At 39.2% G+C, this 72,089-nt stretch overlaps 3 protein-coding genes across 3 annotated transcripts; 2 read left to right on the forward strand and 1 right to left on the reverse strand.

Annotated features, from left to right (window-relative positions):
- The first annotated feature begins 15,410 nt into the window (after window positions 1-15,410).
- Window positions 15,411-16,066, forward strand: LOC107769768 (putative EG45-like domain containing protein 1). The gene is made up of 3 exons (XM_016589023.2): window positions 15,411-15,522; window positions 15,700-15,961; window positions 16,057-16,066. The coding sequence occupies exons 1-3, from the start codon at window positions 15,411-15,413 to the stop codon at window positions 16,064-16,066; spliced, it is 384 nt and encodes a 127-aa protein (XP_016444509.1).
- Window positions 16,067-24,192: 8,126 nt separating this feature from the next.
- On the reverse strand, window positions 24,193-24,878 carry LOC142173023 (putative mitochondrial protein AtMg00860). Its single transcript, XM_075237605.1, has 2 exons — window positions 24,528-24,878; window positions 24,193-24,273 (listed from the first exon to the last, which is right to left on the reverse strand). The coding sequence occupies exons 1-2, from the start codon at window positions 24,876-24,878 to the stop codon at window positions 24,193-24,195; spliced, it is 432 nt and encodes a 143-aa protein (XP_075093706.1).
- Window positions 24,879-53,943: 29,065 nt separating this feature from the next.
- Window positions 53,944-54,537, forward strand: LOC107782203 (putative EG45-like domain containing protein 1). Its single transcript, XM_016603055.2, has 3 exons — window positions 53,944-54,055; window positions 54,156-54,420; window positions 54,528-54,537. The coding sequence occupies exons 1-3, from the start codon at window positions 53,944-53,946 to the stop codon at window positions 54,535-54,537; spliced, it is 387 nt and encodes a 128-aa protein (XP_016458541.2).
- The last annotated feature ends 17,552 nt before the right edge of the window (window positions 54,538-72,089 follow it).

Raw genomic sequence — 72,089 nt, forward strand, 5'->3', positions numbered from 1 at the left:
GGGTGATGCTGTGAATGCATTATTTATATTGTGAGGAAGAGTGTAAAGCACGAAGGGTGATGCCGTGTATATTTGAGAGGTTTAAAGCACGAAGGGTGATGCCGTGTATATTATGAGAGGTTTAATGCATGAAGGGTAATGTCGTGCCGTTCTATTTATTTATTTGATGAGGTTGAGAGTAAAAGCACGAAGGGTGATGCCGTGCAGTTTTCCTTGCTGTTTTAATTGCTCAATCCGTTTAATTCTATCTTTTCATTATTCTCACTCTTTATGTTGTATTCCCCCACTGTATGTTCCCTTTCCATTATTTTTCCATTATTTCTTTATTTACTTTTATTGCCACTAGCATGATTATACTGTTCAGGTTATATGTAGGTGTCTTGTCCTAGCCTCGTCACTACTTCGCCGAGGTTAGGCTCGACACTTACCAGTACATGGGTCGGTTGTACTGATGCTTCACTCTGCACTTTCTGTGCAGATTTTGATACGGCTCAGGTTGATCGAGATTTTGCTATTGGTCCGCTGTCTGGAGACTCAAGGTAGATCTGTCGGCGTTCATAGACCTTGAAGTCCCCGTCTACCTTTTATGTCACTGTTGTTTTCTTTCATTGAGACTGTTGTATTTCTTTCAGACTATTACTTGTAGTAAATTTTAGAATGCTCGTGAATCGTGACTCTAGATCCGGCTGGTAGTAATTAATATAGTTTTTATAAAATTCTGCACCTCTTATATTTCATCTTAGTTAATCATTGTTATTTACTGAATGGAAATAAGGAATTGGTTTACGATTTTCTAATGTTGGCTTGCCTAGCAAGTGAAATGTTAGGCGCTATCACGGTCCCGTCGGTGGAAAATTTCGGGTCGTGACAGTTGGTATCAGAGCACTAGGTTACATAGGTCTCACGAGTCATGAGCAAGCTTAGTAGAGTCTGAAGGATCAGTACGGAGATGTCTGTACTTATCTTTAGAGGCTACAGACTTTAGGAATAATTATACTTCTTTCATTCCTTATCGTGCGACATTGATTTATCTTGAAAGATATATCTCATATTCCTATATCCACTCATGTATGACATTGGGCACTCGGTATTAGTTCTGCGTCGACGGTTCATGATGCCGCAGGTGGATTACGAGAGAGCCAGAGATGTTTAACATTGCCTCAACATGTGGTTCCAACTGAAGATGCGGACGTATTGAGAGATCAACCAATGAATCATGTGAGGGGTGCAACAGACCTTGACATCTTGTTGATTTATACGAGCGGTGAAGGTTAATATTGTGGATCATCGGGCGTGGTGGGCTATGACTTCGCACTCAGTGGGGGAATTCCACTATCAATGGATGGATTGCAGGGTCATGTGTTATATCAGTTTTGGCCTGAAATGTATATATGTGGTACTGAAAGGTTCCCCAAACATTTACACATGTTTAAGTCCTGAGATTTTGTAGAGGATAAGGTTGGGACTTGCGGTATGTCCTCCTACTTAATAATCCTATACTTCAGTACCAAAGGAGTTAGAGAAATAACTTTAAATCTATAGAATGTCTACTCAGCGTGGACATCATGGTTGCGGATTTCGGAGTGCTTCGGAGGAAGTACAGTGGTTGACGAGATTATGGACTATGTGGTTCGTGCCAAGATTTTCCTGTATGGAGCTCTACTTGTATGATCATTGTGTATAAATGAGGGTAAGGGTAAACCCAAAGAAGAATCGAAGAGTATGTTAAGAAATGGGTCAGCTCAACAGTGTTGAGTCAGCATAACAAAAGAAGAAATTGGCCTTGGGAGAGATAATTCTCCACAGGTGTCTGTGGCAAGCTTATGAAGAGGGTAGACGAGCCAATGCAACACCGCCCACTTGGCTCAGTTCTCAGAAACACTTTTGAAAGAGTTTGTTCCCGGACTCTCCATAATATGTGGCGCATAGTGTTTGAACGGTAGCGTCAAGTCACCAAGACAGTTCCATAATATGCCATCAGGTTCAATAAGTTAGCCCGTCATATTCCTACTTTGCTTCTTACAGCCAGAGAGCGAGTCCACAGACTCATTGAAGGACCCAATTATAATTGTAAAATTTGGTACGACTCAGGAGCTACAAGATAATACTTCATTTCGGCTAGTGGTAGAAATTGCCAAGATATTAGAATGTGTTCGGGGTGAAGAAAAAGGAAACTAAGAAGACCAAGACATCTCGAGGTTCTGGGGGATTCAATGGATTCTACTCTGTGAGTATAAATCATTATGGCGGGGGATCGGGTAGTCGGCCAGCCCAGTTCGCACATTGGATTAATCGAGGTGCTCCAGTAAGTTCTTTTAATGCACTACTGACATAAGTGTCCTATAATGGTTATTCTAGTTATCTGGCACAGACTCAGTATGAGCAGTCAAACCCGCAAATGGGTTGTTATGAATGCGATGATACTAGGCACATCATGAGAAAATTGTCCCAAACTTGGGAGAGGCATATTTCATCAAAGCACTCAGGCTACGTGCCCCATTGCAGTTACTACACCACCTACACGACCAGTTAAGGGTGGAGGACAGGCGGGTAGAAGGCATCCTAGAGATGGAGACCCAGTCGTTGTTATATTTGTTTTATGGTATGGTGGAGGTCGTTACATCAGATGGTGTCGTTATAGGTATGACCTCAATTTAAAATAAAGGAATAGTTTCCTTAACTTGATTTGGTTATGAGTATCAAGACGAGTCCTCCTATTGTGCTCCACTTAGGAGTGAGTTTCGTAATTCTATAATCTACTTATGTGTCTACTTCTGTTGAGAAGTTTTATGGAGATAACTACACCTATCATTCCATGATGGACTCTAATAAGATCTGTGAGGCTAAAGGTGCCTTTCTGTTACTTATTTCGGTATGTTTTGATGTATTTCCGGATAATTTATTTACAAATTGTGAATTATATGCCCTATCGGTGTGGGGTTCATTATGTGTTGTGATTTTGTTTAACGAAAATTATTTAAAAGGGGAAAATGGAAAGTTTCGATTGGCAAGATGTGCATATTACTTGTGATTCAGAAATGAGGCCGAGGTCCTCGTTTTTTAAAATAAATTGATATGTTTAAACCGGGCTATGAGCTGCGGTGGACGTTATATAAGGACGAGATCCTTGTGATAAAAAAATTCTTGTGTTTAAAGGCTCCCTTGTGAAATTAAATTTGTACGATAGTACTAATAGGGAGTCATGCCTGCTAGGCTTATTTAAAAATATTTGTATGAAATTCTCTGTGCATACTTACCAACTTCGTGTTTTAATATTGAGTTGTAACCTACGAGGTAGGTGCCCGCCCATGTGGCGTTAAAATGTGACTCGTTAATTCGGATAAATAATTATGAGGTCTTCATGCCTCGCATCTCATTATTAGTATTGTGAAGGTTTGAAACGAGATTTTTGTTAACATGAAGTTAATTGACGATTTTGTAATTGCTTATGAACAACTATTAAGACCAGATTGGCCTAGAAGGGTGCCCCATTTAGATGGTCAGACGAGTGTGAGTTGAGCTTTCAGAAGCTCGAGACAGCTTTGACTACAACGTTAGTATTGGTATTACCCATATGTTTAGGATCGTATACGGTATATTGTGACACCTCTCACATTAGGCTTGGTTCAGTATTAATGCAAGATGGCAAGGTAATTGCATATGTGTCGCGGCAATTGAAAGTTCACGAGAAGAATTATCATGTTCATGACATAGAATTGTCAGCCATTGTTCATGCGCTGAAGATTTGGAGGCATTACCTCTACGGTGTCTCGTGTAAGGTATTTACTGATCATCGTAGCCTTCAGTATCTGTTCAAAAAAAAGGATCTTAATTTGAGACAGAGAAGATGGTTGGAGTTGTTGAAAGACTATGATATCACCATTTTGTATCACCCCGGAAAGGCCAATGTAGTGGACGGTGCTTTGAGTAGAAAGTCTGTGAGTATGGGCAGTCTTGCATATATTCCGGTTAGTGAGAGGCCATTAGCTGCAGATATTCAGACTTTGGCTAATCAGTTCGTGAGGTTAGATATTTCAGAATCCAGTCGGGTTCTAGCTTGCACAATCGCTCGGTCTTCTTTATATGAGAGCATCAGAGAGAGGCATTATGATGATCCTCATTTACTTGTTCTTAAGGACACAGTATGGCATGGTGATGCCAAACAGGTTGCTATGGGGGAGGATGGGGTTCTACGAATGCAGGGTCGTATTTGTGTGCCTAATGTGGATGGTCTTCGTGAAATAATTGTTGAAGAAGCACACAGTTCCTGGTATTCTATTCATCCAGGTACCGCCAAAATGTATCAAGATTTGTGGCAACATTATTGGTGGAGGAGAATGAAAAAAGAATATAGTTGTATATGTAGCTCGGTGTTTGAATTATCAGCAAGTTAAGTACGAGCATCAGAGACCTAGTGGTTTGCTTCAGAAGTTAGAAATTCCTGAGTGGAAGTAGGAGCGTATCACTATGGATTTTGTTGTTGGGCTCCCACGGACTCAGAGAAAATTTGACACAGTTTGGGTCATTGTGGACGGGTTGACCAAGTCAGCACATTTCATTCCAGTGTCAGTTACCTATTCTTTAGAGAGGTTAGTTGAAATTTACATTTGTGAGATTGTCCGCCTTCACGGGGTGCCCATGTCTATTATTTCAGATCAAGGTATGCATATTACCTCACATTTCTAGAGGGATGTACAACGTGAGTTAGGCACGCGGGTGGAGTTGAGTACAATATTTCATCTATAGATAGACGGACAGTCAGAGCGCACTATTCAAATATTGAAAGATATGCTCCGCGCTTGTGGTATAGACTTTGGAGGTTCATGGGATCATTTCTTGCCACTTGCGGAGTTTGCTTATAATAATAGCTACCAGTCGAGCATTCAGATGGCTCCATATGAGGCATTATACGGAAGGCGATGCCGATCGCCAGTTGGTTGGTTTGAACCGGGAGAGGCTCGGTTGTTGGGTACTGATTTGGTACAGGATGCCTTGGATAAGGTCAAGATTATTCAGGATCGACTTCGCACAGCTCAGTCTAGGCAAAAGAGTTATGCCGACCGTAAAGTTTGTAATATTGCATTCATGGTTGGAGAAAGAATATTGCTCCGGGTTTCACCTAGAAAAGGTGTAATGAGGTTCGGAAAGAAGGGCAAGTTGAGCCCTAGGTATATCGAACCCTTTGAAATTCTTGAAAGGGTGGGTGAAGTAGCCTACAAGCTTGCATTAACACCTAGTTTCTCAACGGTTCATCCGGTGTTCCATGTGTCTATGCTCCGGAAATATCATGGTGACCCGTCCCACGTGTTAGATTTCAGCTCTTTCTAATTGGACAAGGAATTGACTTACGAGGAGGAGCCGGTGGCTATTCTAGCCCGGCAAGTTCGCCAGTTGAGATCAAAGAGTTACCCTTCAGTTCGAGTGCAGTGGAGAGGTCAGCCTATTGAGGCAGCTAGTTGGGAGTCCGAGTTCGATATGCGGAGTAAATATCCCCACCTTTTCACCAGCCCAGGTACTATTCTATGTCTGTTCGAGGATGAACGGTTGTTTTAGAGGTGGAGAATGTGATGACCTAAAAGGTCATCTTATGTTTTAGAACTCGAATCTACGCTCTTAAGCCTTAAAATCTCATTTTACCCTCCTCGATTTGCGTGCACAGTCCGGCTAGGTTTTCGGAAAGCTTTTATGTTGAAAACTAATGAAAATAAGAATTTTTGCCTTAAAAGTTGATTTTAGTTGACTTGGGTCAATATTTTTGGTAAACAGACCCGGATCCGTGCTTTGACGGTCTCGGTAGGTCCGTATCGAATTATGGGATTTGAGCGTATGCCCAGAATCGAATTCGGAGGTCCCAGCTTGAGTTATGAATTTTTGATGAAAATTAAAAATCTGGAAATTATTTGTTTTTAAGAATTCATTATGATATTTAAGACCTATCTGTGAAATTTGGTGAGAAACGGAGTTGATTTGACTTGATTCGGACGTCCAGTTGAGAAAATAGAAATTTTAAAGTGTTCTTGAGAATTTTATTTGATTTGGTACTAAATTCATAGTTTTAGGTGTTATTTTGGCGATTTGATCGCACGAGCAAGTTCGTATGATATTTTTAGACTTGCGTACATGTTTGGTTTGGAGCCCCGAGGGCTCGGGTGAGTTTCGGGTATGCTACGGAGTGATTTTGGAACTTAGAAATTTGCTGGTGTAACTGGTGTCTGTAGCAGGCCTCTGATCTCGCAATTGCGAGATCAGGCTTCGCAAATACAAACCAAGCAGGTATGGCAATTTCGAGGATTTTATCGCAATTGCAAAGAAAGCCTAGGCCAGCAGTTCTCGCCATTGCGAGTTCATTTTCGCAATTGCGAAGGGGGTCTGGGGAAGGGCATGTTCGCAAATGCGAACTTCTACCCGCAATTGCGATGGGCCAATTGTCGCAAATGCGACATACTCTTCGCATTTGGGAAGGTAGCGGAAATGTGAAGGTTCTCGCATTTGCGATGACTCATTCACATTTGCGAGCTTCGCAATTGCAAAGCTCAGGTCGCAAATGCGACATCCGCAGCTGATAACTTTAGACTTAGACGGGATTTTTCATTCATTTCTTAAATTTTCAAGACCTAAAACACAAGAAGCGATTTTTCCAAAGACCATTTCTTCCCCAAATCATAGGTAAGTGATTCTAAACTGGTTTCTTTCAATCTTTCACTATATTTTACAAGATTTTAACCTAAAATCTAAGGTTTTCATGGTAGAATTAGGGGTTTTGGTTAGAAACTAGGGATTTTGTAAATCTGGGTATTTAGACCTCAATTTGAGGTCGGATTCCAAAACCAATTATATATTCGGGCTCGGGGGTGAATGGGTAAATGGATTTTGGTCCGAACCTCGGGTTTTGACCAAGCGAGCTCGAGGTTGTTTTTGACTTTTTTTGGGATAACTTAGAAAAACTGTAATTATGCATTAAATTTGATTCCTTTAGCGATAATTGATGATATTAAACTAATTATGATTAGATACGAGTGGGTTGGTGTATTCTAAAGGGAAAGCGATACTTGAGCAGCGAATGGCTTGCGAAATTGAGGTAAGTGTTGTGTCTAACTTTGGCTTGAGGGAATAGGTATTGTGTGAGTAATTGCTATGTGTTTTGTTGTTGAATACGATGTATAGTTGAGGTGATGAGCATCTATGCATTGTGGTCGAGTAATATCATGCGAGTGAAATTCCATTCTTGCAAATTTGTAGTCTTAAATCTTGTTATCCATGCTTATTGTTGTTGTTGAAATGTTAGGAGACTTGTATCCGGTTCCACCAAGGTTGATAAAATTATGAATATTGATTCGAGGTTGAGATGAATTTCTTTGTGAAACTTCTCTCTATCCGTTGTTATTGATTTTGTGAATTGTGAGGAAGAGTGTAAAGCACGAAAGGTGATGCCGTGGGTGATTTATTTATATGGTGAGGAAGAGTGTAAAGCACGAAGGGTGATGCCGTGCATGCATTATTTATATTGTGAGTAAGAGTGTAAAGTACGAAGGGTGATGCCGTGGGTAATTTATTTATATGGTGAGGAAGAGTGTAAAGCACGAAGGGTGATGTCGTGCATGTATTATTTATATTGTGAGTAAGAGTGTAAAGCACGAAGGGTGATGCTGTGTATATTATGAGAGGTTTAAAGCACGAAGGATGATGTCTTGTATATTATGAGAGGTTTAATGCACGAAGGGTGATGTCGTGCCGTTCTATTTATTTATTTGGTGAGGTTGAGAGTAAAAGCACGAAAGGTGATGTCGTGCAATTTCTTTTGCTGTTTTAATTGCTCAATTTGTTTAAGGATTTTCGGTTTAATTCTGTCTTTTCATTATTCTCACTCTTTATGTTGTATTCCTCCATTGTATGTTCCCTTCCCATTATTTCTGCGTTATTTTTTTATTTACTGTTGTTGCCACTAGCATGATTATACTGTTCAGGTTATATGTGGGTGTCTTGTCCTAGCCTCGTCACTACTTTGCCGAGGTTAAGCTCGACACTTACCAGTACATGGGGGCGGTTGTCTTAATACTGCACTCTGCACTTTCTGTGCAGACTTTGATACCGGCTCAGGTTGATCGAGATTTTTTTATTGGTCCGCGGTCCGGAGACTCAAGGTAGATCTGTCAGCGTTCACAGACCTTGAAGTCCCCATCTACCTTTTATGTCACTGTTGTTTTCTTTCATTCAGACAATTGTATTTCTTTCAAACTATTACTTGTAGTAAATTCTAGAATGCTCGTGAATGGTGACTCCAGATCCAGGTGGTAGTAATTAATACAGTTTTTATAAAATTCCGTACCTCTTATATTTCATCTTAGTTAATCATTATTATTTACTGAATGGAAATAAGGAATTGGTTTAACGATTTTCTAACGTTGGCTTGCATAGCAAGTGAAATGTTAGGCGCCATCACGGTCCCATCAGTGGAAAATTTCGGGTCGTGACAAGGGCCCACTCACGATTGCGAAAGAGAAAATTCGAAAAATACAGCAACAGATATCAACAATCCCACCAAGGCCACAAATGATCTGTTAACCCCCCGGAACTCACCCGAGCCCCTCGGGACCTCAACCAAGTATACCGACAAGTTCTAAAACATGATACGAATTTAGTCGAGCCTTCAAATCACCTCAAACAACGCTAAAACCATGAATTGCACCTCAATTCAAGCCTAATGAACTTTGAAACTTCCAATTTCTACAAACGACGCCGAAACCTATCAAATCACGTCCGATTGACCTCAAATTTTTCACACCAGTCATAAACGACATAACGGAGCTATGCAAATTTACAGAACTGGATTTTGACCTCGATATCAAAAAGTCAACCCCCCGGTCAAACTTCTCAAAAATTTAACTTTCGGCATTTCAAGCCTAACTCCACTACGGACCTCCAAATAATTTTCCGGACACGCTTCTAAGTCCAAAATCACCATACGGAGCTATTGAAATTATCAAAATTAAATTCCGAGATCATTTACACATAAGTCGACATCCAGTCTCTATTTTAACTTAAGCTTTAAACCTTGGAACTAAGTGTTCCAATTCATTCCAAAACCTCACCGGACCCAAACCAATTGACCCGGCAAGTCACACAATAACTGTAAAGCCCAATTTGAGCAGTAAATGGGAAAACAGGTTGTAATACTCAAAACGACTAGTCGGGTCGTTACATTAGTCCCCCTTTAATAATCAATAGCTATTGACTAAGGTTATAGCCATATGGCCTATGCTAATTACATCGTTATGATTCATAGTTATATTGACCGTTAATATAATAGTCAATTAATAATTTCATTCATTAAGGTCATACGTATCGACCACTAGTTATTCATAGCAGCCACATAAGTCCATTGACTAAGGTTATAGTCATATGGCCTATGCTAATTACATCGTTGTGCTTCATAGTTATATTGATCGTTTATATAATAGCCAATATATAATTTTATTCATTAAGTCATACACGACCACTAGTTATTCATATCAACCATATAAATCCATTGACTAAGGTTTTATTCTTATGGCCTACGCTAATTACATCATTGTGATTCATAGTTATATTGACCATTTATATAATAACCAATATATAATTTCATTCTTAAGGTCATACGTATCGGCCACTAGTTATTCATAGCAACCATGTAAGTCCATTGACTAAAGTTATAGTCATATGGCCTATGCTAATTACATCATTGTGATTCATAGTTATATTGACCGTTAATATAATAGCCAAATAATAATTTCATTCATTAAGGTCATACGTATCGGCCACTAGTTATTCGTAGCAACCACATAAGTCCATTGACTAAGGTTATAGTCATATGGCCTATGCTAATTACATCGTTGTGCTTCATAGTTATATTGACCGTTTATATAATAGCCAATATATAATTTTATTCATTAAGGTCATACGTGGCCACTAGTTATTCATATCAACCATATAAGTCCATTGACTAAGGTTTTATTCTTATGGCCTACGCTAATTACATCGTTGTGATTCATACTCATATTGACCATTTATATAATAACCAATATATAATTTTATTCTTAAGGTCATACGTATCAGCCACTAGTTATTCATAGCAACTATGTAAGTCCATTGACTAAAGTTATAGTCATATGGCCTATGCTAATTACATTGTTGTGATTCATAGTTATATTGACCGTTTATATAATAGCTAACATACAATTTCATTTATTAAGGTCATACGTATCGGCCACTAGTTATTCATAGCAACCATATAAGTCAATTGACTAAGGTTATAGTCATATGGCCTATGCTAGGTATATCGTTTTGATTCATAGTTATATTGACCGTTTATATAATAGTCAATTTATAATTACATTCATTAAGGTCATACGCATCGGCCACTAGTTATTCATAGCAACCGTATAAGTCCATTGACTAAGGTTTTATTCATATGGCCTATGCTAATTATATCGTAGTGATTCATAGTTATATTGACCGTTTATATAATAACCAACATATAATTTCATTCATTAAGGTCATACGTATCGGCCTATAGTTATTCATAAGTCCATTGACTAAGGTTATAGTCATATGGCCTATGTTATACATAGCCAATATATAATTTCATTCATTAAGGTCATATTGTCCGTTTATATAATAGTCAATATATAATTCTATATATTTTTATTGGTTAATCTGTATTATAATAAATGGGATAACATGATTAAATTTTAGGAATAAAATGTATTCTAGCTTACTTATTAGGAAGGAAAACAAGATGACATTTTTGGACTAAAACTCAAATAAAATTTTCGGAGAGAAACAAAGGGAAAAGTAAAAATACGATTGGAGAGAAATTAAAAGTTTTAACTCTTTATATACCTCTTAAACACAAGTTAAATTGTTAAACAATATTTTTAACTCTCCAAACAAAATAGATACTCTAAACATGAATGCTAACGGATGAATTTAAGATAATTTCTATCCATGGTTTAGGAAGAACGTGCCTAAATCGTACATTAAGCGTGATGATCTGGTAAATATATATTTTTAATTTTCATGATATGATTTCTATTGATTATCCCAACTAGCAATGAACCATGAACCCTATCTTTACAATATATTTTTGCAGTTTTTCCGGGATTCAAAATTTACATATACACAAAAAAAATTATAATTACCATACTTTTGCAGTATAATTGGCCGACAAAAGAGATTCAATTTAACCCCTTTTAACACACTTAGCTCTGTCATTGCTTGTAATTAACCTATAAAAGTCAAGTGTTTCAAAATATTTTTAAGGCACTAAATATGATATCATAAATAAGAAATTACTTGTTTGGATATAATGACATACATGATAATAAATAATTGTGTGTTTCGTCAAAAATGTTGATAGATATAGTTTTTTATTAAAATGGTTTAAACATCGTTAAATTAAATCAATTTAAAAAATTTCATATTTTCCACTACAAAAAAGTATAGAGTTGAAGATAGTTTTTTTTAACTAACAACTATAGTATTGTTTGTTAGTTTTAATAAATAGCAAAAAGTTTATTTAATTATTGATATATAATAAAACTTTTAATCATGGGGCTTTGCTTGTTAGCAAACAATTTAATCTTGTGGTATTTTGTACTCCTAGTAATGTAATAAAAAAAATTAAAGTGTAAATAAATTTCAAATAATATATTTTCGTGGTTGTTAAATATTTTTTTATCATTGATAAGATACTTAATTATCAAACAATTCAACTTTGTTTTTTTTTTTATTCCTTTTCAAAGTTGAACGAAAAAATAAGCGGCAAGTTTGCTTCCTTTTTGTTTTGTTCTTTTTTTTTGTTTTCCCAAATACCTCTTTTTAATTTCCCTTCTGCCGCCACTGTAGTCCCACTCCCAAGTCCCACCCCCTTCTTCCCCATTTCTCCTCATTGTGATCTTTATCCAATCATCCTCCACTTTCAACCAAGAAGTTGTGAGTTCGAGTCACCCCAAGAGCAAGGTGGGGAGTTCTTGAAGGGAAGGATGCCGAGGGTCATTTGGAAACAGCCTCCTTACCTCAGGTTAGGGGTAAGATCTGCGTACACACTACCTTCCCCAGACCCACTAGTGAAATTATACTGGGTTATTGTTGTTGTTGTATCCAATCATCCTCCATAATCCAAAATTTGCACCCATGATAGATCATTTCTCTCTCACACACATACACACAATCCAAAATGTTTAATTTTCTTCAAAACCTTTTCTATTTAACAACTTTAAGAGACTAAATTTGTAATGCTGTGTGTTTTTAGATCCAACACCACTTCTACTTTGGTACAAATCTGCGGTATATAACATTATCTCTAGTGCATTCTTTATGGTGCATTTCTAGGAATCTCCTTTCCTTCCATTTATTAGGCATTGTAAATTTGGGTTTCTCCTCAGGATATATTGTGTTTATGTAGTAGTGGTTTCTTATTTAATTTAAATAATATGAAAAAGATTTGAAGATATTTTGTTTATTATTTTTGAGAGTTCAAGTACTCAAAATTTTACATCGCTTACTCTGAATTTTTATGATTATTTGCAGCCAAAGATGAATCAAAATTTTTATTGTGCAACTTCAAGTAAGTATTTTTTTTCTTTTACCTGTATTCATCTCTCATTCTATTATTTGCTTCACTAATTAATACATAATTTATAGTTAAAGTTTTAAAATATATTTTTATCATGACATAAAAAAGTATGTACTTAATTATAACTTTTGTTTTTCGCAGGTACAAGAACGTGAAAATTTATTCAAGAGTATTTATTAGACGGCTGGTTACATTAGCAAATTGAGGAAGCAACATACGTCCATCTCTTTTTAATTTATCAATATTCTTCTATCTCTATTAGACTTTCATGTTGGATAGATTTTACTTAATTTCTGTGTTTTAATTTATGAAGTTTGTAATGAGATATTATCTCAATATAGTATTAATTGTTTTTAATTATACGATCATGGATGGAAATTTTTGTTACCTTGCACGTTCTGTTATGTTACTTTCAATTCGCCTACTAATAAATTCACAAATTAGTGAAAAACTAGGTAAATACTAATTATCAATAGTACCACTATGAATTTAAATGACATCAAATATTTATAATTAGTGAAAACATATTTTACATTAGTTTGTCACAAATTGACTGCATTTAGTGACAAAAATAAAACTTGTATGAGAATCACCTATATTGGTCACGGATTAACGTTTTATTTTACGACAATTGAAATTGTCATTAATCATAGTAATAATTTTATTTTCTCAGTAACAAGTAATATTTTTAGTGACGACATAATAATTTTTAACTACAAAATTATAATCATTTTTAGAAAAGCAAAGTTGTCACAAATTCATATATTTAGGGACAAAAGACTTTTTTGTATATAAAAGGCGATCATTAGTGACAAAATTATAGTTGTTTAACCACGAAATATGTATAACTTTGGAGACAATTGGTATTGTCACCAATTAAACTAAACGATTAATGACAATCAGCATTAATAACTTTTTCAGTGACGAAAACAAACAATCAACTCCAATTTTTAAATAGTTTCTCCGACAAACGAGTTTGTCGCAAATACTATGTATTTGAGGACGAAAACAAATTCCGTTGTTAATCTAACTTTTTTTGGCGACGAAGCACTAAGTTGTCTTTGTATACTTTTAGTGGCCCAGTTTAAAAGATGAACTATTGACAATTTTTTTTTTCGTCACAAAAAATCTTTTGTGACGAAATATGAGTATTAAGTGACAATAATTTATCATTGATAATCAAATTTGTTGTAGTGGTAGTTTAAATATACACGTGTTTCCTCTAGTATACTATGTGTATATTTTAATGTATTTCATTTGGTATAGTATGTGTATATGTGCATTGAATGCTTTATGGAAAATGAAATAGTCATGCATGTGTATATGTGAAAGAAGCCTTGAGAAGGTAATACAATTAAAATAATGAGAGAGAGTTGTTTGAAAAAATTGAATTAAAATAAAAATCTGCTAAAAGGTAGAGATGAAAAATAAAAATGCACAATTATCCATTATACCCTCAAAAGTCGTGTGAAGTTATTATAATGCCCCCATTCTGGACATTTGGGCCATTGTTAGCGGGGCCAAATATATTTTTCGATTTTCTATTACATCTCAATATTATTATTCAAAATAGATTAACTTTCTACTTTGTTATAGTTTAATTTTATTTCTGTAGTTTGAAAAAAAAAACAATTTCATGGTAGTCCTAGCTCTTAGAGACGGATCCAGGATGTAAATTTTATAAGCTCAACCTTTAAGATTTTTCGTATTTAACTTATTATATTTTTAAATTTATGGGTTCATATCTGCAATTTGTTGCTATTTTAGTGAACTTTTGTATATAAATGTGTGTTCCGTGTTGAAAATTATTGGTTCAATTGTACCCGTTAGTATAGCACTACATCCGCCCTTACTAGCTCTAGAGGTAGCGTAACTCTTATGGTTATTTTAAATCATAAGTAAAAGTAAAGAGATAAATTTAAACTTTTCTTCTTAGTATTTTCATACGGTGTAATCCACATATTTCAAAAAGAGTTATGTTAATGGCAAGAGCAAATATGAGATGATTTGCTAATAAGAATGGTATAAATTAACCAAAAAAATAACGTATACTTTGCACGGAGTGACCTTCCTCGCGTCTGGTAGAAATCTACAGTATATAACGTATAATGACCACTAGAAATTATTTGCAGTGATACAAAATATTTGGAATCACATATGCAGTTAACTTTGAATCTAGGGTTGGAGAATAAAGATAACTTAGTTTTTATTTTTTTTTACCTTTTCTATTAAATATTAAATATTTAAATTGAATTTAATTATAATTTAGCTCACAGGTCGGCCCAGGACGAGCCTCAATCAAGCCTCAAAGGCTAGCAGGATAATTTGCATCGGGCTTATAAACATCAGATTCAAATGGGCTCAAAAAATCTAACTCAATCGTATTATAGTAGTGGGATGGGTTGAGTTGGCCTTACGGGTCAAATCTATTTTCACGGCTATTAGTATATACTGTAATCATGAAATCACAAGTGAAACATAAAAATATTATAATGCATATCTTTATTGATTTACTATGAAAAGAATAAGAAAATTCTTTATTAACTTACCATATATCAAGTGATATCTAATATGAAATATTATAATGCATATAAATATAGTAAGAGAGGAAATCATAATAAATGGTATTCTTAACTCCCACCAGCAAGGTGGATTTTTTGACTAAAAAATATGATTGCCTTAATTTTTTTAAGTTATTACAATTTTTGGCCAATGGTCACCTAAAAAAGGCTATAAAATGGTGGTGATTACTGGTTGGGTAGATCTATCAGTGAAATAAAAGAGTTTTAGAAAAGAAATGACAATTCTTAAATTTATTCTTCTAATTATTAGTGTTGTGGCAACTTTGTTTTCCATAGCTTTGGCTATACCAGGGACTGCATCATTTTACTACAATTTACCATATGTTTGTAAGTTTCTGCTTTTCCTTTCAATTTATTGCTCTCTAAATTTTATTAGACCCAAAAGAAAAAACATTATTCGAATGACCAAGCATTTTGTTCAATTGAGCAACAATTCGAAGGACCTAGCATATAACTAATCCGAACTTATTTGATACTGAAACGTAATTATTATTGTTATTACAGCTTCGGTATGTTTCGGAAACACATCCCAAGGTACCCTTGTAGCATCGAGTGATCAACTCGGGGATGAATTTCGGTGTGGAACATTATTAAAGGTCACATGCACTGGTCCAGTGCCAAAGCCTTGCACTGGCAAAAGCGTTGTGGTAAAAATTGTTCATACTTGCCCTGGATGTGGTGTAACCATGGATCTCTCTAAAGAAGCATTTGCAGTCATTGCTACTCCTGTCACGGTCGAAAATATTATTAAGATCGACTACGTCAAGTAAGTAACTATATATATCCAAAATATGAAATTCAGTTAAACCATTTAGTTATATGTCATATTTGTCACTGAGTATATTGTTCTATAATTGTCAGGGTGTCATGAGAGGGCATCAAAGATGGCACGTGGAATTCCAATCTATACTGCTAGCATATCGAAGTATACTCTATTGTGAAGCTAATTTAATTAATAATCCACAACTTGATGCATGTATTTGATCACATAGAATAAAAGTTCATCGTTTCCTTTTCTCTTTGTACTATGATGGAAAATAATTTGAGTAACGTTTTATCAAGCGCATGCCATTTATCGTATAATCATATCATAATATCTTGATAATCAGATACAAGAGGTAATCCAGAAGTTCATATTAGAATTTTTTTTGGTAAGTAAAAAATTTATTTACTTATTAAACTTTACAAAAAGAAAGAAAAACAAAAAAGAGTACTAAGCACAACTAACTCAGAAACTCTATCTACAGTTATACTACTAGCCTCTTTACTACAGCAGCTCTACCATTACATTAAGGATAAAAATTCAAATGCTTTTAAAGTTTTATTAAACCACTTAATTAAGACAGATATATACTAATACGAATATTTGTTTAAAAAGTAAATGCTTCTTGTTTTTCTAAAATGCCAGATATTATGAAACAAATTTAGTTAATTAATTGGCTATCGGGACTTTCACCTTATTTATTAGGGCTCGATTCTCCATCATATCATTCCCTCGGTATAAGAAATTAGCTCGCTAAAAAGAAAGTAATGGATTTCATGGCGACAAACAAAGGTCACCACAGAATGATCCCAAGTTTCAGTAGTATAATTGACCATTTCTCCACTGTACCATGATGAGATAGTAATTATTGAAGTATTTAATCAGGGGCGGAGGCACAAGTCAAGCTATGAGTTTGGTTCAAACCTAGTAACTTTTTCTTAAATAGAGTATTTAATGTTTAGAATTTATTAAATATGTAAAAATATAAAATTTAAAATTTAGTCACTAATACTTGAAATCGTCGTTCTAAAATGCAGATGTCGTAAGGTTGAAATCCTAACTCCGCCTCTGTATTTAACCCTTCATGAATTTTACCTAGAGCGACTTGAATGTCCTTAAGGACAACAATCGCTCCCAAATGCGCACACACGTATACGTGGTCGTACAAGTAATAAAATGATAAGTCGAGTATCGAACCCACTAAATTCACCAAGATTGTTATTCAGTCGAGTCAATCAGAGTTCAAAAGTGTGATTATACTAAACAATAATTCTAACTAGTAACTAAATTATCAAGCAGCAAAATGGTTGTTGGGTATTCAGTAGAGACGAATATTCTAGGGTTGTGATCGATTCACCAATCCTATTGTGCTCTAGTTAACTCTCCCTTTCATACAATTCATTCGTGGTTGCTAATTAATCGAATAATTGCTCTCGTAGTATTCTCTATTCGTGTATTCAAAATAGATTAATGTCTATATTCCTATGGAATCAATCTATTAAGAACGCATTAAGATTACAATATTTAATTAAGCACGATGACTAGGTATATTCCTATCCTAACCATAAATCTGCCCCTTTCAGAGCTAAGATCATGATCTCTTCAATTCTTCTCTAATCTAAATATGGCTTTCCCAAGCATATCATAGATAATAAATAGAACCTGACTGTTGGTCAGACAATTAAGCAATTAATTACAAAATTGAAGAAACAACCATATATTGGTGAATTGTAATTAAGGTTAAGTCAACTTTAAACAACAATATTCATGGCTAAATCACAACCCCAAAACTATGGGTTTTAGCCACTTATGATAATATCAAAACTAATTCACAAGTGTTGAATAATCAAAAATACTAAGAAAAGATGAAGAAAACTGAGATATCCTCGCTCCCCGATGTTCCCCGTGTGTATTTTTCCTTCAAAGTAGAGTCACCCCCCTCAAAATAGGCTTAGTCTTGCTTTTATACATGTTAGGTAGGTCTTGGGCCGAAATAACCTTGTCCCGAGCAAAGTTGGAGAAGCTTCCCATCACCAGCGCCCAGGGTAGCGTGGGGCGCTGGAAAAATCAACTTTCTGGAAATTGCGCCACAGGTAGTGCCCTACGGTGCCTGTGGCGCTACAATGGCTAATTTTCAACCTTTTGCTTCTTTTCGACTCTAATCTCGCACCTTTCGCCCCTATTGCCTCCGGATGATTCCTACATATAAAAATACCACGAATAAGCATAAACCAATATATTTCACATCCGAAATCTACGAAACATGAGTAAAATATGAGGCGATATACATATAAATATATATACTTTAAGCAAAATATCAACACCCCACACTTAAATTATTGCTCGCCATCGAGTGATGAGACTATCAACCACACCCCAACATCATACACATCTCGACTAGAGAGGAGCACTTCAATTTTTAACTCTACACTCTACCCTTGACTATGATCGATACCGACAATCAAGGATGAATATACAAATTTCACATTCTTCCCGTTTTAAACATGCCCAAGTATATCATTTCAATTCAATCAATTCAAACAACCTATCTATTACCACCCCACCTCAAGAGCCGACTCGTTACCCCTAAGCACTCTCAACTCGCGCACTCACCCAACAAAAGAAGTTTACAACATCACTAATCCTTCATGAGATCATGTGCCTCACCAACAAATAAAAGAGTGAATATAGAGTAGTCCACACATTCAAGTATGCCTTTGAACATAATTTAAGGACATCACACAATTGAACAAAATTCGCTCACTCTCATAAAGAATTTCATTTGCATCCCGTAGTCGTACCATAAGCTTGCCCGTAGTATACATCTCTACTAATCTAAGCTAGCCAAATCTAGGATCAATTAGGACTATAAGGTTGTAATGTAGGCTAATGACCGGGTATGATATATTTAGGAATATTGACTAACCCTCCTAAGAACTTTAATACACTACAATCACAAACCAAGTACATATTCTTCGCAACTAATTCACTCGCCACAGAACATATACAATATAGCCCCTTTTTCAATGAAGTACTTCTATACTCCCACTAGCACAATTTAGTCGGATTAGGAGATGTGTTTCTCTACATCATTTGAACTATTATTTTTTTTTCTTCTTGCAATTTTTTCTTTTTCTCTTTATTTCTTTTCCTACACACACTCCATACATTAATGTACATCAGCTAGTGCCTTTTGTTTTTTCCACAACTTTGGTGTACCTTAAGGTCCCCTTCCATGGTTCCACTCGAAAGCTACTCCCCAATCTCTCGCCTTACTTCTTTTAGCGACTAAGTACCTTAGGAGGTAAATGTTCAATAATCTCAAATTAAGAACAAAATAGGGGTACGACTTGTAATGTGGCTGCCAAAGAAAAGGTCTATAGGCTCAAAGGGGCTAGCAACAGAAAATTTTATTTTTAAGTGACAAGCACATCTATGATCAATCAAGAAACTCCTACGTCATCTCCTAGACTAGCACAACTTAATGATTTCGCTTCGATTAACACACGGGGCAAGTTTTAGACTACACAGGATAGCACAGAAAATCACAAATCCTCACACACACATTGCACATGACTCAATCAAGACGGTTATGTTCAACTCTCAAGTCAAGCAAGCACATATAGTTGAGAAATTTTAAGAAATAATGCATTATGTGGCATGCAAGTCAAACAACTGAGAAAAGGCATCACAAAATAGGATATTTATTTTACTCGGGCATCACAATTCAAATCAAACGCACGGAAAGACAGAGTACATGCCATAACCTAATATGTCAGCACCAAACACGTCATTAGGCACCTCAGAGCAACTCAGTTTCTTCCTAACCTACTCCTAAAAATATAAAGTACCCGGTTCGAGCTACACCCTTGGAAAAGAACCGGCGCCCAAAGAAAAACCAAGGGATACTACCTAACTATCCTAAAAATAATATTTTGGTATTTTTAGTCGGACTTAATCCCTTAAAAAAAATATCCAATAAATCCATCATCGGGAAAAGTCCAAGCTTTTTAATTTTTTTTTCTATTTTCTTTTTTTCTTTTCTTTCTAAAAAAACCCAGACTAAGTAAAAACTCATAAAAAGAAACAAATTTATAAAATGTACATTACAAGAAGTAGTTCTCCCACCCCACACTTAGCATATGCATAGCCCCCGATGCATGTAAAAATTTAAAGCAAAGTAGGGTGAAAAGAAAACTCCCTGCTAGTCAGATTTCTCCTCCTTAGCATGCCCGCCAACCGCACCTCCTGGCTCATCATCATCATCAGGTCCCAGGGGAACCAAAGCCATGGGCCCCGTGACTTCATTACCAATCTCATCCTCTGTGTCGGAGCCTTTGTAAGTGTTCTCATCCTCCGACGAGTGAACGGGGCTGCCAGGTGTAATCCCCAATATCTCTTTGGAAGAACTAGACTAATCATTGCGTAAATACATACGCTCATTGTCTGATACACCCATCCTGCTCATGAGTATATTTAAGGAGTTATAGAGATACTTGTTGAAGTTCTCATCCCTTTCATTACGTTCGGCCTGGTAATCTTAGACATAGTCTCCAACAAAGATGTGATGTCCATCAACCCCTTAGGAGCCTCCACAACCTCGTCATACCCGGGGTATTCAGGCACTTCCCGGGAAAATATATACTGCATGAGCAAGTTGCCAAAGAAGAATCGCTTGATCTGCCACCCAAATGATGTGCGGGCCATCTCCACTAGCATGATCTCACCCACATTGATGGGTCACCCAGTCATAAAAAAGAATATCACACACAGTCGAGCTCGAGTGCATTCACTGTTGTGTTCAACTGGCATGAGGCGGGCATGTACAAAATGTTGCCACACTTTGGTTGTCTTGTTGAAATCAAAGCGGATCATCTCAAGATGGGCATCACCCTTAGTTCTGGTCCACTTGGAATTTGAATCGACGCCATAAAATGTGTGATGTATCACCGTGTAGATTGGGCTTTTGACAAATTTTTGTAGCCTCCGCGGGTTAGAGTTCTCAACCCCCAAAAATTCACATAAGGACCGCCTATCCATTGGTACCTCCTTTCCACGGACCCATGACGTGAACAAGTCCGCATTCCAATTGGCATACAATTCTCGCACCATGCTCAAATTTGTATGGCCAGGGCATTCTAGGAGTTTTTCCATGTGCAGTTCTCGTAACCGGCCAAGCACGTCCGAGAAGTTCTTTTCCAAAGCTTTCACATTAATTCCCATCTCGAAGACGTAGCACCCATAAGGCACAAAGGTATTTTGCCATTGGATGTCATCATCACGAACTAGATCCAAACAAGGCCTCGATCGCAATGGTGCCTGCTGTGATCCGTCGACAACTTGTTTTCCTTTATCTTGCCTAGATGATCCTTCCCCTTGCTTGCGCGTTTTTGGGGGCATGAGCAGTGGTGGAGGTCTTCCCTACTTACTTGACCTTATTTGCATCATCACGAGCCATAGCAACCTACATCACAAATAAGCATGAATGTGAGAAAGAATCAACAAATCCGCCTAAGGTTATCGTGAGAGTTAAAGATGACCCGCACTTAAAACCGAAGGCTCAATTTACTAGACTCACAATTGTGATTTAAAAATACTAGACTCACAATTGTGATTTAAAATGCACAAGTGTTGCACCACAAGGCAATGGGTACCAAGACTTCCCCATGCTGCACAATTATAACTCACGAACTATGCCACACAAATCAAGTGGTCGATAATGGCGAAGTAATTTAGCCTTAATGCAAGCAAGTGGCACATGATCTGTAACCTCTACAACTACTACACTACATTAGCTAATTATACAAAGTTCTACAACATACATAATATAAGATACATGGTGTGGGCGACATGTGCACATTAAAACCATGCTCCTAATTATGTAAACTCACCCCCACACACCCCATACTTAGCCCGATATCACATACAACTACACTCGGTTACTCAAACTTCACCGGTGCGCAAAGTATTCATTCAAACATTTTATCAAACACATTATGGGCATGAAGTTGTACAACTTATTTTAGCAATGGTGGAATATGGTGGCTCTCCCGAATTTCAACAAACTAGAGGGAATTATAGTTTACTACTCCATATACAATACAACAATCAAGTGTTATCAATCAATTTCATTCTCATTAGGCTCACCCACCATAGAAAAGAGTTCAAAAGAAACACTAATGGGAACTTGCGAGGGGGAATGGGTTACTTATTTACTAAATAAGAAAAATAGTGGAGAAGAGGTAGCATACCTTGATGATTGATTGAAGAAAGCAAGAGAAAAACTTGGAAAAATTGAGAGAGAAGAGAAGGGGGTCGCAGGAAGAGAGAGAGAGAGAGAGAGAGAAAGAATGTGAGAGAGAAAGAGAGCAGGTGAAAGGGGGAGCGGTTAGAGTTATGTGAAATTCATTTTTGTTAAAGTGGAGATGGGTTGGGTTGGGTGATTGGGTGTGGGTTAGAATGTGTGTGTAGATGGGTATATGGGTCGGGTTTTATGGTTATGGGTCTTAACTTAATAAAACAAAATCAAAATAAATAAATAAATAAATTTATACTTACTTGACCCCCTGCCCAGCGCTCCATGCTAGGACTGGCACTGGGGGCGTTGAACACACTATAAAGTGTGCCCCAGGCAGCGTGTGGCGTTGGTTTTACAATTTTTTTAAAAATGAAATCCCGATCCCCCGAGCATTTTATATATCCAATTTATATACCCCATACCATTCTACCTGTAATTTCTATGTCTACAAAGAAAATAAAAATTCAAGTCTACTCTAACTAAAAATTTAAAAACTAAACTATGAAAGCCATAAAAATTGGGTTGCCGCCCAACAAGCGCCTAATTTAACGTCGCGGCATGATGCAGGGGCTCGCTTACTCATCAATGAGTACTACTTTGGTCTTCTCCCGATCAATGATTCCTCCCAAATAGTGCTTGACTCTGTGTCCATTCACTAAAAATTTTCTTTCACCATGTAAAGCGCACAACTCAAGTGCACCATAAGGAGTGACTCTCACCACCTCAAATGGACCTGACCATCTCGATTTTAACTTCCCAGGAAACAACTTGAGCCTAGAATTGAACAATAGTACATGTTGGCCCAGTTCGAAGTGATGTGGCTTGATATGCTTGTCATGCCACCTTTTCGTTTTTTCTTTGTAAAGCTTAGCATTTTCATAAGAGTGCAGCCTGAACTCATCTAACTCATTCAACCGCAAGAGTCTCTTCTCCCCACAGCTTCAAAGTCCATATTCAACTTTTTAATGGACCAGTACACCTTGTGTTCAAGTTCAATATGCAAGTGTCATACCTTCCCATAAACAAGCTTATATAACGCCGCCACAATTGGTGTTTTATATGCAGTTCTATATGCCCACTAGGCATCATCTAACTTTGCAGTCCAATCTTTCCTATTCACACTCACTTTCTTCTCTTATATTTGCTTTATTTATCTGTTGGACACCTCATCTTGTCCACTTGTTTGCAGATGATATGCCATGACAACTCTATGGCAGACTCCATATTTACCTAGAAGGTTATTCAGCAACCGATTGCAAAAATGTGTCCCTTCATCACTAATCAAAATGCGTGGAGTCCCAAACCTCGAGAATATGTTCTTCTTCACAAAAGCAGCTACCACCTTGGAATCATTTGTTGGCAATGTGATCGTCTCTACCCATTTTGATACATAGTCAACTGCTAGCAAGACGTAATTGTTTCCTCTGGACAATGGGAACGGTCCCATAAAGTATATCCCCCACACATAAAAAATCTCTACCTCTAGGATGTTATTCAAAGGCATCTCTTGCCTCTTTGTGATTGTCCATGTTCTTTGATATTGGTCACACTTCTTAACAAATGCATGGGCATCCTTGAATAATGTTGGCCAAAAGAACCCAGATTGTAACACCTTTGCAGCTGTCCTATCGCCTCCATGATGTCCCCCATAAGGTGTTGCATAACAATCATAAAACACTAATTCCACCTTCTTTTCTGAAATTCACCTCCTCATCAACTGATCATCACACTTTTTATACAAGAATGGTTCATCCCAGTAGTAGAATTTTACATCATGTAGAAACCTCTTTCTAGCTTCAGATCCAATTTCAGGAGGAAGTACCCATTCACAAGATAATTCACATAGTCCGCGTACCATTGGGGAGGGTCTTGGGTGATAGCAAAAAGTTGTTCATCAGGAAATGCCTCCTTAATTTGTCCACCATCCTCCATATAGTCATGATTTTCCAGCCTTTGATAGATGGTCAGCTACTTGATTTTCTGTGCCCTTCCGATCTTGTATTTCTACATCAAATTCCTGCAACAACAAAATCCAGCGCATCAATATAGCCTTGAATTCTTTTTTCTGTAAATAGATACCTGATTGCTGCATGATCGGTATGGACTATGACTTTTGTTCCCACCAAGTATGCCTACAGTTTCTCAAAGGCCCACACAACGGCCAACAACTCCATTATAGTGGTGGTGTAATTCAGTTGTGCATCATTAAGAGTCTTACTCACAATAGTAGATGGAATATAACATCTTTTCCTTCCTTTGGCTTAGCACAACCTGAATAGGATGGTCACTTGCATCGCACATAAGTTCAAATGGTAAGGACCAATCCGGTGCCACAATAATCAGGGCAGCCACGAACTTCTGTTTTAGCTCTTCGAATGCCTTCAGACAGGCTTCATCAAAATTGAAGGTTACATCCTTTTCAAGCAACCTACACAAAGGAGTAACAATTTTTGAAAAATCCTTAATAAAGCGTCTATAGAACCCTGCATGTCCCAAGAAACTTCGGACACCCTTCACAGAAATGGGTGGAGGTAATTTTTCAACCGCCACCACCTTCTCCTTATCAACTTCGATGCCATTCCTTGACACTCTATGACCCAACACGATGCCTTCTTGTACCATAAAATGACATTTTTTCCAATTTAGCACTAGATTTGTTTCTTTACAACGGGCCAACACCATGCCCAAATTCTTCGAATAGTCATCATAAGTAGACCCAAAGATTGAAAAATCATCCACGAAGAGTTCCACAAATTATTCCACCATATCGGTGAAAATAACCATCATGCACCTCTGGAAAGTGGCCGATGCATTGCAAAGAGCAAACGACATTCTCTTTAAAGTGAAAGTACCATAAGGAAAATAAAAATGGTATTCTCCTAGTCCTATGGGCATATGATAGTCTGGTTGTACCCTGAATAACCATCAAGGAAGCAATAATATTCATGCCCCACCAATCTGTCCAACATTTGGTCAATGAATAGAAGTGGGAAGTGGTCTTTGCGAGTTACTTTGTTGAGCCTTCTGTAACCAATAGAAAATCTCCACCCTGTCACGGTGCGAGTAGGAATTACCTCATTTTTATCATTCTCTACCACAATCATCCTCCCTTTTTAGGCACACATTGAACCCGACTTACCTAGTTGTTATCATAGATAAGAAAGATGATACTTGCATCTAGCCACTTAATTACTTCCTTCTTCACGACCTATTTCATAATGGGATTTAATCTACTTTGTTGCTCAACACTGGGGCATCGTCCATCTTCCTAAAGATTTTATGCATGAAAATTGATGGACTGATTCCTTTGATGTTAGCAATTGTCCACCTAATAGCTTTTTTATGATCGCGAAGTACTCTGAGAATTTTTGTTCTGGCACATCGGTCAAGGTGGATGAGATAATCACGGGCAATGTCTCAGAGTTCCCCAAATAAGCATAGCGTAGATGCGCTGGAAGGGGATTAAGCTCTAGCTTTGGAGATTCTTCAATAGATAGCTTAGGAGGGGTTAGAGTGACATGCTTGTCTAACTCCTCAAATCTCCCAAACCCATGGACCTGCAAGATATATTAAGTACGTGCTCAATTTCTTCCATCATCTCATTTTCACTATCTTCTTCATCCCCAATCAAGGCTTGTTCAAGAGGATCTATGGGGCTCATATAAGGCACCTGATCGAGCTCAAATGCACACCTCAAAATAAGGTATAAAACTGTCGATTGCAATTATAGTAACCCAATGAAGAGTCAGGGTCGAATCCACATAGAGCTAGATGGGAGTTAGGGGTATATATTCTAATGCGTGAAATTGAATTATCTTGATTTGCTCTTCCACAAAATGAAATTTGTTTCTAATGCTAGTTTTACACTAAAGTTTACAGAATAAAGAAATAAGACAAGGAAAATTGTTTTTTATGTTTTCCAAATTGATAAAAAGCCTAGGGCTATGACCATCACCTAGGTGTTTGCCTCATGGGATAAAAACCTTATGCTTGTTTTGTTGATCGGGGTGTATTATAGCTATCAACTCTCAATTACCCATTCAATACCTCTCGGTCAGAGAATGGTTTTGCCTAATTTGGCTTTCTCAAGACCAAATGGGTATCACACAGTACAATTGATAAAATCTCAAGTCGAGTTATTACTATCTCTAGGTTGAACCCTTTAATTGGGTTAATCAATCTCTCAATTGACCCAATTCCTTGTTAGCCAAGTTTTTCTAAACTAAGTCTCTCTTTCTCAAGTAGAGACTAAGTCAAATAGGCATGAACTAATATTTGCAACCATTAATTTTACAAATTAAAGCATTAACTAGGCTAAATATCAAACACTCACTCATAAACAAGTACTAATTTATTTACCCATAAGATTAACACACTAGGGTTGGGTCACAACCCTAGTAAAAATCTAGATATTCATGCTTGATGTTGAAGAACAAGAAGAAAAAAATGCTAATTAAACTCATGATGTAAGTTAAAGATAATAAAAACTATTGTAAAATACACCAAACTATAGCAAACTTCCAAAATAGGCAGAGAAAAATGGCCACAGAACTTGCTGCTATCTAAAGTTGACTTAATTTTGTGAAATTCTTCTATTTAAACAAGGCTAGAAATTTTGGACTAAAATGCCCTTCGGGAGGTTCTGCGGCCGCACTATTGCATGTGCGGTCCGCTCAATTCTTCATCTGGTAGGAGCTGGGATTCTGCTGCTGCACAATTCTGAACTGCGGCAGCAATGGAGTATTTCTGTGGTCCGCAGATTTGGCATTGCGGTCGCAAACCACTGATTTGCGGTCTGCTGATTTAACATTGCGGCCGCGAGACATACTTTTACGGTCCGAAGATTTAACATTGCGGCCACAAGGCATACTTTTGCTGTCCGCAAGGCATATTTTTGCGGTCCGCAATAGTATATTTGTGGCCGCAAGATAATTTTCTGCGGCTGCACAAATCTTGTGCGGACCGCAATTTGAGGAAGCTCTAATGTCATCTCTCTGCTCATTTTCTCAAAAGTCTGCTACGTTTTCCTTCGTTGATTGCGGCAACAAATGGAATTCTATGGACCGCACATTGTCAGCTTCTTTGTCTTTGATTGCCTTATGTTTAGACTACTGTTTTTTGTGTCGGATTTCATCTCGGGAGTCCAACTTCCACATTCCTTCAATTTTGCAAATTTCATTAGTTTCGGAACATAATTCAATGCTTTTAGACTAAAACAAAAGCTATATGGTGCTAATAAGTAGTCAAAATCCCCACTTATCAACTCCCCCAAACTTAATTCTTTGCTTGTGCTCAAGCAAACAAAATAGTTCCCTCCTCCACAAGTTGAGAGTCATTTCAGCTAGTCAAAGGTGAGCCATTTACATATTAGTTGGGTCCAACAATTACCCACACTACTTATGTATTATCAACAAGGAGACGATTTACACATTGATGCACATATTGTTCTAATGTGACACTTGAGCATCAAGAGTTGACTTTATTCATCAAGGAAACTCGTTCTCTCATATAGGTCATTGTGGATTCTAAACTTCTCCTCCTCTACTCCCCGTTTTCATATCTCATTTAAGAATTTTAGCCCTTAATCCAAAGGCTTATGAAAGGTTCACTCATCTCTCTCAAGAGAATGTCGTAAGTACGACTTCAAGTACCATAGGCTTACCCTTCATGTAGATCGCCACTAATATAAGGTTACTAGGCTTGAAATCAGGTAGGACTTCTTTTAGGATGCAATGAAGCCTTTTGGGTTAGGGTTGGATATAATATGGTTGAGTGATTACACCTTTCCTTAAGAACTCCATCTTTTTATTCTCGGCTCACACCTTGCCAATTCTTTTAGTCACCTTCTTTTCCTTGGGCAACTAGAGACACTTAAAATCACTCTTTCTTGATCATGACATTCATTTTCTCCCTTTTTGATTTGCTTTTTCTTATCATCATTTCTTTTCTCTTTTGTGGCTTGATACCCTTTTTCAATTTCCTCGTCTCTCCCCCAAACTTACATTTTTAGCCATTTATTTCACATTAGTGTTAAGGAAAGCTCGGGTGCCAAGAGAGGATCATAATAGAACGGGTAAAGGCTTGTAACATGGTTTTCAAATGAGAAAGGCTAAAGGCTCGAAGAGGTTGACTAGGGATGACATCATTGGTAGGCAATAAAAAAATCAAACAGGCCAAGGAAAGCCTACAATCACTTCTCAAGCCAAGAAAAACTTAGGATTTCGCCTTGAAATACATTCGGGGCAAGTTTTAGACCTTTCACACGGGTACTTGGACTAGCAACAAAGTATCTCATCACTCACGTAACTGGATTGTTAAATAGGATAGAGTCGAGGGCCCACAATGACCACATTCAAGATTGAAAATCACTATGGTTCGATTAAACCACTCGATGGTTTCCTAAGTCCACATAAGAGTCACAAAGTCACTAACTAGAGCTATTTCTTTCAAACACCTTATTTCTAACCATAAGCACGTAGTTAAGTGTGTTGGTGCCAAGTGAAACATGTTTGACTCTTCGAAATGACTTAATTAGGTATTTTTATTCATTACTCCTACCATTATTATCTAAATAATAAAAACGGATGCAGTTCCTTAAGAAGGTTGTCATGCCATCCATCGTTGGGAAGAGTCACCCGGTTCACACAAGAACTACCTTTGGAAAGAACTGTGGCATTAAGAAAACCAAAGGCTTATTATCTACTAAAACAAAAAATGAAGCTATTAAATCCAAAAGAAGATACTAATTCAAAAAGAAGTTATTAAATTAGAAAGAGGCTACTAATTTAAAAGGAAGATACTAAATTAAGCATTAACTAATAAGAAAATAAACATAAAGAAGATACAAAGCAAAAACTATTGAAAGCATAATGAAGGAGAAGGAGAAGATATATACATAATGAGAGAAAAGGAGAGAGAATATACAGAATATGGAAAGAGAAGAAAATAATGTCAAGGTAATACAAGTCGATTGTCTCAGAAACATCTCATAAGATCAAATAAACTCCACCCCTCGAATAAATATCAGCATTGTCCCCAATGCTTCACAAAATAAGAGTAAAGAAAAGGTAAAAGTGAAGAAAACTCCCTATGGCTCCTTGGACATCTCTGTGTCCATAGCAACGTCACCGCCCTCAGTCTCATCCAACTGGATCTCATCATCCTCAACTCTGGGAGTGTCTGGCTCCTTAGACTAGCCAGCTGGTGCTGTAAGATCCGGCCTAGGTGATGTGGGTGAATCAGCATGTCAAAAGGAATGTCTCCGGCTACTGCAAGCTTGGTAACCTATCTCCGGAGCTTGTCCACAGACTTCGTGGACGCCTGGGACTTTCTCATCTTCTTTACTTCTTTTTCCAGCTCTTCGATCACTGACCCATGCTGCACCAATGTAGTCATGATTGTGTTCTGGTTCTCCACGAGCTTCTTCAATGTTTCTTCCACTTATGGGGGTATCTCAGGTATTAGAATAGTAGACTGTGGTGAAACAGTACATGATAAGTCATACAGCTTTGTAGTGACTGTCTATATCCAGTTGTTGAGGCTCGCCAATGTCTGGGAGACTCGCAGCGCAGAAAGTAGGGCAGAAAGCACGAGCACCGGCTTCAAAGCCGAGGTGGAACCTGTGATAGGGACTGCAGTAGGAACTGAGGATGGTGGTGGAGGCATAACTACGACACTAGATAAAGGCTCGGCTGAAGTGGATGGAATATCAACTGCCTCTGCAACTACCACCGATGGCTCATCAGACTGGCATATGGTGGTAGACGGCTGACCCTGTTTCTTAGGGTTGTGTGCATCCTTCAATAAATAACATGAGTAAGGCTTCTTCGTCCGCACCTTTGTGTCAAAGTCCCTCGCCTTTACCTTCGCATCCGTGAGATACCTTGTAATGGTGTTGGGATACGGGTAGTATGTGTCAGCTTGCTGAGCGACCATAAAGATATTGGCCGACATCACGATACCCACATTGATAGGGTACCCGGCCATAATGGAAGCAAATAGAACAACTCGAGGGATCAGAAGATATGTCTCATTCTGGCACGGGTCTAGTCTATTGCATACAAAGGTTTGCCACTCCTTTGCCTCAAAGCTCAGTGTACTCCTGTGAATAGCAACCCCTATTGTGATCCATGGTGGTGGTGGCCCCAGAGCTGCCAGAATCTCTACTATCCAGGGACCAGCTGCATCCCCAAGTGCACATTTTTCTAAGTACTCTGTGGTCTGGACATCATCAAACCCCAAGTAGGTGTTCAATGTGTGCTGATCAAATCGCACTTTGAGGTTCCTCACTTTAGTCACCTTTGTCTCTTTCTTGATATGTGCCACATTGGTGTAGATTTCTCGGACAAGGCACTCCTTCGCATCCACCACCCTCTGGGTAAACCACATCCACTCTTTGCATTCTCGAAATTGCCTCAAAACTGCAGGGTTATACTTCTCTAGTTCTTTCAACTGGAACTGTTGCTCAAGAGTGAGAGACCTCACTGGACACCATTCACGGAAGCTGATGAAGGCGGTTAAATTGACAACTCTTTGATCAAAGGAAATAAACTGATTTGCGGCTGCAATGGGATTTCTACGGTTCACAAATTGTTTTTGCGGCCGCATAACCGTTCCTTACTAAAGTACCCTAGACTCACGTTCTGCAGACCACACAATCTTTTGTGCGGCCACATATTGCAAAATTACGAACAGATAGTCATTTTTTATTCCAAGGCTTGTAAGTTTTGCTCAATTTTGACATGGAAATAACGTATATGCATGAAAATCTATTGACCCATTCCCCCTAGATCATTTTCCAGTCTACCCACTACAAATTTATCCCACATGGTTGTTCAATTAGATTCAACAGACAAATGGTCTAAATTTTCCCCCAAAATCTAAAAATTAAAAGAAATGAACAAGATTATGAAGCATAGTAGATGTGAATGGGTGCAAGATATGAGTGATTAACCGTTGATAGATGTGTGGGCAGATGATTTAGCAAGGGATTTCAAATTAGTACAAGTTATGAGTTCAGAGAGCGAAAAGGGTAACAGTAGCCCTAAGACCTCTATTTATACTTGTCTATTTTTTCTAAGGGAAAGAGGCTTGAGTGCAGTCGCAAAATTCTAATTGTTGTCCGCACTCGGTTACCTGGGAGGCTCAGTTGCCCTTTTATTTTGCGGTCCGCAAAATTGTGTTTGCGTCCCCAGATTTTGTTGCAGACCGCAAAATTGTTGTTGCTGCCGCAAATCGTCCATTTTTCTTACAGGCCAATTCTAGGGAGCTATTAGTTTCAACCTTCAATTTGTGCAGTTCGCAATTTAATTGTGCGACCGCATAGCACCTTATTGCTTCAGCAACTAAAATTATGCGGTCTTTCCACACTTAGCCAGATTTCCGGGCACAATTCCTGTAAAACACACTCATACATGCAGCACACTTCAAATTAAGTTAGCTAAAAAATAACTCTTAACTACAAGAGAAGCAAAGAAAAGAAAAACACACGGGTTGCCTCCCAAGAAGCACCAGAGTTAACGTCGCGACATGACGTAGATTACCATCATTTGAAATGTATCATCGCCACGACGTGTTCATCACCAACTTTTCCCAAATAGAGCTTTACCTGGTGACCATTGACTCTGAATACCTCATTGCTTTTGTTCTTCAAGTCCAATACACTAAAGGGTGTCACATCCACAATTTCAAAGGGGCCACTCCATTTAGATTTTAGCTTTCCGGGAAACATCCTCAATTGTGAGTTGAAAAACAATACAAGATCACCCACCTTGAACTCTTTGTTCCAAATGTATTTGTCATGAAGATATTTCATCTTTGCTTTATACAAGGACGAACTTGTATAAGCATGGTAGCGGAACTCATCCAATTCATTCAAATGTGCAACCCTCAAATTAGCTGCTACATCCCAATCAAGGCTCAAATTCTTTAGAGCCCATATAGCTTTGTGCTCAAATTCCACCAGAAGATAGCAAGCTTTTCTGGACACCAACCAATATGGAGATATTCCGATAGGTGTTTTATAAGCTGTCCGATAAGCCTATAATGCATCATCTAGCTTCTTGGACCAATCCGTTCGGTTAGCATTCACTATTTTGGACAAGATACACTTTATCTCCCGGTTGGAGACTTCCACTTGACTGCTAGCTTGTGGGTGATAGGGAGTCGTAACTTAATGAGTAATACCATACTTGCTAAGTAAAGTGTCAAAAGCCTTGTTGCAAAAATGCGACCCCCCATCGCTTATGATATCCCTCGGACTACAAAACCTTGTGAAAATATTATTCTTCAAGAATTCCACCACACTTCTTGCCTCATTGTTGGGTAGAGAAGCCGCAACCCATTTAGAAACATAATCAACCGCGACCAAAATGTAGGTGTTTCCAAAAGAACTCACAAAAGGACCCATGAAGTCAATACCCCATACATCAAAGATATCAATATCTAAAATAGTAGTGAGAGGCATTTCATTCTTCTTCGAGATTCCACCGCCCCTTTAACATTCGTCACATGTTTTCACTAACTCACTCGCATCCTCGTAAAGAGTGGGCCAATAGAAAACGCAACTTAGCACTTTGACCGCCGTTCTTGCTCCACCATGGTGACCACCATATTGCGAAGAATGACAAGCCCCAAGAATATCACTTTGCTCTTCTTCCAGTACACATCTTTTAATTACCCCATCCGTATAAATCCGGAAATGGTATGGCTCATCCCAATAATAATCTTGACAATACTGCTTGAGCTTCTTCCTTTGATTTGAAGAGAACTCATCCGGGATGACTCCACACACAAGGAAGTTTGCTAGATACGCAAACCATGGAACCTCTTTCATTGAAATAGCCAAGAGTTGCTCATCAGGGAAGGAGTCATTGATTTCATGGCCATCATGCGACCTCCCCTCCTTCTCCAAACGGGATAAGTGGTCTGCCACTTGATTTTCACTCCCTCTTCGATCTTGGATGTCGATATCAAACTCTTGCAATAAAATCACCCATTTCATCAACCGAGGTTTTGAATCTTTCTTGTTCATAAGATAACGACGTGCCGCATGATCCGTGTGGACAATAACTTTTACACCCATCAAGTACGGGTGGAACTTCTCAATTGCAAACACAATGGCAATGAGCTCTTTCTCCGTAATGGTGTAGTTGAATTGGGCACTGTCACAGTCTTACTAGCATAGTAAACCGGATGAAAAATCTTATTGATGCACTACCCCAAAACAACCCCAACTGCTACGTCGCTAGCATAGCACATGAGCTCAAAAGGGATACTTCAATTAGGAGCAGTGATAATGGGAGTGGTTGTCAACTTAAACTTTAACAATTTAAAGGATCTCATGCAATCATCATTGAAGTGAAATTTAGCATCTTTCTCTAGAATCATGCAAAACGGGTTCACCACTTTAGAGAAATCTTTTATGAAACGCCGGTAAAACCCCGCGTGGCCTAGGAAAATCTGCACGCCTTTCACCGAATTTAGAGGTGAAAGTTTAGAAATCACCTCAATCATTTCCTTTTCAACTTCAATGTCATTCTTTGAGATCTTATGGACAAGGACAATGCCTTCCTCGACCATAAAATGACACTTCTCCCAATTTAGTACCAAATTCGTTTCTTCACATCTTGCCAATAATTTATCCAAATTTTTCAAGCAATCATAAAAGGAATCCCCAACCATCGAGAACTCATCCATAAAAACTTCAAGGTATTCCTCCACCATGTCCCTGAAGATAGCCATCATGTACCTTTGAAAAGTCATCGGTGCATTACATAAACCAAATTGCATCCGCTTAAAGGCGAAAGTACCATAGGGACATATAAAATTTGTTTTTCCTTGATCTTACGGAGTGATAAGGATTTGGTTGTAGCCTAAATATCCATATAGAAAGCAATAGAAAGCATGGCCGTCCAAACTATTAAGCATTTGGTCAAGGAAGAGAAGTGAAAAATGATCCTTCCTTGTGGCTTTGTTGAGCTTGCGATAGTCCATCACACTCTTCAACCGGTCACCGTTCATTTAGGAACCAATTAATTCTTGTCATTTGTGACCACCATCAAATTTCCGCATAGACTTGCACACATGGAATATGACTTTTTCATCATCCACCCGGAAAGTGAGTAATCTGGCTTCCATATTACAAAGAGCATTCCATGTAGCAAGGAAAGGTCTTCCAAGAATAATAGGCACCTCATAATCCACTTCACAATCAAGAATGACAAAATCTGCCAGAAGAATGAATTTATCAACACGAACCAATACATATTCAATCACTCATGACAGACTCTTCATGGTACGATCGGCCATTTGTAATCTTATAGATATGGGTCTTGGTTGACCAATTACCAAGGTCTTGAAAAATGAATAGGGTAAATTGATACTTGCCCCAAGATCACAAAGAGCTTTAGCAAACTTGACACATCCAATGGTACAGGGGATTGTGAAAGTACCGGGATCTTCCAATTTAGGAGCCATTGAATGCACAATTGCACTCACTTGATGAGTGACTTTAATTATTTCAAAATTCATCGACCACTTCTTTGTCACCAAATCTTTCATAAACTTTGCATAACCAAGCGTTTGTTCCAAGGCTTCAACTAATGGTACATTGATTGAGAGACTCTTCATCATTTGAATAAACTTCTTGAATTGGTTTTCACAATTATGCTTGGCAAGCCTTTGAGGATATGGAGGAATAGGCTTAGGCAATGGCACCTTACCTTTTGCACTACCGGTTCCTGTATGTCAATAATGTGATCCCTAGACGGGTTCACTTCCTCTTTAGTCTCTTCCACATTATCATCAATATCAATCCGAACTTCATCATTTATTTGCACCACATCGTTCGGGACCTCTTATTCTTGTACCACTTGCTCATCATCCACAAGTTGCCTTTGACTTGAGGTGGGTACATTCCCACCTCTTCCACTCCTAGTAGTAACGTCCATGGCATGACCCGTGTTGTTACCACCCTTTAGGTTTACTACCGTGTCACTTGGTAGTGCCCTCTTAGGATGAAATTAAAGCTTGAGAGATTTGTCCTATTTGCACTTCTAAGTTTCAGATCGATGTTGTGTTTGTGTGGCAAGTTGGGCATCCGAATCGGCATTCTTTTCCATCATTTACTTGAACATGTTCTCAATACGCCCCATCTCATTGGTTGAAGAACTAGGACCATGGGAAGGATAAGGAGGCAGGTTTTTCGGTTGTTGATACATCGGTGGCCTTTGAAAACCCGACCCACAGTTTCCTTGATTATTGTTCCATCCTCATTGATTATTACCTCCCCAGTTTCCTTATTTTTTCCATTCCAATTTCCTTGATGGTTGTTATGCCAATTCGCTTGATTGTTTCCACCACTCCAATTACCTTGGTTGCTAGAATTTCAATTGCCTTGATTGTTTTGAGGTCGCTATTATTATTGATTTGGGACTTAAAAATTCTTTCATTGCCCTTGAAAGTTGTTCACGTAATGCACCTACTCTACTTCGTTATGGTAAGAATCATCTTGATCAAACCCACTATCATCTTGCACAATTTTTTCACTCGTTGTTGCACTTAGGGACCTTTTGTTTTCCATTTGTTTACCATAATGTTTATTCCCTCCATGGCATTGACTTGCCTAGGGTTTTGCACTTGTTGAATTTGAGCCATTGCTAGTTGATTCATGGTGGTCATCAATTCGGCTATGGCTTATCCATGGTCATGTAACTCTTTGGGCCATAGAAATCAGTGGGTACGATTTTGAGTATCGACCCCGAACTGCCATCAAATCTCAAATCTTAGAGGACTTTCGTGGTTGACTTTACACTGGACTTCGTACCCAAGGTTGAAAAAGAACTACTAATAAAATCGGGTACCTCTTTGGGAGTCTAAACCCTCTTTACGGATGGTGCCTCAAATGCGAAGGGGTCCAGACTAGGCATCGCGCTAAAATCACCAACTTGTAATGTAGTTAGACAGTCTATCAGAACTACAAAATTGACTAACAATGAGGCCGAGTATGAAGCCATGATTGTAGGTCTCGAACTAGCTAGAAGCTTGGGAGCAGAAGTCATAGAGGCTAAGTGTGATTCCCTCCTCGTGGTAAACCAAGTTAACGAGACTTTTGAAGTCCGAGAAGATCGAATGCAGAGGTACTTGGATAAACTAGAGGCGACTCTACATCGATTTAAGGAATGGGCCTTGCAACATGTACCTTGAGAACAGAACTGCGAGGTCGACGCTCTCACAAACTTAGGTTCATCGGTCGAAGATGACGAACTCAACTCGGGGATTGTCGTACAACTTATGAGATCGGTAATCGAAGAAGGTCACGCTGAGATAAACTCCACGAGTTTAGCCTGGGATTGGAGAAACAAATACATAGAGTACTTTAAGAACAAGAAGCTTCCATCGGATCCGAAGGAATCGAGAGCTCTGCGCACAAAGGCAGCACAGTTCACCTTGTCAGAAGACGGAACACTGTTTAGAGGGACGTTCGATGGACCATTGGCAATATGTTTGTGACCGGGAGATACAGATTACATCATATGGGAAATTCACGAGGGCACTTGTGGAAATCATTCTGGTGCCGATTCGCTGGTCCACAAAGTAATCAGAGCATGGTATTATTGGACTAATATGGTCAAGGATGCAGGGGAGTTCATTCAAAAATGCGACGAACGCCAAAGGCATGCGCCCATGATTCATCAACCCGGGGAACTACTCCACTCGGTCTTATCCCCATGGCCCTTCATGAAATGGGGAATGGACATTATCGGCCCCCTCTCATCGGCCCCAGGTAAGACTCGATTTATTTTGTTTATGACCGATTATTTCTCTAAATGGGTTGAAGCACGGGCTTTCGAGAAAGGCAGAGAAAAGGAAGTGATAGACTTCATTTGGGACCACATCATATGTCGATTCGGGATGCCATCCGAGATTTTATGTGATAATGGAAAATATTTCATCGACAGCAAATTAACTAAATTTCCCGAGGATCACAAGATCAAAAGGATCCTATCAACACCTTATCATCCTAGCAGGAACGGACAAGCCGAATCACCAACAAAACTATCATCCAAAATCTTAAGAAGAGATTGACCGACGCCAAAGGTAAATGGAGAGAAATAATACCCGAGGTCCTATGGGCATACCGCACAACATCGAAATCCAGTACCTGAGCAACACCATTCTCGTTGGTTTATGGCGTCGAAGCTCTTATCCCAGTCGAGGTCGGAGAGCCTATCATCAAGTTTCGATATGCAACAAAGGAGTCAAATAACGAGACCGTGAATATGAGCCTAGAATTGTTGGACGAAAGACGAGAAGCCACTCTCGTCCGATTGGCCCACCAAAAATTAAGAATCGAAAGGTACTACAATCGAAGAACCAATGTTCGACATTTTAACATCGGTGACTTGGTGCTAAGAAAATTCACCCTCAATACTCGAAATTTGAATGAAGGGAAACTGGGAAGGACTGTATCAGGTTCTCGAAATCGTCGGAAAAGGATTCTACAAGCTCGGTATGATAAACGGCAAACAACTACCGAGCAATTAGAACGTATCGCACCTAAAACGATACTACTGCTAAGGTACGACCCTCCCATGTTCATTTGTATTTTGAAACTAACCCTTGCAGATTTTCGAGCAGAAACAAGGATGGATTCTTCAACATGAAGCTTTCAGGTCTGAAAGCGCGCGTTGCACTCTTTTTCTCTTAGACCGTTTTTGTCCTAAATTGGTTTTCTGGGGAGGTATTTAATGAGGCAACCGTTGATCATGCTAACTCAGAACAATTCAACAGTATTCAAGGCCTCTTTACAATCAACCTCGAATACTGGGGGGCATTGCCCTCAAATATCAAGTTCGGGCAAGATCGTTACTTCATGGCAACAGGGTCTCGATAGGAAAAATTTGTAAGGGCCAAATGGTCAAACGGATGATGCCCGCATAGTTTGCTCGAACCCTGGAACAAAACATGTACGCATGTATAATTACCTATAAAAGAGAAATTTCTTCTTTACCGATATCTCATACCTCGTAAAGGTTCTTCTACTTCATATTCTACTTATGTTATGCAAACATGCTTAAGGGCCGACCATGACCGGATTTCGAATGATTACCCCATAAATCGGGGACTGCCATCCAAAAAATCAATGAGATCGAATTATACTAAGCCTAAGGTCTACCTTAATTCGAGTTCGAGAAATCATTCTCACTTGACTACAAAGCCTAAGGGCTACCTTAATTCGAGTTTGAGAAATCATTCTCACTCGACTACAAAGCCTAAGGGCTACCTTAATTCGAGTTCGATAAATTATTCTTACTCGAATACAAAGCCTAAGGGATACCTTAATTCGAGTTCGAGAAATCATTCTCACTCGACTACAAAGCCTAAGGGCTACCTTAATCAAGTTTGAGAAATCATTCTCACTCGACTACAAAGCCTAAGGGCTACCTTAATTCGAGTTTGAGAAATCATTCTCACTCGACTATAAAACCTAAGGGCTACCTTAATTCGAGTTCGAGAAATCATTCTTACTCGACTATAAAGCCTAAGGGCTACCTTAATTCGAGTTCGAGAAACTATTCTCACTCGACTGTAAAGCCTAAGGGATACTTTGCTTCGAGTTCGAGCGAATCATTTTACTTGACATTTATTTATCAAGCCTAAGAGCCATCTCAGTTCGAGTTTGAACATTCACTCGGGGACTACCTATAAGAAAATGTCGAGTGCAGTACTTGCTATCGGTCCTTACTATCTCAATCTTGGACCTTCGAATAATTATTCCATGCTAAGGCACTTATTAACCTTTGTATAAGTTAACAAAAAGGCAAAAGATTCACAAGCCATAGAAGGGAAAAGTTTTATATATACATCAAAATCTTTTACAAAGGCAACACGGCCCCGAAGGAAATTCTTTACAAAGGCTGAAGCAGCCTCGATAGAAATAACAAAAACTACTTAAGATCCTAAATGTCTTGGTCTTAATCGGAGGTCACGTCCTCGGGATCTTCCCCACCTTTATATTTGCTCGAGCCATCGGAGTCTTCATCAGGAAAGGCCATCCTTCGAGCCATGTTTTCCTCCGCCTTGGCATTTTCAATTTCGGCCTCAACATCGAAGCCCTGAGCACTGACCTCCTCGAGAGTTTCTCTCCGAGCCTGCCATTTAGCATGTTCGACCATGATCTTGGCCTTGACCTGGTTAACCTCAACATTAATTCTGAACTAGTCCACTTTAACATCAGCTTTTTTATTAGCCTGGGTCACCTCAGATATGACCACTTTTGAGTTTATTAGCCAAGCTTGCCTTATCGGAAGTGGCCAAATCTAACCGACTCTGAAGCTTTTTAACCCTCTTGATCTGCACCAAGGCATTTTATTTTTCAGTCCGAAGCTGGGCCTCGGCCGACTCCAATTACGCTTGAACGACCTCCATTTTGGAGGCGAGGATATCCATATTTTATTTGAATTTTTCCCCTTCGGCCATTAGCTCATTTACCTGCGAATTGAGCCGTCAAATCTGTTCAAGCCTCTGTCAAACCTGCAGAATCGGATTGTCAGTGGTTATCTCCAATTCGTCTTCACGATCGTGAAGAATTCAGAATACTTGCTCGGTCATCTCCTCGTGCTCATCCCGAGCCGCTGCCAAATCTGCTCGAAGTTTCTTGATAAGAAGTTTATAGGAGTCACTCTTCTCAGCGAGGTCCCAAAACTCGACCTCATCCTCCTCTAGGATTCAGAGGAAAGCCTCGTGATGCAACACTGAAGCCTACAAATATGGGGAAAATGTTAGAATTATCTACAACAAGTATAAAAGAAACAACATAAATGCCATCGAAGTTACCTAATTTAGAGCATGATGGGCCTCGTTGAAAAGGCAGGCGGGTCCTACTGCATTCATCACTGCTTGATCCTCTTCATTCACTAGGGATCGAAGGTTACTAGCAATCCCCACGGGGGAAGAGGAAATTCGGGTATCCTCCGGGACGGAAAGCACTACCTTCCGCCTACGATCAGGATCAATATTCTGGGCCGGGAATCGGTCCATCAGTTTTGGAACCTATGAAGACCCGGTAGAGCCCGACCATGATATTTTCTCTGGTATTGGTAATCCACCGAACCCGATAGCCTCCCCCAAGGCAGCTGACTCGAGCCCATCCAAAAAATAGTGGATATCGGCCGGCTCCTAAATGCCCTCGTGGGATCGACCTTCCAACATGCTGGCCTCATGGATCATGGAATCTGAAATCTGAGGGGATCCGCTAATATCAACTATCCCGATATCATCCCTCGAGATATCTTCTGCTGCCCGAGAAGTCCTACCCTCGGTCTCCCTTTTAACCATCTCAGCTTGAGACAGAATAATCTCGGCTTTTTATTGTTCCTGGATTATGGCCAGGTTTCCCTTATTCACTTCCGTCGATTCGGAAGATTGTTGTATCATAACATTAGCCCGTACACCGGCTAATTCCTCATATCCTTCTTCGGGCTCGTCCCTTAATCGGTGAATCGATTCTGAAAGCGTAACACTGGGCTCATTTGGCTTGCGAGATTTCTTCACCGGTTTTTTCTTTTCCGAGACCGGGGAACTCGGTACATCTTTTATCTTCTTTTCTTTAACCTTCTTCGGGATAGGAACCTCCTCATCACCAGATGGGGCCCTCATGGCAACGCCCTTCCTAAAGCCTACAAAAGGAAAATGGGGGGGGTCAAGCAAGTAAAGAAGAGAAAATGACAAACAAATTAAGAAAGAGACTTACCATGACTACATGCCTCCCATAGACCCTTTGATAATTCCACCCAAGCGCATTCGAAATACGGTCTCTGCAGCACCAGACCTTTAACCCATTGCTTAAGAACTGGAAACGGCTCGGGCATCCGAGCCACAGTTATGACAAGAAAGAAAAAATGGATCAAGAAAATGAAAGGCAGTTACAAAATTAAAACGAACGAAGGGAAATACGTGCTCACGGTTCATATTCCATTTCTCAGGAAATGGCATGTCATCGGCAGGGATCAGGTCTGAGGTTTTGACTCGAACAAATCGGCCCATTCAACCTCAATCACAAGTCTCGTCTATACTCGAGAACGGTGCTTTGGTGGCTCAGCGAGCAAGCTTGATTAACCCTCCTCGATAAAGTCAGGGATTATAAAGGCGCATAAGGTGGTCGAGGATAAAAAGACACCCCTCGATTTTTCTCGAGCAAAATCGGAGAGGAATCACTATTCTCAAAAAGGAAGGATGGATCTGGCCAAGGGTCACGTCGTATCTCTTGCAAAAGGCAACGATAACAGGGTCTAAAGGACCCAACGTGAAAGGATAAGTATAAACACTTAGGAACCCTTCCATGTGGGTAGTAATTGATTCATCAGGCGATGGGACTACCACGTGCTTATCATCCCAGTTGCATTCTTGTTTGACTTTCTCGGGAATTTTCTCGGTGATTGTACACAGGTACCTCGACATCGGCTCACATCGACCCGGTACCGAAGAAGGTTTTTCAACTTTAAAATCACTGACAATTGAACACCCGACCGGAACGAATTCCTCAAGGCATGGCTCCGCCGCATCCTCACCGTCGGCGGGTCGTGATAAAGAAGCAACCTCTTTTTGCGGAACGGTTTTAGATGTTTTGGCCATCTCAATTTCTGTGAACAAAGAAGAAGAGAGATTGAAGTATTTTGTGTTTTGAGATGAACAAGCAAAGAAATTCCAAAACTTGGAAATAGGAAACTTTGGAGAAGGCGAAGGACTGTGAAGATTGTAATGAAAAAGGATTAAAGGCAAAAGTTTGAAATAATGAATAAATGGGTTATTTATAGATTTCACAGCAACAGTTCAAAATTGGCAGTGGCCGACCATCGACTGACGCGCATTTAATGCCTTGGTAACCGGACCGATGAGACGTTTGTCACATACGTCACAATCGGGCCCGTCGCAAACGTCTGTATTCATCTAGTCGGAGGTTGAAAAATCATATCGTTTCTCGCCACCTTCTTTTCGAGAAATGAGAGGACTATCTTTATACGGTCAAAACCGAGTTTTTTCTTTGTGTGATTAATCAAGATTGGAGCATGATAGACTGAGGTTCGTCATCATAATATCGAGCTCGAGACCTAAAGGCTGATCAATATCGAGCTCGAGACCCAAAGACCGACCCATACCGAGACTGGCCAAGATCGAGATCAAGCCAAGGGACAAAAGAGCCGTTATAGCCGCATTTGGGGGAGAGAATCTCGGCGGAAATCAAGAAAAGTTAATTAATTAGTCTATCATGAGATCTCCACTATGTATTTTTAATTATACTCAAAATAGGATTCCCCCACTATATTAAGAGTGGTTATCATTTATAAGAGCAAATTTGATTCATACACACATTCATTCTAATATATACAGAAAACATAGCCAATACTATCCTTTGGTGGTTTTTGGTATTTTAAGTCAAGTTGTTTCTTCTATTCAATCGTTCTTCACCCAATTTGGAGGTGATTAAACTTGAAGGCTTAGGCTAACTAGTTCATCTGGTTTGCATTCATTTCTTTTATAACCTATTTCAATACACATTTATTTATCTTTCCTGATTTGTACTAATTTATATCACGTATCCTTAGAACTGTATATAAATTTAACTCTATCTATTTTGCGGGTAAACAATTAGCTTCACCAATTTTTGACAACCATGAACGCGAAAAGGCACAAATTATGTGATGACCCAAAATGTCATCTTATATTTTAGAACTCGAATCTGCGCTCTTAAGCCTTAAAATATCATTTTTACCCTCCTCGATTTGCGTGTGTAGTCTGGGCAGGTTTCCGGAAAGCTTTTATGTTGAAAATTGATGAAAATAAGAATTCATGCCTTAAAAGTTGATTTTAGTTGACTTTGGTCAATATTTTTGGTAAACGGGCCCGAATCTATATTTTGACGGTTTTGGTGGGTCCGTATCGAATTATGGGACCTGGGCGTGTGCCCGGAATCGAATTCGGAGGTCCCTAGCTCATGTTATGAATTTTTGATAAAAACTAAAAGTCTGAAAATTAATTATTTTTAAGAATTGATTGATGTTTGGCATTGTTAGTGCTAGGTCCGTATTCTGCTTCTGGAGCCCGGTGTAGGTTCATTATGATATTTAAGACTTGTCTGTGAAATTTGGTGAGAAACTGAGTTGATTTGACGTAATTCGGACGTCTAGTTAAGAAAATATAAAATTTAAAGTGTTCTTGAGAATTTCATTTGATTTGGTGCTAAATTCATAGTTCTAGGTGTTATTTTGGCAATTTGATCGCGCGAGCAAGTTCGTATGATGTTTTTAGACTTGTGTGCATGTTTGGTTTGGAGCCCCCATGTCTCGGGTGAGTTTCAGATAGGCCACGGGATGTTTTGGACTTTGAAAATCTGGTGTTTTACGCAGGTGTTCTGGCATGTCCTTCTTCGCGTTCGCGAAGGTACTCTCGCGAACGCGAAGAGTAAACTGGGCAGCTGAAGATTTCTTCTTCGCGAACGCAAAGCCTTGGTCACGAACGCGAAGCGATGGGGGTGTTACCCTTCGCGAACGCGAAAAGCCCATCGCGAATGCGTAGTATTAGGCATTGGGGAAAGGGAGTCAGTCGTTCCTTTATCGCGAACGCGAAGGCCAGGGGTGGGAGTAACCATCGCGAACGCGAGCTGGTCTCACGAACGCGTAGGCTTGGCAGCCAGTACCCTTCGTGAATGCGACAGTGCTCTCGCGAACGCGATGAACACTGTCACCCAGCACTTAACAGAATCCAAAAACGGGATTTTAGCCAAAAATTCATTTTCTCAAAAACCAAACGGTGAGAGGCGATTTTTCAAGTGCCATTTCTTCCCCAAATTGTTGGTAAGTGATTGTAACCCATTTTCTTTCAATTACCCATTACATTTCTTGAATATTCAACCAAATATCTATAGTTTTCATGGTAGAATTAGGGGTTAGGGTAGAAACTAGGGATTTCGAGAATTTGGGGATTTAAACCTCAATTTGAGGTCGGATTCCAAAACTAATTACATATTCGGGCTCGGGGGTGAATGGGTAAAAGGATTTTGGTCCGAACCTCGGGTTTTGACCAAGCGGCCCGGGGTCGATTTTTTGACTTTTTGGAGGAAAATTTGGGAAATTTAATTTATGAAAAATAATTGATTTCTTTAGCAATATTTGATATTATTGAGTCATTTGTGAATAGATACGAGTAGTTTGGAGGTGAATTCCAAAGGAAAAGTTGTGATTGAGAATTAAGTGGCCTTCGGAGCGAGGTAAGTATCGTGTCTAAATTTGGCTTGAGGGAATAGGTATTATGTGTTCATTTGCTACGTGTTTGGTTGTTAAATACGATGTATAGGTGAGGTGACGAGCATCTATGTGTCGTTGTCGAGTCATAGCATGCGAGTGAAATTCTATTCTTGTCTATTTTGTAGCCTTAAATTCTACTATCCATGCTTATCGGGTTATTTGAAATGATGGGTGACTCATATCTGGTTTCACTGAGATTTGGTAACTTTCGAATATTGATTCAAGGTTGAGATTACATTGTGCTATGGATTATGGGTAAAATACTGGTTTCCTTGTGATACTCTTATCTATCCATTGTTATTGATTTTGTGATCGGTGAGGAGGAGTGTAAAGCACGAAGGGTAATATTGTGCATGCATTATTTATATTTGTGAGGAAGAGTATAAAGCACGAAGGGTGATGCCGTGCATGCATTATTTATATTGTGAGGAAGAGTGTAAAGCACGAGGGTGATATCGTGCATGCATTATTTATATTGTGAGGAAGAGTGAAAAGCACGAAGGGTGATGCCGTGCCGTTCTATTTATTTATTTGGTGAGGTTGAGAGTAAAATCACGAAGGGTGATGCCGTGCAGTTTTCCTTTTAATTGCTCAATTCGTTTAAGGATTTTTCTGTTTAATTCTGTCTTTTTATTATTCTCACTCTTTATGTTGTATTCCCTCCACTCTATATCCCATTCCCATTATTTTTGCGTTATTGCTTTATTTACTGTTGTTGCCACTAGCATGATTATATTGTTCAGGTTATATGTGAGTGTCTTGTCCTAGCCTCGTCACTATTTCGCCGAGGTTAGGCTCGACACTTACCAGTACATGGGGTCGGTTGTACTGATGCTGCACTCTGCACTTTCTGTGCAGATTTTGATACCGGCTCAGGTTGATCGAGATTTGTTATTGATTTGCTGTCCGGAGACTCAAGGTAGATATGTCAGCATTCACAGACCTTGAAGTCCCCGTCTATCTTATATGTCCTACTGTTTTCTTTCATTCAGACAGTTGAATTTCTTTCACACTATTACTTGTAGTAAATTCTAGAATGCTCGTGAATTGTGACTCCATATCCGGGTGATAGTAATTAATACAGTTTTATTATATTCCGCACTTATTATATTTCATCTTAGTTAATTATTGTTATTTACTGAATGGAAATAAGGAATTAGTTTAATGATTTTTCTAATGTTGGCTTGCCTAGCAAGTGAAATGTTAGGTGCCATCACGGTTCTGTCGGTGGAAAATTTCGGGTCGTGATAGTTGGTATCAGAGCCCTAGGTTGCTTAGGTCTCACGATTCACGAGCAAGCTTAGTAGAGTCTGGAGGATCGGCACGGAGACATCTGTGCTTATCTTCCAGAGGCTATGAAGTTTAGGAACAAGTTTCATTTCTATTCTTCTCTGTCGTGCGATTTTGCTTTCTCAATACTGAGAAAAGAGGAAGGGGACTTCAAGGTCTGCGCACGTCAGCAGATCTACCTCAAGTCTCTAAATGTAATAATCCAAGAAGGTGCACCTCACGTACAGTTGGGACCAATACCAAAATCTGCACAAGAAGTGCAGAGTGTAGTATGAGTACATCCGACCCCATGTATTCTGTAAGTGCCGAGCCTAACCTCGATGAAGTAGTGACGAGGCTAAGGCAATCACTTACAATAACCTGTTCGCAGTATAAAATAAAGACATGAAAGAATAATACGGAAACGAATTAAAATAGTTAACACATGAAAGTAACTCAACCTAAGGAAAACTAGTAAATGCCTAAAATACCAATCCTATGAGTCTCGTATGAAAGTACCGAACCCAACAAAACACAAGGAATAGAAACACATAGACTGTTGCAGCGCGCAACCCGATCCCACCGTACGACACAATTCTCCCTTATTCTACCATAATAATATCAATAATAACACATAAATATATGTTGCGGCGCGTAACCCGATCCAACCATATAATGAGAATCAATATTATAATTCACCCATATTTCACCATATCAATCCACCCTTATTTCACCTATTGCAGCGCGTAACCTGATCCCACCATATCAATATAAATTCACCCTTATTTCGCTATATCAATCCATCCTTATTTCACATGTTGTGGTGCGTAACCCGATCCCACTATATCAATATAAATTTACCCTTATTTTGCCATATCAATCCATCCTTATTTCACTTGTTGCGGCGCGCAACCCGATCCCACTGTACAATATGAATAAATCAATAAGTGCAATTAATTTAACAACTTGAATCACAAGAGTCATCTATGATTAATGGATATGAAGCATAACCAGAAAGGAAATCTCGTCTCAAATTAAGAATCTATTATAATGAATACTAAAGAGCAAGACAATTCAAATAAATGACAAAAAGGGTACAAGTAAATCATTTAAGGTAAGTAGCAGTAAATCATAAAAGCATGGGAGAATCTAACATTTTAAACACAAGAATAATAAGTGACAAGTAGCAAATAAAGTCATGGGAAGCGTTTATAGCATGTAATAGTTAAGGCATGTAATGAAATAATTAATGAAATACAGAAAAACAGGGAAACAAATATTTTGGCGGCATATATACACTCGTCACCTTGCATATATGTCGCAACACATGAATTTCACTTAGCACATAGCTCAAGGGTTCCTAATTCTCTCAAATCAAGGTTAAACCCAACACTTACCTCACTCCGCAATCAACTAAGAGCTCTACCTGGGCCTTTCCTTTAGAGAGAAAACAAAACACCAAATAAACACAATGAAAGGGTATCCCACATAACATCCTCTGTGGCGTGCAACCCGCTCCCAGATACTCATCAAGCCAAAGTGCTCGGGTTCACTGATCACATAAATATTGATATCAAGCACAATAGAGTGCACAAGTATAACTGTGAAAAAATGAATAGAATTAATAAAACATGGAAGAAAGCAAGCACAACTAAGGTGCAACGAGCAAATCAACACTACGGGGGCCATCTCTCCCACATCGCCATAAGGCCTGAACGAAATTACAACATGCGTGGAGAATAATCATACAATCTCACAACCCATCACATCATAAGAGAATAGCACATAACCTAGGCCAGAGGCATAAATGATATCTATTATGCCCGGTAACATAACCGTGATATCAATTTCACAAGAGTACCCAAACCCAATCCGATATAAAGTACACATTCTCAATGATCTTTCGAATAACCCCCAAACCAAATCCTAATCATTCCCAAATAGCTAAATATCCTTCCAAACGTCCATAGCAACCTATCGAAAATTTATACCATCAGTTATCCCATTCTCAACATTCCTTCACAATCCGCAAACAAGAAATAGTCCGCATATGAGGACATCCAGCCCCAAAACCTCATGAATATCAAAATTTCAATACCCGAACTCAACTACGCTAGTCGAATGGCTGATACATCACTCACACCCCATTATCTTACTGAAGCATCCATATAGATTTTTCGGCCGCATAACAAAACCTGAACCTCAAAGGCCTCAAAACCCAGTAATCACCATGCCACCAGCCACGCACCCGCAACCTAAAACTTAAGGTTCTTTCCTAAAATTCACGCACTTCACACATGATATCCAATAATGCCAATATTCTATTAACTCTGATATCCATCCAGGAGAAAACCATAATGTACAACATATTCCTTATGCCCATAGCAGATCGCCGACTCAAGCCGTTGCCGAAACTGTCGAGAACTCTTTGAGATCTGCCCGCACGCAACTAAGCCATTAGGACCACATCTCCCCAACTCAACCGGGTCACACAAACCGCCCAACCCAAGAGTACTACCACAAATGCCAATAGAGAATTCCTATTCAAAAGGAACAATTACTTTCATTGCTATGCTGACGCAACACCACAGAGCTGACCTATTTCTTCTAATACTCCTTGTTTTTTCCTCTGGGGTAATACTTCTCCCTGTCGATATGCAATGATCCCAATCAAAGCCCAAATGCAGATAATACTAGCACGAACCACGTAGCCCAGAAGCTCATAGAATACCGCAACCAAGATGCCCACGCTGAATAGACCTTCTGTGAATCTGAAGTTGTTCCTCCGACCCCCTTTTGATATTGAAATATAGATCCACTAATGACACAGAAACACCATAAGCCCCAATATCATCCCATGCAAGATCTCAGATCTTAATCATATACAAATTTTGGGGAACCTTCCAATATATTATATATACATCTTAGGCCAATACTGATGTAAATCTGACTCTGCAATTTGAATGCCGCTAGTGGTCTCCCCCACTTGGCGCGAAGCCATAGAACATAACATCTGATGATCCGCAAAACTAACCCCCACAACTCGTACAACACCAATCACAAGGTACTTCAAGTCATCTACTAAACGCACATCCATTCTCGTGACAGTCAAACTCGCTTCCTTCAATGCCTTGAATGATAACATGTACTTTTCACTGAGTAGAAATCCTATACAAACCACATAGTCTCCAATACCACCAACTATCCTCAATCAACATCCATCTTATGACCCTACCACGATCTCGATGACTAGTCAACCAATTAAACCTTCCCAAGCTCGTACTCATCAACCAGATGTCGGGACCCGCTGCACCTCCATGTGAACACTTAAATAGTACTCTGGTACCTCCGCATCTTCAGTCTGGACGACACGTTGAGACAATGTTTGAGCATCCCTGGCCCCCTCGTAGCCCATCTACAGCATCACGAACCATGGGCGCATAGCTGATACCGAGAGCGCAATACCATACACGAGGGAGTGTAAAGAAACGTGGTATATGCTTTGAGCTGAATCAATGTCGCACAATAGGGAATGAAAGAAGTAGAATTTCCTAATAGTTAACGTAGCCTCTCGAAGATAAGTACAGATGTCTCTGTACCTATCCGCAAGACTCTACTAAACCTGTTTATGACTCGTAGCACCTATGAACCTAGAGCTCTGATACCAACTTGTCACGGCCCGAAATCCCTCCGAAGGGGTCGTGATGGCACCTAGTCTCTAAAACTAGGTAAGCCTAACATTAGCAGAAATAACGACAATATTTACTAACATCGAATAATTTGGAAATAGAAATCTCCGTACAATTTATAATCCCAAAACCGGTAGTACAAGTCATAAGCCTTTTTAGGAGTAGTTATACATAATAAATACATCACTGTTTCGGAACAAAAGGAAACAATGGAAATAAATACAATTAAAAGGTGACTTCGGAGCATGCAAACACCTGGACAGGTGTACCTTAAAGTCTCCAACCACACCAAGCATAAGTCTCAAAACCAACTCGATCTGAAGTACTTGGTTCTGCACAAAACGATGTGCAGATGTGTAGCATGAGTACACCACGAGTGGGACCCAATAAGTATCAAGCCTAACCTCGGTAGAGTAGTGACGAGGCCAGGTCAAGACACCTACCGAACATATAAACCTGAGCAGGATATGACATAAAGCTAATAAGATAGGGATATCGAAGTAATGCCAATAGCAGGAAGAAATCAAATTACAAACAGTAGTGACGATAAGGGGAAAAGACGAATGGCAACGAGAAATAACCAAGTAATTAAACGACAACATAGTTGGGATACAGATAAGTGTAAATATGCTCAAGTAGGGAAAACGATGTCAACTCGACCAATCAAATCGTTTCTAATACACCATTCCGAGAATCCTAATTATCGTAATCTTATACCATAAATCACAACTTCCAAACCTTTAATACGCCTGGCACCTTGTGCCCACTTCTTTCCATCTCACTTTGCATGGAAAAATTCACGTGTTATTCAGTACATAATATCCGTATAAAATGATAATTAAGATATTCAAGAGATTCCGTTTATATAACATAACGTAAATTTACAGTTTCTAGGCCAAATAGGAAATCAATGAGAAAGATAAGTTTATATTTAGAAATCATTTGAGTGAAGGAAAATAATGTTTTCAAATAAAATACAACATCGAATAAGCTATTGCATTTAATATAGAATTTATTAAAATAAAACACAATAACAATTCTTTTTTTAAAAAAAGTAGAATAACAACCTCAAACACATTAAGGAGATTAAGTTGAGAAATCAATTGAGGTAAAATATAACAACTATTAAAAATAGTAAATACTGAAATATACGGCGAGTTCTAACTTATAGGTCACACAAAGTAGCATGATATTAATTCTTTCACTTTAAATCACTATATTCCTAACAACTAAGCAGGGCAGGAGGTAATGACTCAACATAGTAAATTCACTTTAAAAATCAATTCGCTAGAATAATAGTATTAGGAAAAGAGCTCAGGAAATGACGGCAAGACAATAAGTCAATGACCATAAATCGATCCTCAGAACACAGTGAAAACCAGAAGTAAAGATTATTAAAGTCTCGTACGAAGGAACTAAAGCCAATGCAGTAAAACAGGGGATACAAAAATACAAGATATGTTGCGGCGCGCAATCCGATCCCACCATATAATATTAACCTCATAAGTCACTCTTATTCCACCATAACAATCTACCCTTATTTTACCTGTTGCGGCGTGCAACCCGATCAGACCGTACAATATCAATATCATAGCAATAAATATAATATGTTGCGGCGCGCAATTCGATCCCACCATATAATATAAATATCATAATTCACCCTTATTTCACCATAACAATCCACCCTTATTTCACATGTTGCGGCGTGCAACCCGATCCTACTGTACAATAACAATATCACAATATAAATATCCTCCCTTATTCCACCACCTCCCTTATTTCACCTGTTGCGGCGTACAACCCGATAACAATCTACCCTTATTTCACCTGTTGCGGCGTGCAACCCGATCCCACAGTACAATAACAATATCACAATATAAATATCCTCCCTTATTCCACCACCTCCCTTATTTCACCTGTTGCGGCGTGCAACCCGATCCCCCGTACAATAATTTAAATCAACAATAACAATTCAATAACTCAATTTACAAGAATATTTACGACCAAGAGTATGATTACACGGAAACAAGGGAACCACGTAAAAATCAAAGGAATACAATAACCTATACAAAATAACAGGACATCTAAGGCACGTGATAACTAAACAGGCAATCACAACACTTTGGATATGTAGAAGTTGTGTACATAGTCATAGAAGAATACAACAATTAAGAGGTAACAAGACAATAAGGAAGGCAATGACTTCAACCAAGGCATATAAGGGCCAAATAACGAGTAAGAGGTAAATAAATGCTAACCACATCATATAGAGCATCTAAGAGTAGTCTAACAACGAGATACCACATATTATGACAAATCAATCAAAAGCATGGAAATAGATTAGACAATCTAAAGTGGTCAATACCACATATAGGCTGTGTACCCACTCGTCACCTTGCGTACACGGTTTTCACATAACAAGATAACACAATTAACTCAATTCCTAAGGGATGGTTTCCCCCACACAAAGTTAGACAAGACACTTACCTCAATTCGGCCAACTCAATACTCAATTTAGCTTTTCCTTTACCAATTTACCATTTCTCGGCTCAATCTAATCAAAGACGACTTAAATACATCAAACAAAGCTATGATCCTTACGCAATTTGTAAAAAGTCAACAAAAGTCAACTCCCCGGGCCCGCATCTCGGAACCCGATAAAATTTACAAAACCCGAATACTCATTACGATACGAGTTCAACCATATAAAAATTATCAAGTTCTGATACCATTTTGTCCTTCAAATCAACATTTTACATTTTTGAAAGATTTTATAATTTTCCCAAAATTTTCCTTTAGATTCTCATGCATTTGATGTTAAATCTAAGATATAATTAAAAATTGATTAGAGGTACTTAACCAATGATTTGATATGAAAAGCTTCTCTCAAAATCGCCCACTCTCGGACTTAGGGTTTAAAATATGATAAAATGAAGCTAAGATTCGGAGTGCCCAGCTATTAGCAGGCTGCAGATGTCGCATTTGCGACATGGGGTTCGCAAATGCGAGCCCCGCAAAAGCGGCCATTACTTCGCAAAAGCGAAAATTGAATAGCCCTGCCTCTATCGCAAATGCGATGGAACGGATCGCAAATGCAAAAATGGTGCCTTTGCAAAAGCGGCCCAAACATTCGCAAAAGCAAACTTCCACTGCCCAGTTAATCATCGCATTTTTGAGGCTGGCTCCGCAAATGCGAAGCCTGCCAGTCCCCCGCCTCTTTGCAAATGCGATCCCAAGTGCACAAAAGCGGTGATCGCATGTGCGACCCTCAACTCGCAAATGTGAGATCAGACGCCAGTAAATTCTGAACCTTCTTCCAAAGAAATACGAAACACGTATGAAACTCATTCGAGCCCTCGGGGCTCCAAACCAAATACCCACACAAGTCTGAAAACATAACACGAACTTGCTCACACGATCAAAATACCAAAATAACCTCTAGATCCGCGAATCGGATGCCAAAACACATGAAAATCACCATGAACTTCAAGAACTTCTAGAATCGCAAGCGTCCGAACCATATCAAATCATATCCAAATGATACCAAATTTTGCAGGCAAGTCCCAAATGACATAATGGAGCTGTTCCAACTCTCGAAATCGCATTTGGACCCCGATATTACCAAAGTCAATTCTTGGTCAAACCTCTCAATCTTTCAAAACTTCAACTTTCCAATTTTTGCTGAAATGCTTCAAATTACCCAACGGACCTCCAAATCTAAATCCGGACATACGCTTAAGTCCAAAATCACAACCCGAGCCTATCGGAACCATCGAAACTCCAATTCGAGGTCAAATACTCAAAAGTCAAATCTTTGTCAATTCTTTCAACTTCAAGCTTCTCAAATGAAAGTCACTTCTAAGAATCCTTTCCGAACTTCTCAAAAACCCGAACCGACGATGCACGCAAGTCATAATACATTGTATGAAGCTATTCGTGACCTCAAACTGCCGAACCGAACGCAATTGCTCAAAACGACCAATCGGGTCGTTACACTTACGCCCAATGTCTCGAGATTTCGCCTCGCCCCGTATTAAGTAAAACACCATGTGTTATGCCCTCGTCTTTTAAAACACTAATTGGATAAAGCGTTTCCTAACCTAAGAGACTCCATACTCAAGATCGAACCCAAAACCTTTAATTTAAGGATAAAAGGATACTTATCAATCCATCACGAACTCATCTGCATACCACATGAAAATATTACAATGCATATGGATATAGTAAGATAGGAAATGCACAATAATTGATATTCCTAAAACCCTCCAGCAAGGTGGATCTTTTGACTAAAAAAAAAGATTGCCTTAATTCTCTTAACTGGTTACCATATTTTAGCCCATGGTCACTTAGAAAAGATTATAAAAAGGTGGTGATTACTGGTTGGGTAGATGTATCAGTGAAATAAAAAAAGGCTTTGGAAAAGACATGGCAATTCCTAAAACTATTTGTCTCATTATTGGTGTTGTGTCAACTTTGTTCTCAATAGCTTTAGCTATACCAGGGACTGCCTCATTTTATTACAACTTATCACATGCTCGTAAGTTTCTTCAATTCTTTTTGTTACTCTCTTAAAAAATTTTTAGACCATATGTTCGAACTTATTTGATACTGATGCACAATTATTATTGTTGTTACAGCTACGGCATGTTATGGAAACACATCCCAAGGTACCCTCTTAGCAGCGAGTGATAGTCTCTTGATGAATGATTTTTCTTGTGGAACCTTATTAAGGGTCACATGCACTGGTCCAGTGCCACAGCCTTGCACTGGCAAGAGTGTTGTAGTAAAAATTGTAAGTGATTGCCCTGGATGTGGTGTAACCATGGATCTCTCTAAAGAAGCCTTTTCAATCATTGCTACTCCTGTCACGGTCGAAAATATTATTAAGATCGACTACGTCAAGTAAGTAATATATATATCCTGCCTAGTAGTATAATTTACTAAAAAAATAAAAATTATTTGGTTATATGTCATATTTGCCGCTGAGTATATTGTTCTATGATTGTCAGGGTGTCATGAGAGGGCATCAAAGATGGCGCGTGGAATTCCAACCTATACTGCTAGCATGTCGAAGTATACTCCATAGTGAAATAAATTTAATTAATAATCCACAAATTGATGTATGTACTTGATCACTTGGAATAAAAGTTCATCGTTTCCTTTTTTCTTTGTACTATGACAGAAAATAATTTGAGTAAGTTTTATCAAGCGCAAGCTATTTACCATATATTTCATATCATAAGATCTTGATAATCAGATACAGAAGATAATCCAGAAGAGTAATTTTTAAGTAACGTATATTCATGATATTACATATTTTATGTTGGTAAGTAAAGTTTTATATACCAATTGAACTTTACAAAACAGAAATAAAATAGTACTGACCACACCAAACTCATAAACTCTATCTACAGCTATACGACAAGCCTCTTTACTACAACAACTCTACCATTTCATCAAGGATAAAAACTCTAATGCAACTAAACTTCGGTTGCATTAGAGGCTAGTCATGACTAAATTTCGATTGCATTCGATTTTCTACCTAGTAATCCTCTCGCTATGATTCGTCAAGTAATCCAAAATTGAAGCAAGCTAGCAACTAGCAACTTAGAAGACCCCGACTTAAGCTAAAACCAAACATTTTTTGCAAGTGAGATGAGTATAGAATGAAATCTCCAATACTGCCGTAGACTAGGGACAACCACAGTATCAATCAGCTAAAGTCTTCTGTGGCTCTAAATTGCTATGCACTACTTTATTCAGTAACGAAATTTTTAATACAAATTCAGGATCTAGATAAAAGCTACTTGCACACGCGGAAACTCATAATCATTGTGCTGGATCTACCCCTAGATGCACTGCAAAGCAACTCTTGCTAAATTTGTCAAGAACCATTTTTAGAGGTGATTTAGGGAGAAACGGATTCTATGCTCCTTACTAAATGCATACTTGGAAATTAGAAACCCTTTTAGAGGACAAACAATTATATTAGGGAGATTCAAAACCTAGTTGAAAAGCATGAACTCAACAACAATCACTGCTACAAAGAGGTCAACAAACAACAACAACAAACCTAGTATAGTCCCACAAGTAAGGTCTGGCGAGGTTATGATAGTATGCAAATCTTACCCCTACAGTGAATGTAGAGAGGTTGTTTCCAGTAGACCCTTGGCACGAAGAAAAATGAAAATAGAACAATAAGAACAAATAGTAATGAGAACAAGATAGAAAAGAAAACTAGGTAAAAGGAACCACATGTAGTGATAAAAATCTATAAAGAGGTCAACAAACCTGCTGATAAATTGGCTGCTATGAGCCATAATTTAGATAGAATCCATGTCTGCAACTCCTTTTCTGAACTCCCAAGACAAGTTAAGGGTCTTGTAAATATAGATAGGTGGAACCTACCACCCTATAGGAACAAACAAACCAAACCTTCCAACATTATTTATGAACCATCTTAAACTGGACTCTACTGTCTCTTTTTTGGTGATTTGGTTTGTTTAGAAAAAAACATACTATTTGCTGGCTCTCAATGTTCATGTGTAAAGTTTGGGATGCCAAACTCAAATTATAATTTATGCACATCAAAGATAAAAACCTATTTTGTTTTAATATTTTTAAAAAAGACACTAAATGTTGTGTGGGTGTGTGTGAGTTGTGTTGAAACGTGGGCCGGAAAGCGCAGAGACTTGGAGGTTCAATAGGGAGCTAGTATTTGCATTGGATCTAATTAAATTGTGATTTGCGCTGGGAGGCCCCTTATTAGAGGCAGTGTTTTAAAAGGGTTTTTTTTGGGACTTGCATCGGGGCTCGCCTTGAAGCTCATATGCGGCACTAACAAAACGCCTTGAGGCTCATATGTGGGGCTTAGTTCTGTGCGATTTACGTCCCCAAGTGCCTAACTTGTGCCCTAAACACGCCTAACGCTCAACGTTCGGGACTTGCCTCACAGTTCCTATGCAAATCATGTGTTGAATTCACTAATTAACATTGTTGGCTCTCAAAATTCTTCAATAAATAATTATTAGAGTTCTTTTTATCTACGGGAATATGAAAAATGTGAATAACTCACATAACAAACCATATCATTGCATATTTAATTGAGAATATCGTGAAGGTGAATATTATTTAAATATTTCTTCTTAAAATAGATAACCAAAACTTATATCTTTACTTGATAAATCTTCATGCCTTAGTTCTATATGTCTCACTAAATTATTATATACTTATTATTTTACTCTTTAAAAATAATTTTATATTTCTCATGAAGGAGTAATATTTTTGTCACGATCTGGAATTGACACCTTCGGGACCGTAATGACGCCAAATATTTCAGTCGTTAGGCAAGCCAACGTGAGAGTAAATCTTATACCATTTTAAATAATTCAAATACTGAAAACCAATAAAACTGGAATAATGTGCGAAATGGTATAATAACCAAAATATCTAAGTACAACCTCGGATCTGAAGACACAAGTGCACGATATACTAGAAGTTCTACAAATAGAGTTTGAAATAAATGCAACTGTGTCGAATAAAATGAACAGTAAATAAGAAAAGAGGAAGGGAACTTCAAGGTCTGCGAATGTCAGAAGATCTACCTTAAGTCTCCAAATGAGATAATCCGAGTAGGTGCACCTCACGTACAGATGGGACCAGTACCAAAGTTGGCACAAGAAGTGTAGAATGTAGTATGAGTACAACCGAACCCATGTACCCTATGAGTGCCGAGCCTAACCTCGACAAATTAGTGACGAGGCTAAGGCAGTCACTTATAATAACCTGTACGCAGTATAAAATAAAGAAAGGAAAGAATAATACGAAAACGAATTAAAACAGCTAACACGTGAAAGTAACTCAACCTCCGAAGGAAAACCAGTAAATGCCAGAAATACCAATCCTAAGAGTCTCGTATGAAAGTACCGAAGCCAATATAACAAAATAAGGAAAAGAAACACATAGACTGTTGCGGCGCGCAACCCGATCCCACCTTACGACACAATTCTCCCATATTCTACCATAATAATATCAACAATAATAAATAAATATATGTTGGGACGTGCAACCCGATCCAACCATATAATGAGAATCAATATCATAATTCACCCTTATTTCACCAGATCAATCCATCCTTATTTCATCTGTTGCGGCGCGCAACCCGATCCCACCATATCAATATAAATTCACCCTTATTTTGCCATATTAATCTATCCTTATTTCACATATTGCGGTGCGCAACCCGATCCCACCATATCAATATAAATTCATCCTTATTTCGCCATATCAATCTATCCTTGTATCTACTGCTGCGGCGCATAACCCGATCCCACCGTACAATATGAATAAATTAATAAGTGCAATTAATTTAACAACTTGAATCACAAGAGTCATCTATGATTAATGGATATGAAGCATAACCAGAAAGGAAATCTCGTCTCAAATTAAGAATCCATTATAATGAATACTAAAGAGCAAGTCAATTCAAATAAATGACAAAAAGGGTACAAGTAAATCATTTAAGGCAAGTAGCAGTAAATCATAGAAGCATGGGAGAATCTAATATTTTTAACACAAGAATAATAAGTGACAAGTAGCAAATAAAGTCATGGGAAGCGTTTAGAGCATGTAACAGTTAAGGCATGTCATGAAATAATTAATGAAATACAGAAAAACAGGGAAACAAATATTTTGGCGGTATATATACACTTGTCACCTTGCATCTATGTCGCAACACATGAATTTCACTTAGCACATAGTTCAAGGGTTCCTAATTCCCTTGGCCTTACCTCACTCCGCAATCAACTAAGAGCTCTACCTGGGCCTTTCCTATAGAATCCGCCTCCAAACCAATCGTATATAACACTACAAGAAAAGTGATCTTTAGCGAGGGAAAATCCAGTCGTTAAAAACCCAAATACGGTCGATATAGGTCATTAACGACTGGGCAAAAACTGGTCGTCAGCGGTCACTAAAAGCGTCGTCGTTAAAAGTTAATGACCATATTGGAGGTCGGTCATTAAAGATTCTTTAGCGACGACATAATTTATGGTCGTTATACCTACTTTTTGTGACCGAATTTTTCCCTCGTTGATTTGTCATCCGGTCATTAAAGCTCTTTAAAAGCAACCACAAATTTGATTACTATAATTACTTTTACCGACCAAAATTCCCCTTCGTTAATTTTATGTTACTTTTAACAATAGTATTTTTAATAACCAAATTTGTTTTTGCTAATACCTATTTAATAATTCAGTCGTTGCTAATATGAAAGTTTAATAAATACAATTAGATAATATCATAATTTTTCCGGTGTTTGCACAATAATATTCATTATTCCATATACTTTCACACACGCATAAGAAAACATAATAAGTAATCAATATGTATTCAAATAAAATGAATATATTAATTAGAAAGAACTAAAAAAACCAATACAATACCCATCTAAACTGAAAGACTTTCTCACTATCAACTCCTAAAAGAGAGAAAATAAAATAGTAACATATGTACAAATGATAACATCCCTAGATAACCGCTAAAAAAACTATAAAATCTATTATGCATCAACTTGCTTTGCACTTTCTTCAATGACGTCTTCATACTTCAAATTTTTTATCTGCTAAAAGAACAAGTTCATGTTAGTTTAGTAAAAACTTCTCTAGCTACGTTATTTGAAAAATAAATGAAAACATTTAATCAGTATGTTGATTGAACAATTGAAGTAAATAAATCAATTTACGGCTTTAGGCAATGCTTTTGGGGGTGGCCAAAAGTACCGTAACCTTTGACTATTGGCCACACTTTATAGGTGTTGCCTTAGAAGCCACGCTTTAAAAGTGTGGCCGATACGGTACACAGGCCACGATTATATTTTCTCATATAGCCATGCTTTTATGACATAAGGTGTCACGACTCAATCTCACTTATAGGTCTTGATGGCGCCCAATATTACAGCTTGGCAAGCCAACTAATAAATTAAACGTATATTAATCATTCTTTAAAAATTTTCCAAGTAATTCTACTCTTTTTTCTAGCAATATTAATGAAAATAGAAAAGATACTGATAATGAAAATCCAAGAAAATAATACAAATCCAAATTCTATCAGTGTGTGTGCCAAGACCTGGTGTCACAAGTGTATAAGCATCTAGTAGATTATACAAAAATTATAAATACTGTCTGCAATGAAATAGACAGAATAAAAATTCAGGAAGAGGCACTAGTTGCTGCAGAACGGCTAATAAAACAGCTCACCACTAAGCCTCCGGATAACGCGGGTGCACGCCGATAGGTCCAACTATAGCACCGATTTCGGTTGAGGTCATACGGTTGAGGTCATACGGCCCGATCTAGAGTGTCGTGTACACTGCCGAAGAGCGTACGACGCGATCCATAGATGCATCTATCCTGCCGAGACGTTCGGCCCGCTCCACAAGAAAGGAGGACATTTTCTTATGTACCTACGAAAGGAGAGTATATTTATTATAAGATCAATTCGAGAGAATGAACAATTTTTTTTAACAATTAATTAATTAAACAGAAAATTTAAGAATATGAGATTTTCATATTTTAATAATTTTCCCTAAATTTAAGAATATGAAATTACCCCATAGGTTATATATATATATATATATATATATATATATATATATATATATATATATATATATATATATATATATATATATATATATATATATATATATATATATATATATATATATATATATATATATATATATTAAGTAAAGAATACAATTTATACACGCAATTCATGGTTTGAGTCCTAAACTACCCAGACTTTAGCATAAATAGTAGCTACGTACGGACTCTCGTTACCTCGTGCGTACGTAGCCCCCACAATTAGCAATAATTATTAATTTAATCACCTATGGGGTAATTTCCCCCTCACAAGATTACACAAGAGGCTTACCTTGTCTCGAAATCCACTTTCCGATCAAAATATCGCGTAACAACCTCAATTCGGTGCTGAAAAATCAGAAACTATCCAAAAGTTATATAAAATAATTAATACATATTCAATAATTCGAATTTAGGCTATTAAATAAATTACCCAACCCAAAATGGTAAAATTTCAAAAATTTACCCCGAGCCCATATGCCCGGATTCCGAAAATTCTCGGATGAAAACGTTACTCATAATTTCAAGAACTCAAATATATAATTTCTATCCAATTCCATAACCATTTTTGTGGTTAAAATCTCATTTTTATACAAATATGGGTTTTTCTTCTAACCATTGATATCCAAAATTTACAAGTTATAATCTATCCATAATCTATGTATTTAACTCAAAGTGTGTAGAATTAACTTACCGTCAAGTTGCTAGTTGAAATCCCCTCTCAAAAAGCTCCAAAATCGCTCAAGGATAGAAGAAATGAGGTTAAAAATGGTGGAATCCCATTTTTAAGACATTCTGTCCATAACAGTAGGCTCCTTCTTCGCGCACACAACCCTTGTCTCGCGTTCGTGAAGCACAAAAATGTGCTACCCAACTTTACTCTTCGAGAACGTGAGGCTCCTCTCACGAACGCGATGCACTGCCAAACTTGGCCTTCGCGAACGCGATGCTTCCTTCCCGAACGCGAAGCTTTACTGCCCAATACCCCGCCTGGCCTCGCCCTTCTACGCGAACGCGAAAGCCTTCACGCGTTCACGATGCACACTGCCAATTCCTTTCATGAACGCAGTCCATTCTTCGTGAACACGAAGTGAAAAATCTCGCTTGCTCCAGTTTTCCCTTCGCGAACGCGAGACCTCTCTCAAGAATGCGAAGAAGGAAACCAGAACTGGAAAATCTGGTTTCTCAGATTTAGCTCCGGGCGGTCCGAAACACACCCGAGCCTCTCAGGAACCCGTCCAAAGGCATTAACAAGTCTGTAATCATAATATGGACCTACTAGAACTCTCGAAACGCGTAAAACAACAACAAATCCAAGAATCACACCCCAAAACTTCAAGTTTTCCAAATTCTCCGAATGCGCCGAACCATACTTAGACTACTCGGAATGACACCAAAATTTGCGTGCAAGTCTTAAATGACATAACGGAGCTATGAAAATTTTCAGAACTGGATTCCGACCCCGATATCAAAAAGTCAACTCCCCAGTCAAACTTCCGAGCTTAAATTCTTATTTTAGCTATTTCAATCCTAATTTAACTACGGACTTCTAAATAAAATTTCGAACACTCTCCTAAATAAAAAATCACCATACGGAGCTATTGGAGCATTCAAATCATGATTTCGAGGTCTTTTACTCAAAATGTTGACTGAAGTCATACTTAGCATTTTACGACCAACTTAATGAATCATGTGTTCCGATTTCCACCCGAACACTTCCAAATCCCGAACCAACCATCCCCGCAAGTCATAAATTAATAAAAGCACATACAATGAGTTTTATTTAGGGGAACGGGGATCTAAAAGTTAAAATAACTGGTTGGGTCATTACATTCTCCACTCTTAAACAAACGTTCGTCCTCGAACGGGTTTAGAATTGTACCTGGAGTGCCGAATAAGTGTGGATATCTGCTCCACATGTTTTCCTCGTCCTCCCAAGTCGCTTCCTTGACTGGTTGGCGCCTCCACTAGATTTTTACTGCAGAAATCCTATTGGACCTCAACTGGCAAACTTGTTTATCAACAATGGCAACTGGTCCTCCTTCATAGCCCAAACTATTATCTAGTTGAACTGTGCTAAAGTCTAACACATGTGATAGGTCGGCATGATAATTCCGAAGCATTGCTACATGAAAAACTGGATGAACTCCTGATAGATTGGGAGGCAAGGCAAGCTTATAAGCAACCTCCCCAACTCGTCTCAACACCTCAAATGGGCCTATAAACCTTGGGTTCAATTTTTCCCTTTTCCCAAATCTCATGATTCCCTTCATCGGCGAAACTTTTAAAAGAACATTTTCACCCACCATAAATGATAAATCACGCGCTTTCTGATCCACATAACGCTTATGTCTGGACTGTGCTGTACGACGTCGCTCCTGAATCAACTTTATCTTTTCCAAGGCATCTTTCACCAAACCAGTACCATATAATTTAGCCTCACCGGGCTCAAACCATCCGATGGGCGAACGACATCGAAGACCATATAAAGCCTCAAATGGAGCCATTTCGATGCAGGATTGGTAACTGTTATTAAAAGAAAACTCGGCCAAAAGCAAAAAACGATCCCACTGGCCTCCAAAGTCAATCACATATGCCCTGAGCATATCCTCCAAAATCTAAATTGTCCGCTCTAACTGCCCGTCGGTCTGCGGATGATAGGCAGTGCTGAGCTCTACACGGTTACCCAATTCACTTTGTACTTCTCTCCCGAAATGTGAAGTAAACTGAGGGACTCTATCTGATATGATAGAAATTGGCACACCGTGCAACCAAACTATCTCCTGAATATAAATCTGGGCCAACCTCTATGAAGTATACATAGTCACAACCGGAATGAAGTGTGCCGACTTGGTCAACATGTGGACAATGACCCAAATTGCATCAAACTTCCGCAAGGTACGACGCAACCCAACTACAAAGTCCATAGTGATGTGTTCCCATTTCCACTCTGGTATAGTCATCTGCTGAAGTAGGCCACTTGGCCTCTGGTGCTCATATTTAACTTGCTGACAATTTAGACACCTAGCTACATACTCACCTATATCCTTTTTCATTCGTCGCCACCAATAATGCTGTCTCAAGTCATGATACATCTTCGTAGCACCTGGATGAATAGAATACCGAGAACTGTGTGCCTCCTCCAGGATCTTTTTCCTCAGTTCATCCACATTAGGAACACATAGACAATCCTGGAGTTGCAGAACACCATCCGCGCCAATTGTAACTTCCATGGTACCATCCTGTAGTACCGTTTTCCAAAGAACCATTAAGTGTGGATCATCATACTGACGAGCCTTGATCTGCTCAAATAGTGAATACTGAGCTACAACACTTGCAAGAACTCGGCTGGGCTCTGAAATGTCCAATATCACAAGTCGGTTAGCCAAGGATTGAATATCCAAAGCTAATAGCCTCTCCTCTGCTGCAATGAAAGCCAAACTACCCATACTCTCTGCCTTGCTACTCAAGGCGTCTGCAACCATATTTGCTTTGCCCGGATATTACAGGATAGTAATATGATAATCTTTTAGTAACTCAAGCCATCTACGTTGTCTCAAATTTAGATCCCTCAGCTTGAACAAATGCTGCAAACTACGATGATCAGTGTAAACTTCATAAGACACCCCTATATAGATAATGCCTCCAAATCTTAAGAGCGTGAACAATCGCAGCTAACTCCAAATCATGTACCGGATAATTCTTCTCATGGGGATTCAGCTGACGTGAAGCATATGCAATAACTCGCCCTTCCTGCATTAATACACAACCCAAGCCAACGTGTGAAGCATCACAATACACTATATACATCCCCGAACCAGAAGGAAACAATAATACTGGTGTTGTAGTCAATGTTTTCTTGAGCTTCTGAAAGCTCACCTCACAATCATCAGACCATCGGAATTGAGCACCCTTCTGGGTTAATTTGGTAAAAGGTGCTGCAATAGATAAAAAACCTTCCACGAACCGACGATAATAACCTGCTAAACCTAGGAAACTCCTGATCTCAGTTGCCAATGTGGGATGATGCCAATTCTGAACTGCCTTAATCATTTTGGGATCAACCTTAATAACCTCGCCCGATACAATATGCCCCAAAAATGCTACAGACTCTAGCCAGAACACACATTTGGAGAACTTAGCATATAGCTTTTGTTCCCGCAACGTCTAAAGCACCGCTCTCATATGCTACTCGTGCTTTTCTTTATTGCGCGAGTAAATCAAAATATCATCAACGAAGATAATGACAAACGAATCAATATATGGCCTGAATACCCTGTTCACCAAATCTATAAACGCTACAGGGGCGTTAGTTAAACGGAAAGACATCACCAAAAACTCATAATGACCATATCTAGTCCGGAAAGTAGTCTCCTGAACATCCGAATCCCGAATCTTCAACTGATAATACCCCGACCTCAAGTCAATCTTAGAGAACACCCTAGCACCCTGCAACTGGTCAAATAGATCATCAATACGCGGCAACAGGTACTAGTTCTTAATAGTGACTTTGTTCAGTTGTCGATAATCAATACACATTCGCATCATTCCATCCTTCTTTTTCACAAATAACCCTGGTGCACCCCAAGGCGATACACTCGGTCTGACGAACCCTTTGGCTAGTAACTCCTCAAGCTGTTCTTTTAATTCTTTCAGAGCCATGCAATATGGTGGGATAGATATAGGCTGGGTATTTGGAGCCAAATCAATACAGAAATCAATATCACGATCAGGTGGCATACCTGGAGGACTGAAGGAAATACATCAGAGAACTCCTGAACTATAGGCACTGAATCAATAGCCGGAGTCTATGCAGTAGTATCCCGAACATAGGCTAGATAAGATAAACAAACCTTCTCAACTATGTGTTGAGCCTTCATAAAAGAAATAACCTGATTAAATGAACTAACAGACGAACCCTTCCACTCCAGCCTAGGCAATACTGGAATAGCCAAGGTAATAGTCTTGGCATGACAATCTAGAATAGCATGATATGGAGATAGTCAGTCCATACCCAGGATAATTTCAAAATCAGTCATCTCAAGCAATAGGAGATCTGATCTAGTTTCATAACCACAGAATGTAATAATACAGGACTGATAGATCCAATTCACGACAACAAAATCGCCTACAGGAGTGGACACATAAACAGGAGTACTCATGGACTCATGAGAAATACCTAAGAAATGAGAAAATAAAAATGACACATAGGAATATGTAGATCCTGGATCAAATAATACGGAGGCATCTTTTCCGCAAATAGAAATACTACCTGTATTCACGGCATCTAAGGCCTCTGTATCTGGTCTGGCTGGAAAAGCATAAAACCGAGCTGGAGTGCCAATTAGCTGGCCTCCGCCTCGCTGACCTCCACCTCTAGGACGACCCTCAAGCACCTGTCCTCCACCTCTTGGTGGTCGGACCATTGGTGGAGAAACTGGTGCGGTAATCATAGGCTGCTGACCCTGCTGCACTTGTCTACCCTGAAGTCTGGGGCAGAATCTCCTTATGTGACTGAGATCCCTGCACTCGTAACAACTTTTCGGTGCGATAAGATGCTGACTAGAAGTCTGGCCCTGGTGACCTGACTACCCACTGGAAGAACCCTTGATAGCTGGTGGGCGGTAAGAATTCTCTGGTATAGCACTGAAATAAAGTCGTACTGGACGACCCCAAGGAGGCGGTGGTGCTGGATATGGGGGCTTGCTGGACTACGCTCTCACGAACTGACCTCTTCCCCCCATACGGAGCACCTCTGAACTCTCCACAATACCTAAACCTCTTATCTCTCGTAACCTGCTCTCGGATCCGCTGACACACACCCTCAATCCTCCGGGCTATCTCCACGACTAGCTCATAAGAAGTACCCATCTCAACCTCTCGAGCCATAGTGTCCTGAACGCCAGTATATAAACTCGCAACAAACCTCCGCACACTCTCCGGCTCAATAGTGAGTATCATAAGGGCATGGTGAGATAACTCAGAAAACCTCGCCTCATAATCGGTCACTGACATCTGACCCTGCTGGAGCTGCTCAAATTGAAACCTCAACTTTTCCCTCTGAGAGGGTGGAATATACCTGTCCAGGAAAATACAGGTGAACCTGTCCCAAGTCATGGGTGGAGAATCTGCCGGTCTGCCAAGAACATAAGACTGCCACCATCCACGGGCTCTGCCCTCTAACTGAAAAGTAGCAAAGTCTACCCCATGAGACTCCAATATCCTCTTTTTGTATAGTCTATCCTTGCACCGATCAATGAAATCTTGTGGATCCTTATGTCGCTCACCCCCAAAGACAAGAGGATGAAGTCTAGTCCATCTGTCCAATAGTTTTTACGGATCAGCGGCTGTAGCTGGCCTGGGCTCAAGTGTAGCTGTTTCCACTGGCTGGGCTTCGCCTATGGGTAGGGCACCCTGTGTCTGATATATAATAGCTGCTTGTCCATGAGCCTGTGCGGTAGGGGTCTGTGCTCCCCCGTCGGCCTGAGATGTGGCTGGGTCTGCCGTAAATAAACCGGCTTGAGTCATAATGTCCATGAACCGTAGCATACGACCCATGACATCCTAGAATCCTGGTGCAGATGTGAAATCCACCGGTGCTAGCTCTGCCACGGGCACCTCACCCTGTTTCATCAACAATGGGATTCTCTACTGGACCCACTGGCGGCATAACTGGAATAGTCATGAGACGTCCTCCCCCTCTACCACGGGATGGAGCCCTCCCTCGGCCTCAGCCTCAGCCTCTAGCAACTGGGGGAGTAGCTCTTCCCTGGTCTGGAACCTCATTAGAGTGCGTTCTCAATATCTGTGAGAGAATAAGAGAAAGATATTTAGTACTACATCAATTGCATGATGGAATATGAAGAAAAGTAGTTTCCTAACATCCTATAGCCTCTCGAAGATAAGTACAGACGTCTCCGTACCAATCCGTAGGACTTTATTAGGCTTGCTCATAACTTGTGAGACCTACGTGAACCTAGTGCTCTGATACCATTTTATCACGACCCAATCTCACCTATAGGTCGTGATGGCGCCCAACATTACAGCTAGGCAAGCCAACTAATAAATTAAACGTATATCAATCATTCTTTAAAAATTTTCCAAGTAATTCTATTCTTTTTCCTAGCAATATTAATGAAAATCGAAAAGATACCGATAATGTAAATCCAAGAAAATAATACAAATCCAAATTCTACCAGTGTGTGTTCCAAGACCTGGTATCACAAGTGAATGAGCATCTAGTAGATTATACAAAAATTATAAATACTGTCTGGAATGAAATAGACAGAAAGCAGCTCACCGATAGACAGAAAGCAGCTCACCACTAAGCCTCCGGATAACGCGGGTACACGCCGATATATCTAACTATAGCACATGCCTCAGTTCCTACACAAAAAGTGTATCAAGTGTAGTATGAGTACGTAGACAACGTGTACCCAGTAAGTATCAAGCCTAATCTTGAAGGGGTAGAGACGAGATGGCCGACTTTGACACTCACTATGGGTCAATAATAACAATTATAATAAAACTAGAATATCTAAATCAACAAGATTCACAATAATTTTATTTAATTAGCAAAAATAATAAAAATCCTTCAAATGCAATAATTTCCAATCTATTAATTAAATTCACAAGCAGTAATTAAAAATATCAAGGCATCGAGAAATTATTATTTGGCACGATTTCTGCCGAGGTCGTATGGCCTGATCCAGAGTGTCGTGTACACTGCGAGGGATGCGGCACGATCCATAGATTCATCTATCCTGCCGAGGCGTTCGACCCGCTCCACAAGAAAGGAGGAAATTTTTTTATGTACCTCCGGAAGGAGAGTATATTTATTATAGGATCAATTCGTGAGGATGAACAATTTCTTTTAACAATTAATTAATTAAACAGAAAGTTTAAGCATATGAGATTTTCATCTTTTAATAATTTTCCCTAAAAATTCATAATATATATATCAAATAATTAATTAAGTAAAGAACACAATTTATACACGCAATTCATGATTTGAGTCCTAAACTAACCGGACTTTAGCATAAATAGTAGCTACGTACGGACTCTCATCACCTTGTACGTGATTAGCCACCACAATTAGCAACAATTATTAATTTAATCACCTATGGCGTAATTTTTCCCTCACAAGATTAGGCAAGAGACTTACCTTGTCTCGAAGTCCACTTTTCGATTAAAATATAGCGTAAAAACCTCAATTCGGTGCCGAAAAATCCGAAACTATCCAAAAGTTATATAAAATAATTAATACATGTTCAATAATTTAAATTTAGGCTATTAAATAAATTACCTAATCCAAAATGATAAAATTTCTAAAATTCACCCCGGGCCCACATGCCTGGATTCCAAAAATTCTCGAATGAAAATGTTACCCATAATCTCAGGAACTCAAATATATTATTTCTATCCAATTCCATAACCATTTTCGTGATTAAAAGCTCATTTTTATACAAATATGGGTTTTTTCTCTAACCCTTGATATCCAAGATTTATAAGTTATAATCTACCCATAATCTATGTATTTAACTCAAAGTGTATAGAATTAACTTACCTTCAAGTTTCTATTTGAAATCCCTTATCAAAAATATCCAAAATCACTCAAGGATGGAAGAAATGAGGTTAAAAATGGTGGAATCCCGTTTTTAAGACATTCTGTCCATAACAGTAGGCTCCTTCTTTGCGCACGCGGCCCTTGTCTCTCGTTCGTGAAGCACAAAATTATGCTTCCCAACTTTACTCTTCGCGAACGTGAGCTCCTCTTGCAAACGCGATGCACCGCCAAACTTGGTCTTCGCGAACGCGATGCCTCCTTCGCGAACGCGAAGCTTTAATGCCCAATTCCCTGCCTGGCCTCGCCCTTCTACGTGAACGCGAAAGCCTTCACGTGTTCGCGATACACACTGCCATTACCCTTCGTGAACTCAGTCCATTCTTCATGAACGCGAAGTGAAAAATCTCGCCTGCTCCAGTTTTCCCTTCGCGAACGCGAGACCTCTCTCGCGAACGCGAAGAAGGAAACCAGAACTGGAAAATCTGGTTTCTCAAATTTAGCTCCAGGCGGTCCGAAACACACCCTAGCCCCTCGGGACCCCGTCCAAAGGCATCAACAAGTTTGTAATCATAATACAGACTTACTAGAACTCTCGAAATGCGTAAAACTACAACAAATCCAAGAATCACACCCCAAAACCAAATTGGATCAAACTTTGAACTTCAAGTTTCCAAATTTTCCGAATGCACCGAACCATAATTAGACTACTCAGAATGATACCAAAATTTGGGTACCAGTCTTAAATGACATAACAGAGCTATAAAAATTTTCAGAACTAGATTCCGACCCCGATATCAAAAAATCAACTCCCTGGTCAAACTTTCGAACTTAAATTCTTGTTTTAGCCATTTCAATCCTAATTTAACTATGGACTTCCAAATAAAATTCCGAACATGCTCCTAAATCAAAAATCACCATACGGAGCTATAGGAACCATCAAATCCGGATTCCGAGGTCGTTTACTCAAAATGTTGACCGAAACCAACTAAAGGAATCAAGTGTTACGATTTCAACCCGAACACTTCCAAATCCCGAACCAACCATCCCCGCAAGTCATAAATTAATAAAAGCACATACATGGAGTTTTATTTAGGGGAAAGGGGTTCTAAAAGTCAAAATAACTGGTTGGGTCATTACGTTCTCCACCTCTTAAACAAGCGTTCGTCCTCGAACGGGTTTAGAATTGTACCTGGAGTGCCGAATAAGTGTGGATATATGCTCCCTTGTTTTCCTCATCCTCCCAAGTCGCTTCCTTGACTGGTTGGCCCCTCCACTGGACCATTACTGCAGAAATCCTGTTGGACCTCAACTGGCGAACCTGTTTATCAACAATGGCAACTGATTCTTCATCATAGCCCAAACTATTATCTAGTTGAACTGTGCTGAAGTCTAACACATGTGATAGGCCGACATGATACTTCCGGATCATTGATACATGGAAAACCGGATGAACTCTTGATTAATTGGGAGGCAAGTCAAGCTTATAAGAAACGTCCCCAACTTGTCTCAACACCTCAAATGGGCCTATAAATCTTGGGCTCAATTTCTCCTTTATCCCAAATCTCATGATTACCTTCATCGGCGAAAATTTCAAAAGAACTTTTTCTCCCACCATAAATGATAAATCACGCATTTTTTGATCCGCATAACGATGTTGTCTAGACTGTGCTGTACGAAGTCGCTCCTGAATCAACTTTACCTTTTCCAAGGCATCTTTCTGTGATGATCCAAAAGGTCATCTTATGTTTTAGAACTCGAATCTATGCTCTTAAGCCTTAAAAATCTCATATTGCGTCACATACATATTTCACTAGCAAAGCTGCTCAAACTGTCTGCGTAGCTCCTCTCAGTGGGACTGAGGCACGAACTTCTCCAGAAAGATAACGGAGAACTGCTGCCAGGTAAGAGGCGTTGCGCCGACCGACCTACGCCTCTCATAAGCCTCTTACCAACTGAATGCAGCCCCGGAGAACTGAAAGGTAGTGAACGAGACCCCACTGGTCTCCAGAATACCTACTGTACGGAGTATCCTCTGACACTTGTCCAAGAAACCTTGTGCATCCTCTCCCTCTACACCACTGAAAGATGGAGGCTGGAGTCTCCCAAACCTCTCCAATCAACGCTGCTCATCATCATGCATGACAGGTACCACATAGTCCCGAGCAGCTACAACCGGATGGGCTGGTGGTGACCCCGGTGTCTGGAATCCCTATACCACCTGCTCAGGCGTGCAGGCGGCAGGAGTCTGAGCACCTCCCCCGGCTTGAGAAATGGCTTCTGCGGCAAGAATAGAGACTGCTGGTGCAAGACTGGTACACGTGGTCAGAATATGAGCTAAGGCCTCCTGAAGGCCTGGAATCACAATAGGCACCGGTGGTTCCTGAGCTGGTGCATCAAAAACTGGAATCTGGTCCTGATCTAGGGCACTTGGTGGATCTGCAAGTACTGGCCCAGCTGCGGTGCGGGCTGCACCTCTGCCCCTACCGCGGCCTCAGCCTCTCGCGGCCCTGGCTGGTGGTACTGGTGGCTCTCCATCCTGCCTGGTAGTATGAGTCCTCACCATCTGTGAGAGAATGAAACAACAGATGTTTAGTTACTAGAATCAACAGATTCACATGACAAGAATTCAAGAATATGAAGTTTTCTAAGGGTTTGGTAGCCTTTCGAAGATAAGCACAGACGTCTCCATACCGATCCGCAAGACTCTACTAAACCTACTCATGACTCCTGAGACCTATGTAATCCAGACTCTGATACCAATTTGTCACGACCCAAAACCTAACCCGTCGTGATGGCGCCTATCGTGGTACTAGGCAAGCTGACCTTTCCAAAAACACTTTCAAAATGTAACAGACATGAATTAAGTCCACGAAATACCCTTCAAGAATCGCCCAATTCCGTGTTCTCTATCTCAAAATATGCAAAATGGGTTCAAACCCTCATTTTTGAAATTAATACAGCCTGCCCAGATATCCTTCATCGTGATCACGGAACATTCCTCGCGATCGCGAAGCACAACTATGCTGACCAACATTTTTACCCTACGCGATCAAGGAATTACCCACGCGATCGCGGATCACTACCTCTCATACCGACGCGATCGTATCCTGCCTCACGCGATCGCGTAAAGCATTGGCCATGCCTCCCCTCCTGCTCAAATCCTTCTACGCGAACGTGGCCTTAGCCACGCGTTCACGAAGCACAACTTCGCACACATACGAGATCGCGTTCCTAACTCTGCGATCGCGTAGAACAAACTCACCTCTGCCCAAAAAAGCTTACGCGATCACGAATGAATCCCTGTGATCGCGTACAAGGAAACCAGAACCTGCTGTAACTAGACTTCAGCTATCAAGCCAAGT

Source organism: Nicotiana tabacum, chromosome 18 (genome assembly GCF_000715075.1).
Source record: "Nicotiana tabacum cultivar K326 chromosome 18, ASM71507v2, whole genome shotgun sequence".
NCBI lineage: Eukaryota > Viridiplantae > Streptophyta > Magnoliopsida > Solanales > Solanaceae > Nicotiana > Nicotiana tabacum.

Coding starts and splice junctions, on each gene's coding strand:
- LOC142173023 (XM_075237605.1), bottom strand. CDS start 24,878: ATGGTACAAGAAGGCATCGTGTTGGGTCATAGAGTGTCAAGGAATGGC. Junction 24,274..24,527: donor CAAGTGACCATCCTATTCAG/GTTGTGCTAAGC, acceptor TTGTTGTTGCAG/GAATTTGATGTAGAAATACA.
- LOC107782203 (XM_016603055.2), top strand. CDS start 53,944: ATGGCAATTCCTAAAACTATTTGTCTCATTATTGGTGTTGTGTCAACT. Junction 54,056..54,155: donor TTACAACTTATCACATGCTC/GTAAGTTTCTTC, acceptor TTGTTGTTACAG/CTACGGCATGTTATGGAAAC.
- LOC107769768 (XM_016589023.2), top strand. CDS start 15,411: ATGACAATTCTTAAATTTATTCTTCTAATTATTAGTGTTGTGGCAACT. Junction 15,523..15,699: donor CTACAATTTACCATATGTTT/GTAAGTTTCTGC, acceptor TTGTTATTACAG/CTTCGGTATGTTTCGGAAAC.